At 48.8% G+C, this 60,948-nt stretch overlaps 2 protein-coding genes across 2 annotated transcripts; one reads left to right on the top strand and one right to left on the bottom strand.

Moving 5' to 3' along the window:
- Positions 1 to 15,185: 15,185 nt before the first annotated feature.
- On the top strand, positions 15,186 to 17,014 carry LOC128792643 (uncharacterized). Its single transcript, XM_053951181.1, has 3 exons — positions 15,186 to 15,321; positions 15,580 to 16,292; positions 16,496 to 17,014. The coding sequence occupies exons 1-3, from the start codon at positions 15,186 to 15,188 to the stop codon at positions 16,526 to 16,528; spliced, it is 882 nt and encodes a 293-aa protein (XP_053807156.1). The 3' UTR covers positions 16,529 to 17,014.
- An 825-nt stretch (positions 17,015 to 17,839) lies between these two features.
- FOXL2 (forkhead box L2) lies at positions 17,840 to 19,178 on the bottom strand. Its single transcript, XM_053951927.1, is given in 2 exon segments — positions 17,840 to 18,537; positions 18,540 to 19,178. Coding segments are annotated over 2 exon segments (921 nt in total). The 5' UTR covers positions 19,105 to 19,178; the 3' UTR covers positions 17,840 to 18,181.
- Positions 19,179 to 60,948: the final 41,770 nt, after the last annotated feature.

Below are 60,948 nucleotides of genomic sequence, written 5' to 3'. Positions count from 1 at the left end.
TCTCAGGGACAGGGGCATTGGGATGGGACTGGACCTCAGGAGGGGACACACCCTCCTGTACCTTGGCCTTAGAAGTGCCTGAATTGCAGTGGAAAACCCCTGGAAGCTGTGGGTTTATTTAAGGTTTTAGCTTCACCGATTAAAAAGTCTAAGGGTCCTGTGGAAAGGAGAAAAGTGGTTCAACCTCGGAACCCTGCTCACTGCAAAGGCAGCCTGGGCTGGAAACAGAGCCCTGCCAGCACAGCACAGGGGTGAGCAGGCAAAGGACACCTGAACACTGATGCTACTCTTGAAAAAGACAAAGCAGAGCCTGGGCAGGAGAAGAGAAATGAACCTAGAAAGGAAAGATAACATCCAAACAGTCAATTGAGGAGAAATAAAGGAGAGGAGGGGAAGAAAGATTTCACCTGTTTTGCCTCTGCAATTCATCTCCGCTTTTTAGGGCACAAATACTCTCCCTACACAAATCTACAAGGAAGGAGCTTCTGCACCTTTTGTAGAGGTGTCTCTTCACCTCTGGACAGAGCTCAATTTCTCTTAGGGTGAGTTAAGCATTAGGCCCATCCCCAAGATTCATCTTCCATGTCAAAATGCAGTTGAGGCTGCTGGTTCCTCACTGCTCCAGCAACGTGCCAGTGCCCTCCAGGTCTCCCAGGCAGATCCACGGTGACAGGGCAGGGCTGGGACCAGGCCACAATGTCAGTCTGTGACACAGCTGTGACCGTGGCTGAAGGCTCCAGGTGAGCAGAAAGAGGCTCCTGGGCCATGGACACAGGTGTGGCTGCAGGGCCCAGGGGAGGCTGTTTGGGCTGATTGGAGCCTGTTGGTGCCCTCACTGAGGGCACCTGTACTGTCTGAAGGCTTGAGGGGGCTCCAAGGACCTCACTGCATGGGCATGGAGGGATCTAACAGCAAACTGCTGAAAGAGCATGGGAAGAGATCGTGCTGATGTGCAGTGGCTGTCTCAGAGCCCTGCCAGGTCTCAGCAGTAAAAGCCTGGTTTCCCTAAAAATAGCCCTTCTGAAGCCACCAGCCAGAGGGACATCAGCCACAGCTGAAGAGACAAGAGGAAGGAACAAGATATTTCGGAGTAACTGCAAAAATCAAACACGCTATTTCAGTATTTTACAGTGGCGTCTGTGATCCCACAATTAAGCAGGGTTTGGAGAAGCAGCTACAAGTCTCTACAGTTTTCAGTTCCATTTCAAAACTCTGACTCCATGCATTTGCAGCCTGAAGTCTCAAGACAGCTCAAGCTTCACTATGCTGGGTTTCCTCAGCCTCAACCCCTCTGGAAAACATCTCATGTGCACATTGCATCTCTCCAGATTTTATTCTCATTCCAAATCTGTGAGTACAAATATAGTAACATTCCATTCTCCTAATGCACACTCACAAGATGTGCTGAAATGTCAGATGCTAAACGGTACAAAAGAGCACTTTAGCACGTTCCTGTTGATGTGCAATATAAGAGAGAAGGCAGAAATCGCTTTAACATCTGTTGATTTATTAGATCTGAATACTGCCCTCCTTTCATCTGGCAGCAGCAGAGCCATTAACACCGCAGCAGCTCCTTCAGAGCTTGCAGCAGAGCACAAGGGAACGGTCCCGTTTCTGTTGGGCTTTGGCCGCGGCTCGCTCTATCCCAGAGGGAGCTGCCAGAGCAGGGGGATTACAGGAAGGTGCCCCCAGCAGAGAGGGGTGGGCAGGCAGGTAATGCCCCTGCTGGGGGAGGAAGCCGGGGGGAGGCTGGAAAGCTTCCTACCGCTGTAGCTATTGTGTGCCTGCTTCCTCTGCTGACGCAGCCGGGGATGGAGCTCACACCCCGGCACTGCGGGGCTCTCCTGCCCCATCAGAGCCGGCTCCTGACGAGGAACATCGCTGAATCATTCCAGTGGGAGGGATACAGGGTCGTTCCCCGTGGCTGGTATTGTTTCTCATGCTGCTAAAAACAGACAGTTGGCAATATTCCTTCTGCACATTTTAATTTACCCAGAAAACTCAGCTCGGCCAAAAATATTGAGATAACATGATTTTTTCCTGCTTCTGAATGGGAAACTGAATATTTTGACATATTAAGAGACTTCAAACTGAAAAAAAAAAATCAAGGTTTTGTTCTGATATATTTGCATTTTCACAGGGAGCAGAGGACCAGGGAATCACTTTGTTAAAATTTCCCAGTCAGCTTGAAGAATAAGGATATGACCTTGTAGAAGTGAACTGTGACACGAACATTTTCTCATAACAGAAGACACAACGACTACTTTACTGTGGATCAAGCAGTGTGGCTGGGCTGTTGAACACTGTCCAAAGGAGAAAATGTGTGCTCAAATGGGAGCATCTTGTTCACACCCAAAGCTCCATGTGAAGCTGAGGTGAGAGCTCCATATCCTTCCCCACCTCTGGTCCTGCCCTGACCTTCCAAGAAGAGGTTAGGGACACAGCCTGCCTCCTCTTAGAGAGAATTTAGGAGAGGAATTGTTAGCACAGCTGGCTGGTGTGCCAGCTTTTGTCAAACGTCCTCCAAACTGGCCATTGCTCCCTCCCCTCCCAAGGCCATGGGCACAAACCCTCTCTGAGCATCGATCCATCAGCTACAGCAGCTGTCAAAACCCTTAGGCCAAAAAGTTGTGAGGACAAATTTGCTTGGAATCAAATTAGAACTTCACTATGGGATAAGCATCAGGTTAAACTGAGCCATCTCAGGAGCACCCTTTAAACAAGCAGTCCCCAGTTCTCCTTTTCTGCTGGCAGGAAGCCTCTTGACTTCACTGTATTGCTTTACCCAAATACGCTCATATTTTCCTAATATTGAAATTATAAAATGCCAGAGAAGCTAAATATAGGAACAAAACTAACTGCAGGAGAAATAAAAGCTTATTTTGTGTCTCTTTTGATTTTGTCAGTAATATTTCTTTCTTTTTTCTAGAGTACCTTGACTGATATGGAAAGAAAAAAATCCTAGTTGCAAATTGTATTACCTAATTGCCAAATCTGTATTTAATCTGATGTTTCTTTCTATACACTTGCTGTATATTCTTTCTTTTTTTTTTTCAGTCATGGTTCCTATGTAAATGCAAATTCTCCACAGTGTCCTAGTCAAAATATCTGCTATATTAGTGGGAACTAATCTCTTTGGTACTTCAGGAGTGAATCTCAAGGGATTTTTCTTCAGCAGAAGCTCTGTCATACCATGAGCACTAACAAATACTGCAATTTGTGCTTCACACTTGGTGTATAAAATTTAAACTTCTCACAGCTGCATTTCTGGCTGTGATCTCCATGGAGATGTCACTGACAATTTCCACCCCCTGAGGAAGGGAAAGGTGCAGCCTCAGCTGGGGCTTGCCTGGCTGCTGGGGAGCTGCAGCTGAGCAGCCTCTGCTGCTGCTCCGAGCTGCATCTCAGCAGTGCTGGAGCTGCAGAGCCTGACTGCTCAAAGCCCCACTTATCTCAGGTCAGGATCAATCCCTGCAGCTGCAGCACTGAACCCCTGGTGACCTGAAACCGGGGCACACAGCCCTGCATCGTTTGCTTCCCTCCACTTGTGTTAAGTCCAGCTAACTTTTGCCATCTTCTGGAGGAAGGGAATAAAATGAGGGTGCTCAGTTATATTTGTGCTTTATCAAAATTCAGGCATTGTAAATAATCTGGGTTTTTGCTGTTCTTACAAAGATCACTAAATTTGTAGAATTTTTAAGGAGCTTTTAACTATTTCATCCCCAGTTCTCCAATGCAGTTCTGACTCTGCCTCAGACTCTAGAGGTCTCATGATCTTCAGAAACACTCCCAAAGTACACATATATGGGGTTTTCTGACAAGTTCTTCTCAGCATTGCAGCCTGCTGAAAAGAACTGCTCAGTACCAGACCAGTGGTGCATTTCCCCTCTACTGAAACAAAAATCTCCTTCACAGGAGAGCTGTGCTTTCCCGTGGATAGTGAACTCACTTCCTTCTGTTTTTATAGCCCTATGTGAGGTTTTTCCTCTTCCATTCCCTTTTCCAAAAGCAGTAAGACAATAAGACATTGTTAAGTGTTAAACATCCATGTTTCTGTTTCTTGTCTTCATAACAGGATTATTAGAATTATGAGAAATAAAACAGGGGAATGATAAGGGAGAATGGCAAATGGCAAGTTTAGCTCGGATTTTTATACAAAACATCAGAAAAGACACGCAGAATTGGTCCAGCATTGGCCAGAGGCCTTTTTGGCTTCAGAAAAATTACAGATTAACCATGTACTGTTAATGAACCTGGATCCATGCCTGAGCTAGAACACTTTGTACCCTGGAAAAGGTGAACAATGCCAGCTGTGACAGGGCATGGGAATGAAGCACAAAGGTTACTAACAAAACTCAAATGCCGCTTCCAACAGCATCAGGAAATAAAGTATCCATCACTGAACTACAAAATCCTTGGACTTCTCAAAAAGGGCCTCAAAAAGGCCCTCCCTGGAGAGACAAGGGATAAACATAATCATGGGAGGACCTGAGGATACCTATGGAGAAGAGGAAACTCTCCAGTGTGTGGGAGAAAGCGAAAGGAGTCTGACCTTCCTCATACCTTGGAGAACATCAAATAGATTGCTTCAATATCACTCAATGACTCTTTTAACCCTAAAGAGCATCAAAAGTTATGCTATTTTATTAGCAGCTTGCATGCACGGGAGCAGACATGACAAAACCAGTGACACTAATTCAATTAATAACTAATTCAACAATGCAACATTTGATATATTTTGGATCAGTCAGTGCAAAATGACAATGTTGCCATTAGTTCCAACAGGAGGAAACAGCAATTTGGAGCTGTGCTACCTCAGTGGACAGCCCTGAAGTTAGCGGCTGCAGGACAGGGGAGCCAGAACCCCCTTTTCCAGCTCTTGGAGGGCAGGAAAGAAAGAAACAGCAAATTGAAACAGAAAGCCCTGACTCACAGCGTGGCATGGAAAAGGGCATTACTGCTGCTGGACATGTGGCAGGGTGGGAAAACTGATAGTATGGGAAACAGTGAGAGATCCCAGGAAGACTGAAATGTCTGTGTCATAGTATGTATATAATTACATAGGGACACACACACACATGTATATATAAAAATAAAAATTAAAAAAGATATGTGACCATGAAAAAGAAACAACCCCCTCCCACATACTTTCAATACATAAGTAGTAACCATTATGCTGCAGGCTTAGTTCTTCTAAAATAAAAGCTGACACATTACACAATAAAGTGTCATTATTTTTCTTGGTGCTCTCCTTCTCTTTCCTATCTCATATCCCTCTTCTTTTTTTTTTTCTTTTTGTTTAATTTCTTTTCTTTCTTCCCCCCTTCCATTCCTCACTCTCCCCCCCCCCCTCCATATTAGCATTTCATCCCTCCACTCATTCTTCCTCTTTCCTTCTGCTTCTGCTCTTCTGTCTTCTTTCCAGTCATTCATTTCTTTCATACTGAATTAATTCTACCCCTGCTCTATGAATCCTGACAATCTATCTGGTTTTAATTGTTGCATTAAACCTAGCTGGACATTTCAGAGAGCCGTGTACATTTAAACTGAGGACCTTTTCAAAGTCTTCATAATTCAAGTTGATTCCATGTATTTGATACAAGAGCCATATGTTTCTGTGGATCACGTATTGATTGGCACATGTGAACACTTATGGAGCAGACCTGGATTTGGGTATCCAGGGCTTTTGCTTTCTCAGCTGTCAAGTAATTTTGGGTTATGTAACAACATTGATACTTTGAAATATGCAGAGATTTTCTCCATGGCGCTAAAAAATGCTCTTTAAATGCAACAAATGAGAGCTCACAATGCTGACCGGGCTGTGCTTTCATGGGTGAAAAAGGAGCCTCCCATGCAGCTCCTGCTCAGGGCTAGCAGGGTGGGAGAGTTGGAGCAGCATCCAGACCACGATGCCTCTTCATCACCATGAGCCTTGTTAACAACCACTCACAGGGCTACCACTGCTTTGAAGGTTTTCTGATTCATCCCTAGAAATGATCAATTCACCTATTGCATCCTCAGAGCACACCTAGTAGCCTTTACTCAGACAAAACTCCTGTGCCTCACCCGGGTGCTAAGTCTATAGAGAAGGGGAGAGAAGAGGGGGAACATCGTAATGGATTCTGGCAAAGACATGTCAGAATTGACATTTCCTTCTCAGCACCTCACTCACTAAACTGGACATTAAATCCTACCCTAGGTGTGGGTGTCCCTGGCACATCTTTGTATCAAATGTGTGCATCTCCAGGGAAGAGTGGCCAGAGACTAGGAATGATCTAAATGGAGGGGGAAAGTTCTCACACTGATTCAATTAGAGCAGTAGATGTTGTAATATAGCTTCAAGGGATAACCGAAACTTTTGGAGAGTGCTTCCTTTTTTTTTTTTCTTTCCCTTTTTCTTTCCTTTGGCTGCTGCCACATGGAGCTCATTTCACATTTCAACTACAATGTGAATGATACCGGAAAACAGTTCTCCCATTGTGTCAAATCCACTGGTGTCAAATCCACAGGCACCCTCCTTCAAGGAGTCTGAGAGCACAGCCATGCTCAGGGGTTTGCCTTTTCCACCCTGCTCCTGCCACACCTGGGATTTTTAAGTGCATGAATTTTATTTCTGTCTGCCAGCCAGAAAATACTGAATGACCACCAGAAAACAATCCATCTCACTCAGTTCTCTGGGAAAAAGCACAAAAGTTAAATCATGACAGGTGTTCTGTGGTACAGTGATGTGAGGCACAGGACAAAGGAAAAAGTGCTTTTAAGTGACCATATCAATAGAATTCCATCCTAGCACCATGAGGGTGCACCAAGCTCATTACTGCTGTGCTGATTTGCACCAGGGCAGCATCAGCCCTGGCAAGTTCTCTGGAACAGGAGCAGGAGCAGCCCTGGAGCAGGGCGCCCTTCGGTCTGCGATAGCCAACAGTCTGCAAACATCACAGGAGTATTTTGTCTGGGGGTTCTCAGGAGCTGGGGCTGCTCCGTGTGCTGTGGTATTGCAGAAATGCCTCAATCTTGCTTGAACAGTAAACAAATATAACCATAGCTACAAAGATAAACCACAAAAAAAAAAATTCCCACTCCTGGAATTCCCAACGCAAGGTGAGCACCTTCCTCCCAGAAATAGCCAGCTCCTCATCTTCCCACTGCACTGGCTCAAGCTGTGAGTGCTCAGTGAGTCCAAAATTCACCTGTGCTCTAGTCTTTGTCAGCTCAGAAATGGAAAGATTAGAGAAAAAACAACCCTGGAAATCAAGGCAGATAGGTTTGCTCACTGAGGAGAGCTGCCCTAGCTCAGTCCTTGCCACTCAAACTCTCATGCTGCCATCAGAGCTGGCACATCGACACTGCAGCACTGAGCGGGGCTGTGGCTTCGCCATTGCGGGGACTGCTGGGCTCCTGGACGGTTTGGATGGGTGGTGGTGAAGGATCTCTGAAGCCCGGTCTTTAGAGCATATGGTTTATTGTAAAGGATGAAGGGCCCTGCTTAGAGTTGCTAGCCGCAACTCGTGGCAGGCCCAGGGAGAGTGAGAGGAGAGGCGGGGGGAGAGAGAGAGAGAGAGAGAGAGAGAGAGAGAGAGAGAGAGAGAGGGTCCCAGGTGGGCATCCCAGCAGGAAGGTCCAAGAGAGCGTCCGGTCCCTCGGCCACACCTTATCAGGGGGCTTCAAGGTGGGCTGGGAGAGGACTTGGGCCAATGGGGTTACAGATACCTGGTACTTCAGGGGAGGGTTACAGGTATGGGATGAACCACACATTGGGGGGTGATACAGAACATTCCATTTGACCTTTTAGATCATCAAAAAGGGGGATTGCTTTCAGCTTGGCCATATTATTGTTTTCGAAATGCTCAGTGATTAAGGTTTGGTATTTCAAACCTTGTTTTCATCTCAATATCTGTATTCTCTGATTCTTTTGCCAGGCCATCATATTTATAGGGCTTTGCTATTTCATCTTCCCCAACAGCCATGGCTGGGCTGGGCAGCCAAAGCAGGGGCTCATTTGCAGTCTGTATTTCTGTGCTGGCAGGGGATATCACAGCTCATCCTCCCACCGGGCTGGCTGCGGAGACACAAGAACCGGAGTCATCTCCGTGATTTTCCTCGGCCACTTCAGCCCAGGGGCTGTGGGGACTCCCTTGCAGTCCCACTGCCCCACACAATCCCCCTGCCCAGCCCCCGTGCAGAACTGAAACAGGGAAGGGCAGCTGCCAGGTCCCAGCCAGGGAGCTCACAGCAGCACGGGGAACCCAGGGCTTCCTTCTAACTGCAGCATCATTTCACTGCTCCTCACATTTCTCCAGGATCCACCACACTTGAGTTTCTTCAGCAAACCCTGCTTCTCCTAATACTTTAAAATAGTTCCTTTTCAAATAAAGGGCAACAGCTGATCATATACAGAATTTTAGGATTCACGTAGGATCTAATAAATTGTGAACACCTTAAACTCATGACATTGGGAAGTACAGAACTTTCACATTTTGCAATTACAAATGTCCCTTTGCACAAGGTCAGTAGACTACACAGTGACATTTTTGGATCTCAGTAATATAAAATGAAGGTTTACTACCAAAAAATGTCAGTAAGTGCATACACACACATTTTCTGTATTTGTGAAGTCTCAGTTGCCAAAGAAGGATTGTATCCTGCATGTATTTACAGGAAAATTTGGCTATGAAGATCGCTTGACACCTTCTAGTTTTGCTAACCAAGTGGTGCTTTCCACAACACTTTATTAAAATTTGTGCGGGGCCACACTCCAAAACACAAGAACTCAGAGCGATTTGTTACATGAAGGAAATTTTCCTTCAAGGAGAGATCAGTGGTTAAAAACATGGAACACCAGAGCAATGGTAGAAGCCTGCTGTCAGGAATGAGGGCAAGAGAGGTAACGGCGAGAGGGAGAGTCCGCGAGGGGAACGGAGCCGGCAAAAGCAGAAATGTGCAACCGCGCATTTCTAGAACAGGAATTCCCCACACTGCGAGACCGCACGGAGAACGCCCCGCGGGCTGGGAAACACCTCCCGCCCCCGGGGCTTGGCTGGGCGTGTTCCGCCGCTGCGCTGGGACGCGCGGAGCCCCGCGGGCGGCGGACACGGAGCCGCTCCCGGCGGAGCGGGGCCGGCAGAGGGCAGCGCCGGGCCGGGCTCGGCCGCAGCGCCGGGCCGGGCTCGGCCCTGCCCTGCCCCGGCCGCTGCCCCGCTCCGGCCCAACCGCAACTGCTCAGGGCGCGCTCCTGCCTCAAAGCCCGAAACGTGTCATGTGCAACATCAGGAAGGCGCACTGGTGAACTCCCCGCCTCTAATGGGAAACACTTGAGAGTTCTACCAAATCTGTCACTTTTTAAATGAAAACATGAAAAAGGGCCGAGATAAAACAAAACAACAGGGGAAAAAAAAAAAAGTTGGAATCATGCGCTTTGATTCAGATACTGAAAAATTTTCCTCAAGGAATGGAAAAACTGATGGGGGGAAAAAAAAAAAGGCAAACCAAAATCTTCTGGGTTTTGCAGCAGCCCGAGCAGACATTCTTCCCTGTAGTCCTCTCGCTCCCTTCTCGCTTCGGGAAGGGAACAAAAAAACCCAAACCCTTCTGTGATGGCTCTTAAAGATTTTGGGACATTAAGATGTTTAAACAAGTGGTTCCTATTTCTGTTCCAAAGCAACTGGTGACTGTCCCAGACACCACTGGCTGCTCTGGGCTGAACTGAAATGTGATTTATCAAAAAAAAAAAAAAAAAACCGAACCAAGAGACTTCCAAAGCCAACTCGCTGATTTTGGGGAAAGAGTAGGTTAAGAGGACTGTTCCCTGGAACTGGAAATACGGGCAGGAGGCTGCTCTACAGGAGATATCATCACTGATGTGTATTTTAAAAAGCCATACTGCTAACTTTTTAAACCTCCTGTACCTCTTTTTTTTTTTTTTTTTTTTTTTTTTTTTTTAAACGTCCCCGTATCTCGGAGGCTTCATAGGAAGCAGAAAAGCAACTTGTAAGGCCGGGAACTGAAAGGCCGCCCCTTCCATGTCCCTGCCCCTGCCCTTGCTCCTGCCCTGGCTGCGCGGCAGGGAACATCAGATGCATGGCAGGATCTAACGGGGACATGGATTGAAGTGCCTCGGGAGCCCCTCTCCCGCTGGCACTAGCGGGGTCCCGGGCCGCCGGCTGCGAGTCCCTCCTGCCCCGCTGGGGCTGCTCTGAGGGCAGAAGGGGCTGGCAGCAGCTCCGCGCAGCGCCCGGCGGCGACGGACCAAAAACCTTGGGGAGACTGCATAAGGCAGAACTCCGGCTGCCCAAGCCTCAGGTTCCTGCAACCTGCTTCCCCCCGAAACCCCTCCCGGCCTCACCCCGCGCTCGGGGGGTGTTTTGGTAGCCGGGCAGGCAGCAGCGATGATCATTTCTCGGGATTTCGTTATCTGGGCTCTGCGAGCCGTTACCAGTGCCGTTACCAGTGATTCTCCTCTGGGGCTGCCAGCAGCTCCTCGGCTTGGCTGGATGCGGGGTTGGTTGGGGGGTTGGATGGGGGGTTGGATGGGGGGTTGGACGGCAGGCTGGATGCGGGGTTGGATGCGGGGCTGGATGCGGGGTTGGATGGGGGGCTGGATGTGGGGCTGGATGAGGGGCTGGATGAGGGGCTGGATGCGGGGCTGGATGTGGGGTTGGATGGAAGGCTGGATGCGGGGCTGGATGTGGGGCTGGATGCGGGGTTGGATGGGGGGCTCGATGCGGGGCTGGATGAGGGGGGCTGGATGTGGGGCTGGATGGGGGGCTGGATGAGGGGCTGGATGAGGGGCTGGATGCGGGGTTGGATGGGGGGCTCGATGCGGGGCTGGATGGGGGGCTGGATGAGGGGCTGGATGTGGGGCTGGATGGGGGGTTGGATGCCGGGCTGGATGCGGGACAGCCTTTGTGCCGCAAGAACCACTCGTACCCGAGCGCGGGAAGCAGTCAGGAGCCACGTACCAGATGCCTCAGACGTTGTGGCTGATAAGCACCAAGCGATATCACCTCCAAAGCCAGGAGCAGAGGAAGCGCAGGTCAACATGTACCTGATAATTTTTTTTTTCTGAACGTCTTGTTAAAAGCAACACCTGAAAAAAAAAATTTAAAAAGACATCAGTAGCGAGTGACTCTTATTTGTTTTCTCCCCGTTTTGATAACTGAGAACATTACGACTCGTGTTGTGCTCAGCTGCGCCCTGTACTTTATTGATTGTTTGGGTTTTCGAGGAACATAACGATAGTAACGAAAATAATCAGTTATCGCTGGGAAAAAAAACGGGGAAATGGGCGACATATCTTAAACAACAGGTCAGTAACTCTCCTCTGCGGCGGGGCCGGCAGCGTGCCTCCAAACCCTCACCTTGGCAAGCACTACTTGCCCGAAGATGTGGAGGCTACCCCGACAGCCCGCAAATCACGAACCTCAGCCTCTCCCAGAGCCCATTTACTGAAGCCCCGCGGTTTTTATTCCCTGCCCCAGCCAAACGCCAGATGCCCATCAGTTGTCAGTGACATGTCCCTCGAGGGCCAGCCCGCGGCTCGGGGCCAATCCATCCCCGTGCTGCCTCAAGTCATCAAAAATGGTCATTGAATGGTGAATGAGAAAAGCGAAATTCCGTCCCGAACTCGTGATCGCTCCGAACTTGTTATTCATGTAGGGTGGAGGGAAAAGTTACTTTTGGAGAGAGAAAGATAATTAAACGAAAGTAGGCGAACAATTCATCTGCCAGCAAAACCGTAGAGTTTACAGGGACCAGCTGGGAAGCCAGGAGCTTCCGCCGGTGTCAGGAGCCACCTCTGTGCCCGCACCCGCATGTGCCCTCCGGGAAAACCGAGTTTGGCACCTCCGGCACGGCACGGCACGGCACGGCACGGCACGGCACGGCACGGCACGGCACGGCACGGCAGGGTGCCGCTCCTCCTGCCGTCATTTCATAACGGGAAAAGGCCTCACACAATTCGCAAACCCTCTTTCAAAGGCAGAGCAGGGAGAGCCGGTGTTTCACTTTCAAATCGCACCTGATGACATTTCTCAAGGTATTTGCTCACTGTGCAACTTGACGGAGAGCAGGGCTCTCCTTCCCTGCCCATGAGCTCCTGATCGGCGGTCCTCGCCTGCCTCTTTCCGGGACAGCGGGCACGTCCCCGCAGCGGGAGCGGGCAGGATCCCGCGGGGCGCAGCCCTGCCCGGTGCCCGGCGCCGTGTGCCTGGGGCAGGAACAAGCACGAGGTTCTGCTGAAAGCCGAATTCTTCTTCAGGAAACATGCAGCTGATTCTGAACGAATTCCCCCCAGCCCACCAAATCCTGCAGCTGCTTGTTTGGGCAATAAAACCCCGTGTGGTTTCTAAACTCACGGAAAGAAAAAGGAAAAATATGTTAATCCAAGCAAACTATAAGTGAAAACTCATTGATTACCTCCGCCTTCCTGTCTATGATTTGATTAATCATTTGCCATCATGCTTCCCGAGTCACTTCTGTGTTGGTTTCCCTCTGCCTGAATCCTGTAAGACTTTTCCAGAAGGGCGGCTATGATGTTGAGACCGACATACTGTAAACAACCACAAGAAGCAGAGCGAATGTTTTCAATACAGCTCGAGGACTAAAATAAACTCATTGGATTAGGCCAGCCCGAGCGATTGTTTTGGTGAACGCTTCCCAGGCCTGCTGCTGAGCACATCCCCGAGGGCTACCTGGGGGCGGGCGGCGGTGCCGCGGCGGCCCCGGGCGGCGGAGCGGGCGCCGAGCCGCGCCGGGAGGAGCCCCCTGCCCTCCCCCTGTCCTGTGCTGCGGGGCAGATGTTACAGTGCCCCAGAGCAGAGCCTGCCAAGGCGGCGATGCTCCGCAGAGCCAGGAATGGGCTTCTGGTGTATTTCGCATGGGTGGATGGAGAAGCCGCAAGGGAGTCGCAGAGCCGGGAGCCCCGTCTGAGTCCCCTCTCCCGGGGCCACCGCGGTGTGCCCAGAGCTGCCGGCGCCGCTCCGGGGCTCAGCACCGGGCTCTGCAGCGCTTCTTGGGGCTCTCCAGCCTGGCTATCCCGGCCCTGCCCGAGCCCGCTACAGCGTTGAGCTTTTTAACCCTCGCAATAATATTTTCGCCGTCTTGTGTTGACCAAAGCACAACGCCGGCTGCCCGTGCCCGCCTGCACGGAGTTGGTCCCCGGTGTTTGAGGCTGGCCGGCCCCTCCTGCGAGCGGACAGGAGCGGATCCCGCAGGGCGGGGGGAACGGGGGTCCCTGGTGCCCGCCCGCCCCTTCGAGCCGTCCTCCGGCCGCACAGGCCGGGCCGGGGCCGAGCCGGGGCCGCCGGAGCTCGCCGCGCTCCCGGCTGTCACACACGCAGAGCGGAGATTTTTTAAGTAACAAATGTACTTTTTTATTTTTGAAGCAAAAAATATCGTTTTCGGCTTAACAATAGCCGGATCTCGCTGAATGAAGCCTTTGCATATTTTCCTGTTTTAATTGGTTGTATAATAAACAGTCCTGACCCCGCACTCTCTTTTCAATGAGTTCAGGGTAAAACGCAGACCATGGGACTGGAAATGACTTTTTCACCACTTAAAACACTGACAAGAATACCAGGAATCAGGCGGTATTAAACAGCCGCTCCGGCCGGGGCGGGAGGGAGGGCGCAAGGTAAGAGCTGTGTGTGTGTCTCCTCACGGAGCTTGGCTCTGCCCTGCCCGCAGCCACTGCCACCGCCCCCTGCCCGGTCCCGGCACGACGAGAGAAGCCGGGACAGAGCCCACGGGGTCCCTCATTCAGCACCCCGCTGCCGGGCAGCTGTCCCCGCGCTCCCGCCGGCCCGCAGGCAGAGGGCAGCCGTGCCGTGCCGTGCCGTGCCGTGCCGTGCCGTGCCGTGCCGCCGGGGAGCGCTCCCGGCGCCCAGGGTTCTGCCACCCTCCGAGCCCGGCCAGGGCTTCAAAGGACCTTTGCGGCCTGCGCAAAGGACCGGAGAGGACGAGAAAGCTGCGGTGGCAAAACATCCCCGGGAGCTGGCACTGCCCCGGGGGGCTGGAGCAGCAGAGGGGCGCTGGGAGTCCGCTCAGCCTGGAGGACCAAACTCGGTCCTTCCTCGACAGAGGCAGGCTGCTTCCACGCCCGCTCCGAGCGGGGAGAAAAAACCCCTCGCTCTTCTGCTTTCATCTCGCGCCAGCGTTGCATAAACCCGGGGCCGCTCCGAAAGGGCAGCGGCGGCGGCTCAGCAGCCCTGAGCCCCCCTTCCCTGCTCTGGCCCCCGAGCAGCGCCGCGGCGGGCGGCGGCCCCAGGACCGGAGGAGGCTCCGCGCCAAGGTGCTGTCCCGCGGAGCGCGTCCCGCTCCGTGCGCATTCCTCCTGCCGTCATTTATATAACGGGGAAAGACCTTACACAACGCGCAAAGCCTGCGCTTGCCAAGAGTGCGGCGCTCGACCGCTTGGTTTTGTGCGGGGCTGACCGGCGGCGGCGCGACCCGGGGCAGGTGGGAGCCCCGGAGGAGGTGACGGCGCGGGCCGAGGGAACGCTGAGCCACCGCGGGCACCCCTTGGTCCTGTGGTGGCGTTCGTGCCCACGGAGCTGGCTGCAGAGCGGTCTGTACAGATCCTGCTCCCCCTCAGCCCCTGCCGAACCAAGTGCCACTGTCCGGGGTGCGGCCCGGTCCCGCGCATCACCCGGGCTGCCCAGCGGGCCCGCGGGGAGGCAGAGCTCCTACGGGGCACTCGGTCCCTGCGTGCCCGGTGCTCTGTAGCGCGCAGCGCGGTTCGTGGCGGCTCCCCAGGGGCCGTGCCCGCTGCCGAGGCAAGCACCAGCACTCGGGGAGATGATGGCCACCCCCTCCCCAGGCCGGCGGCACCGAACGGGAGGCCCGGCCGTTCCCTGCAGTGGCAGAGGCTGGGTTGCTGCCGGCAGGATCAGCCCTGCCTCGGGCTGCCGCCCCACAGCGCCCGGCGAGCGCAGCGACGCGATTTCCCTGCGAGTTTACATTCAGTGCAGTCTCTGTAAAATACACAAAACGAGCGTGAAAACATCCTACAGGCGCGACGGCCACGGCCGCCCGGGAGCGGCGCGGGGAGCCCGGGCCGAAGGAAGCAGAGCCCCGGCCGGGCACAGGGAGCCCGGCAGACGGACAGGCCCCTGGCCTGGCAGGGAGAGTGGCCGCACGGCCCTGCCGGCCCGCTTCTCTCCCAAACGCGCGGCTCCCTGCCTCTCTCTATGGGCTCAAGCAGCCGCTGGTCAAGCACAGCGGAACCCGGGTGCAGACCACTCAGGAACTGGAACAGCCCCAGGGGCCGCACGTCCCTGCCCGGTCCCGGCCTGCCGCCTCCCCCCCTGCACCTGGCACGGTCAGGTATCGCTTCACTCAAAGCTGGCGAGCCCCAGCCGTTCCCGGGAGCGTGCCAACAGTGCTTCAGCCTTTGCTTCAGGCCGAACGACGGCACAGCCCAGGAAGGAGCCCAGGAGGCGCCGCTGGGCCTGTGCGGGGGTCCAGGGAGGTGTTCCCACCCTCCCTTTGCCCCGTGCCCACCTCCGCTGGCGGGGGTTTCCCTTTTGGCCTCAACATAACCCCGGGGGAAAGTAGCGGTATTGGCAGCATGTATCTAGTAAGGAGCGGGCAGCCAAGGCCCTGAGCCCTCCGGTGCAAAGCTGCGATCCTCGGTGCGTGTGAGCGGTGCTGCCTCTCTCCTCTCCGCCGCCCGCTCTCACGCGAGGGCCCCGGGCAGGTCAGACGCGCGGAGGAGCCGCCCCTCCCGCAGAACCACCGCTGGCAATGGCGTGAGTCCTGGCCGCGTCCCGTGTGCGCTGGCATCCCCGCTTCGGCCTTCGGCCTCCCATTACATCGGTATTCGTGTGGAGGCCAGGCTCACTCCCTGCCGCCCTGTACCGAGGCAGCCGCTCGGTCCGCGGCTCCCGTGCCCAGCGCGGAGCCCGGCAGGTTCCGCAGAGCCCCTGTGCCCTGGCCGTGCCCACCGAGCGGCAGAGAGGCGGCCAGTCCCGCGTCTCGCACGGCTTTCTGTGGCCGGGCTGCAGGCTGCCGCTTCCTGCCGTGCAGGCGAGCAGGCCCGGACAGAAAGGGAGAGCGTCAGGCAGCCGGGCAAAGGCAAGTGCCAGGCCCCTGGCTGCGGAGCGGAGTGCTCATCCCCGTTACCGGGTTTCATCCCCGGCAGCGCGGCCCGGGAGGCGAACACCGCATTCCCGCTGCTGCCGCGGCACCGCAGGCCTGGCCCAGGCCGGAGTCTGAGCAGAACCCGCTGCGAGCCGGGCCCGCACCGGGCAGGGGCGGCCCTGCCTGCCCCATCCTCCGCTGACCCCCGGGCCCCGGTAAGGGCCACTGCCTGCGGGGACGGGCAGAGTGAGAAGCGAGGCCCACAGGGCGATGCCGCAGCCACGGGCCCGGCGAGGAAAGAGAGACCTGCCTGCGGCTCCCGGCTCCGTCACCGCCCGGGCCCGCATGGCGCTCAGTCCCCGTTGCAGCGTGGCCGGGCCGGGCTTGGGGCGGCACGGGACCGTGCTTTTCCTTCCAGGACCACGGCTCCGAGCACTGGAGGAAGAAATGAAAGCGAAGCCAGGGTCCAGCACAGCCCCAGGCACAGTCTCAGGCCTCTGCCGCCGGCGCTCCGGGCCGGGCACACGGGCGAGGTGCCGGCAGCTGCCCGCGGCCCGGAGCGGAGGCGCTCCCGGGCCCGCCCGGCACACCGCGGAACCAACGCAACGGTCCCCGCACCTTGTCGGCCGCCGCCGAGACAGCCCCGGGGCCTGGCGGAGATGATGGAGCGCCCAGCACGGTCCCGCAGCCGAGCCCCGTGCGCCGCAGCGGGGAGCGGGGCAGCCGCGGGCCGGGAGCGCTGCCCGCCGCCCGGAGCGGCCCCGGCACACAGTGCCCGCCCCGCTCCCCGCTGCCGCTCCCCGATCCCGAGCGCGGAGGAGCGGAGTGAAATAAAACGATATGGAAAGAAGGAAAGGCATTTTATTGGAGACTTTACAATGCTAGAAAGTACAATGAAAGTGCTAGTTCATTCTAGAAAAGTTGGTCCCAAAATGGTACTATGCCACAGCATCTATCGGTTTACACAAACATTTACAAAATCGCTATGAACTGGCCCCTGTTTTAAAATCGCTATTTTTTTTCCACATTAATCTATGTAAAATTGAAGGATCAAAACCTTTTAAGAAAAAGAGTAAGAATTCAAAAGCAGAACCTACCGGGAAATCCATTTTGGGCCAGGTATGGGGGCAAAAAAACTGAAGATAGTTTAAACTTTCATTATTAATAATAATATACACATGGAAAAATATCCCAATTTACAGGAAAGCGTCTGTTTTTTTTTTTTTTAATAACATCAAAATATTTTTTTAGACCTGTATAAAATTACTTTTAAGACCTCAGAGGACATTGTCTCCTTTAAAAAATATATTTACCGCTGCCGAAACGTTTCACGAGTGACCCTGGCGGGATTTGTTTGTTGGTTTCTATTAACCAGCAATATCACACATCTGCTGTTACAGCAGTCCCCACGTTAATTACTATTTTAACGAAAAGCCACAGCTCGGAAGAAGCGCAGTGCTTTGCAGAGCGAGGAAGAAGACAGAGGGGATGAAGAGAAGGACGAGGACAAGCACCGCGGGCACACGGTAGTGTCTAGGCCCCGCCAGCCCCGCACCGCACGCGTGAAAATACCTCCGCTATTTACAAACTCCGCTTTACTCTCCCCATGGCTGAGCCCGAAAAGATTACGGCCGAATTACAAAGGAGCAGAATTTTGAGGGCTGAACAACCAATTTTTAATTAGATGCTCCCCCCTCCCCCCCGCCCCCCCCCCAAAAAAAAGAGAAACAAAACCAAAGCAAACAAACCCAAACCGAAAAACCCCACCAAACCAAACAACTCACAAACACACACACGAGCAGAGAAACTCCCGGTGAATCCCCGCTCGCCCGGAGAGAGGCGGCCCGGCCGCCGCTGCCCGGCGCAGCCCCGCGGGGAACCCCACACTTACACTGCCTTCTTCTCATGGAGGGACGGCTCCTACACTGACACTACGCGCGGGGCAAAGCTGCTATTTCCCCACCGCGAGAGTTTGGGCACAGAGAGAGGGAAGTCCGTGGCTAGAGACGAGGAGGAGAGACACGGAGCGCAGGGGAACGCGGCGGGGTAGGAGAGGGGCAGCGGGGCCGGTGCATTTCTGTGACGGCGGCTGGCCGGAGCCTCCCTAGATGTCTATGCGGGAGTGCAGGGCGCTGTGTTTGCTGTCGTGCTCCCAGTAAGAACAGTGCATCATGGACAGCTCGGCGGGCTGGCGGGCGCAGGCAAACTGGAGGCCGGCTCCGTTTGCCGCCGGGGCCGCGGGCGGCGCGGGGCTGGCCGGGCTGAGCTGCTGGGGGTGGTGGGCGTGCGGGTGGTGGTGGTGGTGGTGGCCCATGCCGTTGTAGGAGTTCACCATGCTGGGCAGCGCCATGCTCTGCACCCGCGAGTAGGGGCTGTAGGACGCCGGGCCCGAGAGTCCTTTCACATTGACGGGGCTGACGTTCCCACCAGACATCTGGCAGGACGTGTAGGGCATGGGCGCGGGGGCTGCGCCAGCGGCCACGAGTTGTTCATGAAGGTGGACTGCAAGTACTTGGGCGGGGACAGGTAGCCGTAGCTGTCGGGGCTGAAGAGGGTCTTGCCCGGCTGGAAGTGGGTCGGAGGCGGCCGGAAAGGACGTTTCATCCTTCGTCTTCTGCGGTAGTTGCCCTTCTCGAACATGTCCTCGCAGGCCGGGTCCAGGGTCCAGTAGTTGCCCTTGCGCTCGCCACCGCCCTCCCGGGGCACCTTGATGAAGCACTCGTTGAGGCTGAGGTTGTGGCGGATGCTGTTCTGCCAGCCTTTCTTGTTCTTCTCGTAGAAAGGGAACTTGCTGATGATGTACTGGTAGATCCCGGACAGCGTAAGCCTCTTCTCTGCACTCTCCCGAATGGCCATGGCGATCAGGGCCACGTAGGAATAGGGGGGCTTCTGCGAGGGGTCCGGCTTCTCGGGGCCCTTGTCCGCGCTCAGCTCCTCCTTGCCCCGATCCGGCTCCTTGCTGCCGCCGGTGTCATGAGCCAGCAGCGCCACCGTGTCCTCCTCGCCGTCCGGGTAGTTGCTCATCATGGTGCCCCGCGCCCGCCGCCCGGGGCGCCCAGCGCAGCGCCGCGCGGTGCGGAGCGCTGCCCGCTGCACGGAGCCCGCCGCTGCCGGCCGTCCCGCTCCGCGCTTGCCGGGACGGGGCCGAAGCCGAAACCGAAGCCGAAGCCGGGACCCGGACGGAGATCGGGAGGCGCCTCTCGCGGCGCCGCTGGTCCGTGCAGCGCGGCGGCGGCGTCGTCCCTGCCCCCGCGGGCTCCGCTCCCCTCTGCTGCGGCGGCCGGGCTCTTTTCTGATTTGTATGGGCCCGGTCGAGTTCCGCTTTCGTCAGGAGCCCGCTCCCCTATCGCCGCCGAGCCGCTGGGCACGGCCGAGTTCACCCTGCAGTCACGGCGCCGCGCTCAGCCCCGCGCGCACGCGGCCCGACGTGGCCCCGCGGAGCGGCGCGGAACCGCCCCGGCTCGGCCGAGCCGCCGGGGGCGGGGGGAGGCGGGGGGCGGCGTCCGGGGGGCGCTGGGCGAGCCTCCGCCGCCCACTCCGGAGCCCGCCGGGGCCCGCGGCGCGGCGCTCCCCTCCCGCCCGGCGCGGGGTCGCGCTGGAGGCTGTGGGTGCGAAGGGGTGTGCCCGCAGCTCTCGCCCTGCCACGGCGGCTTGTCACGCTTCCAGCCGCACACGCGGTCGCGTTTATATGTCTTGGCCGCGGGCCCCGCCAACCGATCGCGCCCGGGGAGCGCAAGGAGGCTGTTGCCGCTCCCTACAAGTCGATTCTTGCAGCTCTTACTTGCAGGAGGCAGAAAGCAAAAGGTGTCGGGTCGCCCCTTCTCCCTCCCCGCAGAGTACACGCAGACCCCCAGCACGGCTGCGGGGCTGACAGGCGCCTCGAGGGCCGGGGCAGGGTGGCGAGACGGGAGATGACACACTGGGCAGCTTTCCTGCTCCTTCCCCTGGAGGGCTTCGGCTTTTTACACACAGTTCCTGGAGTAGCGTATGTGGCACCGACATTCCCCTCTCCTTCCCCTTTCCTGCCTTCAGGCAGAGCCTCCCCGAGCAGGCAGTGCCAGCTGGCTTTAACAGACCAATGTCCCGGGGCTCAGCCCCGGCTACAGCAGCGGGACACTTCATGCTGCTTTCTAACGGGCTCTCCAGTCCTGTCCCGGGAGCGGAGCAGACCGGCTCCGTTTGTTCCCCGAGCCTTTCCACAAGACAAGGCGCCCGCCGGCAGCCGCAAGAGCCGGGTCGAGCTCCGCAGGGCCGGGACCACCTGCGCTCGCCGGCCGCGGCCTCGCTCGGTCCCCGGGGCGCTGCAGCTCGCTCGCTGCTGCCGGCACGGCTCCGCAGGACCCGGCCTCACCGCCCGTGCTCAAGCGCAACTCGGGCTGCCCAAAGCGGCCCTGGGAGCAGCCGCACGCTCACCTCGGCGCCCGCAGCTCTACCCGCCGGCAGCTCATGGCCCTCAGACTCGCTCCTGCCTTTGTTGCACGTGAACCGCCTCTCACGATGTGCCCTGTCCCGATGATTTTAAGTGCGACATCAATTTTCGTAACCAAGAGTGAGCCCTGTGGGCTGGCATCTTCCGAACGTGCATGCCCGGGGCAGCCGGCCTCTCCCCTCGGGGCGCCCAGGGCTTCGCCGGCCCATGAGCAGATTTCTAGTTCCTCTGCCCGGCCACGGGTCCCTGCTCCCCTACCCGGGACAGACTAATTGCGGGTAAAGGCAGTCGAAGATGTAGAAACGTATTTTAACCGAGAAAAATAAATTAGCTCATCGAGGAACTATTTTATATATATATATATATATATATATATATATATATATATATATAATTACATATTTCTATATATCCCAGTTAGAACATGTTTCTGCATCTTCGCCTAGAGCCATATAACCAATCCCTTATCTCCCGTCGGCGTAGGAACGCGTGCCCCAAAACCCGGGCTGCATGACTTCGGTCACAAAAAGGAGGCCCATCTATTTCCGCACCCAGCCGCAGAGCAGCGCACGCCGCCCCCGGGCACCCCCGTAACGCGCACAAACGAAACGGCGAAGGGATGAGGCCCACAGGAGAGACCCTCTCCAGGGTTCCTCTCCCCGGACAGCCCCCGGCGGCTCCCCGGCGGCTCGCTTTGCTCAGGGCGACGCAGCAGCCGGAGCCAGCTGTGCCCCTCCGTCGGGGCCAGGGCTGCTGGGCTCCCCAGGGCCGGGGCGAGCTTCTTTCTGCCGGCCACCCATGCTGCTCCCGGCGCTCCCCCTCGCAGGCATTTCCGCGGCGAGGGCCGGTGCAGGTGTAGCAGCACTGCCGCGTGTGTCATCACCTCCGCCAAATGGCACATTCCTCCCTTCTCACTCCTAAGCCGGGCGCGTAGCTCCTTGGCAGGGCTCGCTCGCTCGCAAAGGACATTTGACATCCGAGGGTCTTGTTTGGGTTTTTTTGACAGCCCCACCAAGGGGGATTTCGGATGAACACCAGGGCAGAAGCTCAACCCAGCGCTGGGAGCGGCGGTCGGGCCGAGCAGCAAAGGTGAGCACTTAGCCCCGTGTGCGGCTACTTGAACGTTTGACACAAGGGCAGGCAGGGGCTGTCGGGCTCTCCTCCTCTCCCCTCTCCTAATTAAGCCCTTTTTGGGACATGAAACAACTACCTGAAAACGCAGGAACACGCCCCTGGCAGCTGTACGCTGTAGCTGCGGTTAAGCGGAGAGCTGAGGGTTTATCGGCAGCCACAGAAACGCCGCAGCGAGGGGAATGCAAGTAACGGGGACGGGCAGCGAGCAGAGGAGCGCGGAGAGTCCTTTCGGGAGAAGGACCGAGGATCCCAGCACGGCCCCGGGGAGCAGCCCGATCCGCTGGTGCCCGGCTGAGCCCGCGCCCCTCCCGCCGCCGCTCCCGCGGCCGGGCAGCGGACGGACAAACCCGGACAAGGCGGGAGCAGAAGGAGCCGGCGGAGCTCCTGGCACGGTCCTGCAGCCGCTCACCGGGGTAGGGGAAACATGAGGGGAATTAGCAATGGAGGGGGTTCACGGCGCCGTGCCCTTGCCCCGGCCTCCTGCGGCGGGGAATGGGCTCTCGCTTTCTGCACACAAGGGCAGAACAGCCCCGGCCACAGCCCGGCCCCGCTGCAGGGAAGCCGGGAGGGAAGCGGGCAGAGGGGGACTTGATCCCGGCCGCGCAACCCCGCTGAGAGAGGCGACCCGAGAGACGCTGCAAACTGGGGCTTCGCCGCTACCGAGCCGGCTCGGGTTCCCCTTCCCGAACAGAGCACGGGAGCCCCCGCCGCGGCCCCGGTGCGATATTCCCGCTGCGCTGAGCCCGTTCGCGGTGGGAGCGCCGAGCGGAGCGGGGCACGGCGAGCGGCGGAGTCTCTGCCGCGGGGACAGGGGGCACGGTGCCACCCCCACGCCTGTCCCCGACAATCCGGACGAGAATTCCCACGAAAGCCGTGCCTTCAGCTGAGGAGCTGATAAGACTCGAGTAGCCCGAGTGGTTTGGGTTTTCTTTTCTACTCACCCTCTGCAGGCACCAGAGCCTGGAAGGTGTGGGGCTGGTTTGTTTAAAAATTCTGCAGGCTTCCTCTACTAAAGGTTGTTGTTTTTTGTTTTTGGGTTTTTTTTTTTCCCCTTTTTTTTTTCTTGGCGAGAAAACGTTTCTCCGGCGGGGAGCGCCGGTCCGCCCCTGGCTCGGAGAGCCCCGCTCCCGTTCGGCCAGCGCAGCCCGCCTGCAGGCACCGGGGCAGGGCTCTCGCCTCCCGCACCGAGACCGGACGGGGACAGGCGACACAGCCCCGTTGTCGCTCCTGCGGCTCTTAGTCCGTTCTGCTTCCCCGCCGCGCCCCGGCTCCCCGGGACGGACACGCAGCTGGTGCCTCGCAGGACGCACCTTTCGGGTCTCCCGAGCCCGCAGCACTCTGGGGCCGTACCGACATTATCCGCACTCATTATGTTCACGTAGCAGCGACACGGACACGGATGTTAAAAGCGGCTCCAGGCGCGCCTTGTTCCGAGTCCCGTTTCCCCGAGAAACGGGATCCGCGGCGGCGCGGGGCTCCGGGAGCCGGGGAGGGCCGGGCGCCCTCGGTCCCCGCTCCGTCCCCCCCGCAGTTCTCCTTCCCTCGGCACACTCAGCAAAGCGGCCGAGACAAGGCAGTCTCCATGCTGCTGTTTCAAGTATTCCTAGTTTATTCCTTTTTCTTCTTCTTCTTCTTTTTTTTTTTTTTTTTTTTTTTAAATTTAAAATATTATTTTTCCAGATACTACTGGTCTTTAAGATCGTGGAGTATTTTTCCACATAACAAACCCAGAAAAAGTAGGGTCGGTGTTAAACGCGGCGTGCGCGGGTCTGTCTCGCACTACGGCGCTCATGAGAGTTAACGAAATGTACTGCGGGAAATAAAATATTCTGGCCTCAGTGAAAATTCAGCCGATTTAATCTATTAAAAGGCTGGGACGGGGGCGTTTTCCTGCGGTACCGACGCGCGGGAGCTCCATGTCCCCTCGGGCGGAGGGAGCGGAGGTGCCACTGCTCCAGTGCCCGCAGGCAGCTGGGGCCGGGCCGGGCCGTGGCCGCAGCCGCCCCGCTTCCTTTCCAGAGCCCGTTTCGCTCCCTTTCTAAATGACACCTAGAGGCAGGGCTCGAACCTAGAGGTGCTTTTTGTCGGCACAGCACCGACTACTAGGAATAAAACCTTTGCAACCTCAACACAACCATTATGTGAGACGAAACTGCGTGCGTGTCACTGCCTTTAGACCCTAAACTCTGTCTTGGAAAAGCTTGCATTTTCAAAACCTCACCTCTCACTTGGCCTGCAAATCACCTCGCTCATCTAGGGACACCACAAACATACACAATCCCACTTTCCCCTTTCAGGGGAAATCCACTTTCAGGATTCCCAGCAGCACAGTCCCGAACATTTCATAAACACTCTTTAATTACATTAGTCAGCGTGTGACGCCAGAAGAAGGAAATATTCACCTGGAAAGTGTCTTCTTCTGCATGAATGAGTCTCATTGTCAAAACCTTGAGCCTGTATGTTTTGCAGTGGAGAATTTAGTTTCTCATTTATACTGTACAGCTAAAAATTTTGGTAGCTTCAGGCTTGTTTTTACAAGCTCCCATATGTACAAGGATTTCTGTTTTTAAAGGAAAAGCGAAGTAATTCGTAGACCATGATGGCTGTACATCCATAATGTGAGGTTCATGAGGAACAGAGTAACTTTATTATGATCGGGACTGAAACCACATTGAATAAAAGTCCATCTAACAGAGCCCGAGGGGAAGAGTCACGAATGGGCTCAATTCTCTACCAAATCCAATGGGACTGAAAGGTTTTAGGATCCGGAGGGTAGATTTCCCCCTTCAGCTGATACTCTGAAGATATTTTCATGATCCCATTTAATTTTGAGCCTGTTCCTGTTGCTTTGATATCAAAGACATCTATCTCACGAGAAAAGACAGCCCCAGCCCTTTCCCCTTATCTATTCCTGCTTCCCATCTCTCCTCAGCTTTTCTTCTTTAGCCTGAGCCCGAGTCTTCACTACAGTATATTTGTTTATGCTTAGAGAACAGGCCAAGAGGAAAATAAACACTGTATTTCACCCCAGCATTTGGTAGTTCCTTTCTTTCATCTGAAAACACAGCCTGATCCAGGGAAGGTTCTTGAATTCACACAACCGGTTACATGATGAAATGCAAACAGTTTCTTGTGGTATTAAATGGCAGCCCGCAGCAGAGTTCAGGTTGGCTGTTATGGATTCACCAGTTAGGGCTCTGCAGGATAATCCTGTGTTGCTGCCATCCTGCAGTTCGTGGCCTACAGCAACGCTGCCGAATGCTGCAAATAAAAACAAACAAGGCAGCCTCTGCTTTTTAGACAGAGTAGAAATTATGTCTTTTTAGGAAGCTCGAAGCAAAGATTGTTTGTATCAGTCTGACAGCCTCAAAAGCAAGCTGCTCTTTCTAGCACTTCAAAATTGATGCTTATTTTTCTACAAAGCATGAGGAGGGGGAAATAAAAAGAGGAATAAAATACCCAAACCATTCTAGTCCATTCATGTCCAGATCACCCCGAAGCTCCAAATTAATAGCTTTGTACAACAAAATTAGAGCCAAAGCAGGCATCTCCCGTTGTTACTGCAGAGATACATGGCTTAACAGATAATTTTTAGGTAATAAAAACTTCAGGGTGCTTGTTTAGACCATTTGAAAATTGCTTAGTTAAATATTGAAGCAAGGAAAATTATACAAATTTTAGGTTTTTTGAAAAAAAAGAGACTTCAAGAAAAAGTCTTCCAACCAACCTACAGACAGCAATGAGAATTTGTTTTCTCTTACTTGTCAGAGAAAGTGGTCCCAAACTGTAGCCATAGTGAATTTACATAATCTCTCTGAATTTATATAATCACCCAAGTCTGTTTTCATAAAGGGTCGGTTACTGCATTGAAGCAACAATGTTTGAAAAGCTCATTCAGGGTAGAGGCTGAAATGCCTAAGTTTAGGAGACAAAGATGCACCAACACAATATAACAATGTAACTGGATTGTTAGTGATGGGGAGAAGGGCGATTCCTCACCTTGCTGACGAAGGCCCTTTTACAGACAGTGGTGCTGGCAAAGCTGTTCCAGTCTGGAGAGCCTGCACCTCAGGCTTGGGGCTGAAGTCAGCCCTGGCATTGAGCTGTTGCTGTGTCAGTACTGGGAGCACTTTGCTGTGGGAGTCTTTGGGATGCTCCTGCTCAGTCTCGTGTCGGAGGCTCCCAGTCCCACAGCAGAGCTGGCCAGTTGGGGACATGCTGGCACATGCCTGCAGCTCTGCAGATTTCAGTTTGAGTGAGCAGCTCCTGCTGACTCACTCCAACCACTGAACTTGGGCAGCACGTCTGTGGACTGAGAATTCAAGTTTTGTCTTTAGCAGCTCCTTAAGAATTAGTGCGAGGCATGGTCAGGGCTTTCTGTCCACTCTCTGCAGGCTCCTGCAGAGGAGGTGCTGCCCTGGGAGAAAGCCAGCCAGACGCAGCCATGTGCTGTAAAATCCACGTGTGTACTCAGACTTTGCCATCTACATTATGACCACGTAAGTCGCGCTCCTCTTCCATTTCTGATCAATGCCGAAGCAGCTGAACTTGGTTAAAGCTAAGTAGTCATGTCCCACGGTCTTCCAGAACTTGCAGAAGGGGCTGTATCAGCCAGGAACAGGGTGCTTTTGTTTTAAATAGTGTGTCCACATCTGGAATGTGTGTATATATTACCTACTTAAACAATTTGTGAATAACTCTCTGTACACACAAGCTTCTCCCCATCTGCTTGCTGAACAGAAACCCTGGCTGCAGCACCCAGGGAATGCCCTGCCACATCCAGAGGGCAGAGTTATGTGAGGGAGGGCTGCCACGCCCTGCAAAGAGCACCTTCCTCCTCTTGAAAACCTGAAGGGTTCAGCAGGAGCATGTGGCATGGGCTGCATCTGTAAAGCTGTTCTTTTTGCCAAGCTCCCCAGTCAGAGTGGTGCACTCAACAAACTATTCCCTCCTAACTCTAGCTGTGCCTCTCCAAAACCATGCTGCACTTTAAAACAATTAGAAGTTAATTTCCTTTTAAATGTAACTACTGTATTTCTACAAAGATTATAAGACTGCAAGATAAATAACTAGGTTTGATCTGACAACAAATCTGTTTTGTTGGATCAAACCACATGCCATCTCTAGAGAATCAGGTTAAAAGTGATGTGATGGAAGAAATTCTCTTCTTTCTGGAGGAAAAGACCTAAGCCAGCCAAAGTCAACTTCAGATCACATACAGTCTCCCCCCAAAACTTGAATGTATAACTGAAAGCACACACTCAGTTAGTGTTAGGAGGTAGCAGTGCCAGTGGAGGGTGGATCTGATCCCCAGACGCCTCTCAGGTCCCTGCATTGTCCCACTCAACCAGTGGGCTTGGAAGCACAATGCGATCCCAAAAGACTGAATTTCCCTTCATGGCAAGAACAGAAATTTTGAAGAAACTGAATATTTCAGTTTAAGCTTGGCTAGCTAAATTCTAGTTGATTTTTGTCCGTACAATCACCTCGAGGTCTTTTAGCTTATCTCCATCTTGTTCTGACCTTCTGAGTATGCAAACCTGAACTGGGAATGTACCAGATATGGAATTTGTATGACATTTCCAGCTTGTCCTGCTTTTGACCTGGCCAGAAACAGCAGATCAGAATTGCTCACAGTTTTCCAGCATTTCTCCTCTTGGTCACAATTGAGAGCAAGGAAATGCAGAGCAGACCAAACAAAAAAAAATAATTAAACGAACTTTCTTAGACTCTCAGAAGGAACTTGGTTCAAATCCAGTTGAAATGTAGATGAAAGTTCAGCCTGCTCATTTTATTACGGTTTGTTTACTTACATATAATTTAATTTCAATTTGTTTTCCTTTTTTCATCCAATTTGTAGCTATCCCTTGCAACAAATAAAAGAGAGACCCATTATGAGAATAACTGTCAGGAGAAGTTAAGTGCTGTATCGGTCTTCATCTGCCTGGTGCCATAGGTGTTTCATACAAAGTATGAAAGAACATTATTTCCACAGAAAAACATGTGCTACATGGCTGAATATTGTACTGAGACAGTTCTGTTTGATGGCTTCTTGTGGGGGCTGAACTCTGGCACTGCCCACTGAATGTGGAAGCAGGTATTGCACTGAATGCATGTTAAAGTCTCCAGCAGGTATTTGGAATAACAGTTCAAAAAGTTAAAATTGATTAGTCTCCCGTGGTTCATTTTTAATGGCAGGGCGCAACAATTGGATGTTTTAAAACTCTGATTTTAGCTGACTTAAATCAATGGCAGAGGAAATGAAGGGGTTTGGCTTTTTCATTTTCAGAAGGCTTTTGTCTGGAGTGATGTGTCAGCTTTTAGTGCTTTGTGTGTCCCTGCATCCTTCCAGAGAGAGCTCTGAGGATGTGCAGTGTGTACCAGGGGTCAAATGCGTGGCTTACACTCCAGTGGGGAGAGCTGGGCTCAGCCTCACCTGATAAGTTAATTAACCAACAGTTATAACTCTTCTTATAGTCGACGCTAGGACTGGAGTATTATACAGTGTTTAAGCAGCATGTCACACCTTTTGGGCAATTCAAGTGGTTTACAAACAGCATCATTGCTGGAAGGCATAAAACAAAGCTTTACTTGCTATTGGATCCTCCATCAGCCGTTTCATGTCACATTTTTATACAAGTGGTTTCTCAGAATTAGGTAATACACAGGATCTTTAAACGCAGCTGGGAACTCCTGTTCTAAATCCTGACAGTGATTGCTGATGTAAGACACATCACTTTGAGAATGTGATGGGCCTTGACAATATGAAGCATTAAAAACAATGAATGAAGGGCACTTCAGCAGAGATTTTCAAGTGAGACATTGAAACAAACAAACAAAACAAACAAACAAACAAACAAAAACCTCTAACAAGAAAGAAAGAGGCAGCAGTCATTTAATGCTACAAGCCCTGGAGAAATGTTCCCGAGCACCACCCCAGGAGCAGGCCCTGTAACCCCGAGACAAGGCTGTAAAGAGCCGTATCGCTTCTCCTGATCGTGGGATGACTGCAAAGGGATAGAAATGCTAGGGCTTTTAAACAGGCTTGCAGAATAATGCACAGCTACAGTTTGGTTCTTTTGAAGCTGAAAAGGAATTTCCCTCCTGATCTCGAGGGGAGCAGGATTTCCCCTACTGTTTAAAACCCTTCATAATGAAAAGGTACTTTTCTGTTTCAGTTCTTGCTGTTGGTGAGGTGTTAATCCAGCACTGTCATGGCCTTGCAGCTATTTTGCACATTTGCTGGGAATGAAGAAAAGGAGAAACTACAGTTTATGACCTATTTAAAGTCTTGTTTTTCTAGTAAAACATACATTTACAAACCAAGATTTTACAGCCACTTCTGAGATAGAAAATGGAAAAAAAAAAGCTATCTCTCCTTTTTTGTTCAAGTGTCTATGCATAGAGTTTTGCCTGCCTCAGAGACTTCTTACCTTAAAAATACCTATATAGATGGACTAATGTGGGAGATAACCCCATAACTTATTGATTCATTAAGCTCATGTAAGCTCCTAACAAAACGATTTGTTAGGAGGCTCCCCCCTTTTCAGAGAGACTGTTAGATTTTCCTGAAACCAGAAAATAACTTTTTTTTAAAAGAAAGTAAAAAAGTGTGGTTTTATAAACGATTATTTTCTGATGAATAATGTATCAAAAATCCCAGCCTGGCTTCAGTTTTTCATTAGAAATACTGTCAATTTTTGGCAAAAATCAAAACTGTCTAACTATTCCTTTGGGCACAGGTCAGTTTCTTGTTTAAAATGGTTTTGATAAAAGATTTCTGATTAGTACTGCACTGAGTCTCTGAAATGTCCAGCTGAAATGTACCTGGGCCAGGAGCTGGGGCTGGGAGCTGGGTTTGAGAGAGGCAGAGGCAGAGGCAGAGGCAGAGGCAGAGGCAGAGGCAGAGGCAGAGGAGGTTTGCTTGTCCCACACCACAAGGGAACACCTCTCCTGCTTCACATCCCTGCCAGAAACCAACCTCCACTGAAAATGTTTCAGGGAAGCTTTCAATCAGCAGCAAGTTTTGCTGCTATCAAACTGAGTGTCTTTTCAGAGGTTGGTTTAATGTTTTAAAAGTGGTGCTGTTGTTCAGCAGCTCCTGCTGTGGTACCTACAATTATTTGCTGGAGGGGTGGAGGCTGCTCCTGCCTTACAGAATTTGGAACTGTAAATGATCGGGTGCTCACGGTGCAGGTTATTCAGCTACACTGCTTCCTCTCAGTCTCAGTGTCTCTGAAAAGTGGCACAAAAGCCCTTTATCAGGACCATATGCCCACCACGATGGCCACCACATCACCACAACCCTGATCAGGTAAAAAAGAAAGGAAAAATGGAGCTGATGTAGTTTTTTTTTCTAAATGGTGATAACTATAGTCCGTGGATAGAACTGCTGTTTGTATGACTGAAATCAGCTTCCTTTGTGCATCTCTTCCATAAAACAATTATAATAAAAGATTCTTAAGGGCAGGGTGGCTTCTTCCCTTTTACCTCCTCGAATCAATAATGAGCCACCAGGTTCTTCCACCCTCCTTCCCCTTTCATATCTGATTCCTCAAGCCCCATTCTGCCCAGGCTGCAAGGCCTGTTTCAGTTCTTGAGTGGCTGTGTTAGTCAAACACACAGCAGATGTCAGTGCATTACAAAACTTGGTCTGAGAATAAAAAAAGAGGTTACAAATGAGAAAGTTAAATGGGAAAGCAAAAATGCAGGGAACTGCAAAGCTCTGAAGCTGTGGAGGAGGTCACCCCAGCGTGTTTGACACATCTCAATAACCACTAACACTGGCAGCATTATTGCAATTTTCCAGCCTCTCCTGTCCAAACCGTCTAAAGCTCTTAAATCTCTCACCCACCCAGGTTTCCGAGGAACCACAGCACAGGCTTCCAGCTGCTTTGAGAAAGTGATGCCCGGGTATTCTTTCCCCTTTTGCACAACTCAGCCCGTGGAAGTGCAGCAGAGAGTAGAACAAACTGAAAGCACCTCTGCTGCTCGCTGCTCCTGTAACCAGAGATTCTCTCCCTGCTTTAGGAAAGTCATCCCCAAGCAAAATATTTCGCTGGTCGGGGTGTCACGGCTGAACCAGAGGTGGGTCATTGAGAGTCAAGCCACGCATACCCTAAAGCAGACCTCGGTCCTCCCAGCTCCGCTGGAGTCGCAGCAATCCAGGAACAAAAGAGAGATCCAATTAAAGGCCTCCCTTGTTTCCCCCAGAAAGGAGAGCGCTCTGGAAAAATAAACAGCAGCTTCCCTGGCCCGCAGAGAGAGCTGCGGGAGTGTGGAGGGACCCTTGGGCCACAAGGACATTCTCAGGAAACCCAGCACACACCTCAGCCAGGGCTTCCTCACTTTGTGCAGACAGCTGGACACGGAGCGCTGTGTGCCGCGGAGAGCTGCGGCTCCGGCAGGGACAGAGCTCCGGCAGGGACAGAGCTCCGGAAAGGACAGAGCTCCGGCAGGGACAGAGCTTGGGCAGGGACAGAGCTCCGGCAGGGACAGAGCTCCGGCAGGGACAGAGATCGGGCAGGGACAGAGCTCCGGCAGGGACAGAGCTCGGGCAGAGACAGAGCTCGGGCAGGGACAGAGCTCCGGAAAGGACAGAGCTCCGGCAGGGACAGAGATCGGGCAGGGACAGAGCTCGGGCAGGGACAGAGCTCCGGCAGGGACAGAGCTCCGGAAAGGACAGAGCTCGGGCAGGGACAGAGCTCCGGCAGGGACAGAGCTCGGGCAGAGACAGAGCTCGGGCAGGGACAGAGCTCCGGAAAGGACAGAGCTCCGGCAGGGACAGAGCTCCGGCAGGGACAGAGCTCCGGAAAGGACAGAGCTCCGGCAGGGACAGAGATCGGGCAGGGACAGAGCTCGGGCAGGGACAGAGCTCCGGCAGGGACAGAGCTCCGGAAAGGACAGAGATCGGGCAGGGACAGAGCTCCGGCAGGGACAGAGCTCCGGAAAGGACAGAGCTCCGGCAGGGACAGAGATCGGGCAGACACAGACACACAGCTCCTGCAGGCACACAGCTCCTACAGGCACACAGGCACACAGCTCCTGCAGGCACACAGCTCCTGCAGCTCCCATCCAGGAAACTGCCCAGGGCTGGCTTTGTTCCTGGAGAAGTAAGGCAGAGTGTTTATCTTTCTTATCTCAGATAGGAAACCTATGGGAAATGCTATGCCATATTCTCCACTGTTCTGCTGTCATGTAATTATAATGCATTGCATAAAGCAAAATCTTTTGGAAAATCGGCGGGGCTAATGAGAAGACAATCCCCTACAAGAAGGCACTTTTCAGTTTCTACAGGGCTGACATGAGTAGAGATTGATACAAAAACAAAAGATGAGCTAAATGTTTATGTCAGGAAAACACAACGCACCCCGAGTGTCTCATGGCATTAGGAGAGTAATTGTTACACAAGACAAATCTCTTTTCCCCAAATAACGAACCTAGGCCAGATTTTTTTCAGACTTCAAAGAAAGAACACAGTAGGGCCTTTACACTGCCAAATGGCTAAGTGGAATAAAAAATTGTGATTTTGCCATTAAATACTTGATATCAATTCAACAGGATTTTTTTTTAAACAGTGATGCTATTACATTCTATACAGGAAAAGGATAAATTAGAATTTCAAAGGCTGTGAGTGGTCACTGGACAAGGAACTGTGCACACAAGGCTGCTGCACCACAGTGCACAGTTTGCAGCATTTCCAATCCCAAACCCTGCTAGGATATATTTTATGTGTTAGTAAGGTCAGCATAGATTATACTGAACCAGCATCTAATGCCTTCCATTCTGCCAGCAGTATTTTCCCTTGAAGATTTACTCCAAAGCTTACAGTATTCCTCTAAATTCCACTGCTTTAGATTAAAAAAAGGCTCTGAACTAGTTGGGAAGGCTGACACAAACAACATGGCTAAGGAACTTTCATTTTCTTAGGGAAACGGGTAATGAAAATTTGATAAAGAGGACACTGAGACTATGCAAGAGGTTGGTAACAAGCCCAGGGCTCCAACAACACAGTCACTGCAAAAATTTTAGATTTTGAGGAATAGTTACCAGACCTAGATAGGAAGCAAAGTCCTTTGGAGGAGAGTAAAATCCTCACTGGTTTCCATTTCTGCAGCACGTATTCCTCAGAACTGCCTACAGACACACACTCAGGAAATTATACTGAATTAGTGTTTAAAGTGGATTAATTAATTGGCCTCAGCCTCCAACTTATTCACAAACAAAAGCTTTTGGGTTAACTAAGTTAAAAGCTGTTTAGAGTACTAAAATTCTGAAAGGAATTTCTACACAGGATTTTAGTCCTGCTAAAGTAATTTGCTTTAAATTCACATCTTCACTTAATTTGTTGAGGTTTTTTTTAAGCCTTCCTATGTAAATGGGTGCTACAGCAACACAAAAAAAAGGGAATTTGGATAAGTAAATTTGTCATTTCAAAAGTAAACAAAGAAAATGCTTAATCTCAGCAAGTGTTCTAGGATCATTTCATGAGGGTTCTATGAGCAATCTCTGAGAATGTGCTGGTTTGAAGCAAAAGTCAGTACAGCAGCAGTAAACTTCTGACATCAATGTTCTCTGCAGCTATTTGGCCCCCAGTTTAACACTTGAAACTGTTTGCAATTATTCCAGGCTTTCCAGTGGTTTAAGTTAAACTGAATTACGTCACTCAAAGAATAAAAGTAATAATAAAATAATAAAAGATAAAAATAATGAGGATAAAGTAAGGTGAGCCCTGGCCAGGCAGCCCATGGGGGCAAGGGGAGCAGGGCAGGTCAGCCCTGGTGCTCTCTCCACAGGGGCCATGACATGGACATTTTCCTCCTGGCTGTCTGCAGCCGGTTTCACAGGAAAACAGGCTTGGTATGGATCCTTCAGCAGCTACCAAAGTGTGCTAAATTCACTGTTATCAGCCAGTTTTGTTGTGGTTGAAATTCTTATTTTCTAGAAAAATACATCTCTCGTGGCTTCTTCTTTCAGTTGCTTCAAAGGAAATGATTGGTGTTGATTTGTGTTCACTGCTTGTCAGCTGGCTTCAAGTTTAGGTGGTTTGTAACACCTCACCCTAACAGGAGCACCCTCAAGGTGTGGTTTTAACTTTATATTCCTTTTTGTGGAGCTGCTATCTGTGTCTAGAGAAAACCACCTAGAGAAAACAAGAGTGCAGGTGTTGCTCCCTAACTGAGCTCATTTCCCACTTTCCCCTACAGTGTGAAGATGCAGTGCCCTTCATTTGCTGTCCCTGCTGGCCTTGGTGCTGTGGAACATCCTTCCTCTGGCACCCCGGGCCACAAGTTGATGAAAAATAGGGTTTAGCACCCTACTCGGACTGGGAAAAAGCCTCCTCAAAAAGATGCACAATTTTCCCGTGAGTTTCTAACTTCATTGTTTTTTACTTTTCAAGGCTTAAAAGAGGAGGTAATCTAGATTTACATTCTCTGGGAACAGACACAGAAAAAGGCAGCCAGCCCATGAGTGATACCCTGCTGCCACTGCATTCCCCTGCATTTACAGCTCAATTCAGGAAGCTGAAAAAGAAGAACCTCCATGCTGTTATTAGATTTCATCCACATAATAGGTTTCCTCTGCCTATTCCTCATTTGAGGACAGAGCTACACACAGACACCCCAGCCCTGGAATAAATAATGACAATAGAAAAGGTTTGTCCTGGAGCCTGCACCTATCAGTTAGAGGAGCTGTAGTTACTACACAGTTTAATATGTGAATGAAGAACTTGACACACAGAAAGTCATTTTCCAGCTGGAGAAGCATTTTAAAAAAGAACATAAGTAGAACTAGAAGTCAGAAGAAAAGGTGTGCCACATTTCCTGAATATTCAGTATTCTATAGAAAGATTTCACCGGAGTCTTTAAAGCAGTATTAGGACAATTGAAAAGAAAACAAGAGTTTCTGTGGGTTAAACATCAATATAACACTTCTTTTATCTCAAATAAATTTAAACTGGTCAAAATGCTCTTTAAAACACAATGGAAATTGTTATGGAAATGTTATTTGTTGCTTATTGTTGCTTATAACAAAAATAGCATTTGTTGCCTGTCACTGCTATGTATACAACCTGGGATGAGGAATATGGAAAACAGAAGCACTGGATTTCTTTGCTGCCAGCTGAATTCCTACTCAAACAAGGGATTCATTACAAAGCTGTGTTCAGTGGGCGTTAAACGCGTGAGTGGAAGCAAACAAATATTGCAATTTGTGTGACACTGACAGGGCAGCACAGAACAGCACACGGGGGAAAAGGCTGGAGACCCTCTAACCCCAAACCCCCAGAGCAGGCTGAGTTCTGTGTGCTCCCTGTGAGGAGGCTTCGGGCTTCTGTGAGGCACTCAGATCTCTGTGAGCTGGGTTTGGAGCTTTGTCAGGCACACAGATCTCCCTGAGCTGGATTTGGAGCTTTGTGAAGCACTCAGATCTCCCTGAGCTGGGTTTGGAGCTTTGTGAAGCACTCAGATCTCCCTGAGCTGGGTTTGGAGCTTTGTGAAGCACTCAGATCTCCCTGAGCTGGGTTTGGAGCTTTGTGAAGCACTCAGATCTCCCTGAGCTGGGTTTGGAGCTTTGTGAAGCACTCAGATCTCTGTGAGCTGGGTTTGGAGCTTTGTGAAGCACTCAGATCTCTGTGAGCTGGGTTTGGAGCTTTGTGAAGCACTCAGATCTCTGTGAGCTGGGTTTGGAGCTTTGTGAGGCACTCAGATCTCCCTGAGCTGGGTTTGGAGCTTTGTGAAGCACTCAGATCTCCCTGAGCTGGGTTTGGAGCTTTGTGAGGCACTCAGATCTCCCTGAGCTGGGTTTGGAGCTTTGTGAGGCACTCAGATCTCCCTGAGCTGGGTTTGGAGCTTTGTGAAGCACTCAGATCTCCCTGAGCTGGGTTTGGAGCTTTGTCAGGCACACAGATCTCCCTGAGCTGGGTTTGGAGCTTTGTCAGGCACACAGATCTCCCTGAGCTGGGTTTGGAGCTTTGTGAAGCACTCAGATCTCCCTGAGCTGGGTTTGGAGCTTTGTGAAGCACTCAGATCTCCCTGAGCTGGGTTTGGAGCTTTGTGAAGCACTCAGATCTCCCTGAGCTGGGTTTGGAGCTTTGTCAGGCACACAGATCTCCCTGAGCTGGGTTTGGAGCTTTGTGAAGCACTCAGATCTCCCTGAGCTGGGTTTGGAGCTTTGTGAAGCACTCAGATCTCCCTGAGCTGGGTTTGGAGCTTTGTCAGGCACACAGCTCTTGCCCAGGCATCCCAGGAGCAGGGCTGGCAGCACTGAAATGTCACTCACACTCACTGTGGCACAGAAATTGCTTTGTAACGATTGACACAGCTCCTGCTGACAGGGTTTCAGGTAAGGACAGAAGTTAAGAATGAGCTTCTCTGCAGCACACACAGCTCCTGCAGCCCCTCACACCAGCCAGCAAGGTGGGAGCACAGCTCACCTGCACTGGCATTAAACCCTGGCACATCACTTGGCTCCCCTGGCTCTTTACAAGGCTGAAGAACAAGTTTCCACCAAGAGCAACTTCAGCTTCACAAAAGCAAGTAGAAATTTGCTGCTGGCTTCGCAAGGTCTGGGTTTACACAGGTATTTGCAGCAACCAATATTAAATATTAAATATTAATATTAAATATTTAGTATTAAAAGGAATTACTCTATCTACAAAAATCACAGCTCAGAATAATGTTCTGAGGTGCAGGAGTTCCATGCATGCAATAGCCCAATTAAATACTTACAAGGATGTATGACAGCTGCTGTGAAAATGCAGGATTTTTAGTTTTTGTTTTGTTTTGATAAATATCAATGCCACAAAACTGTTTCCTTCTGAAGAGGTATTTAAAAAAAAAAGCTAAGTAAAATTGGAACAAAATACTATTTGGAGTAATTAAATTTATGCATAGTATATCAGTAAGACATTTAAAAGCCAAAATTATCAGATATTTCCTATTGAGAAATAGAATATATAACACTAAATTAAGATATATCTGACATTCACATGCATATAACAGAGATATTCAGCATCAGTTTTTCTTGATTCCATTATTGCCGGAGGGAGAAACAAATCACTTCATTCTCCACTTTTCAAGTGAAAAATGTACCTTCTTAGAGGTTTTAGAAAGCCACACAGAAGGGGCTGTCTGAGCAAACAGGGAGGAACTGCCTGTGGGTAATACAGTTCCACTGAAGTGAGACAGAGAATTGCTGCAGCTTCATAAAATCTTAATTCTCTGCATGGTTTTGGGTTTGTCTCCAGCTGCCTTCTCCTGCTCTAGTGTTTCCACAAACGACCCAATCATCATCACCCAATTAGTGCTGGAGGGGAAAAAAGGGGCTTCTGTCACACAGAGCTCCTTAAACAAATTAGCACAGGTTTTGAACTGGGCTTTACAACCTATTGCAAACATTCATGCATCAAATACATTCGAATTTGTGAGTCAACAGGAGTGGAAAATGAATTAAGTTTATTTACCCCTGAATACAGTGAGGTTTGTGAAAATATTGGCAGGAGAAGTGTATAGTAGAGATCCTTATCACAGCAGTTCAATCACAGGTGTTTCCCCATATTACTAGATTATCCTTATCCAGAATAAATATTTAATGTTAGTATTAACAAAGAAAAGCTGTAGCTCCAACAACAAGCTCTGTGTATTTAAAGCTCAGCGATGATTATCCACTTTAAAATCAATTGAATGGTGAGTATTAAACAATTTTACACAACACGGGTTTTCAAACTGCACAGAGAAAGCTTCCAGTCCCCAGAGGCTGCAGGAGCCAAGGCTGCAGCCAGTTCTGCCTGCTGGATCCAGAGCTTCCAGAGCAATGCTCCTGGCTGGTTTTCCTTCCCCTCACATGTCTCCCCACACAAGGGATGTGCTCCTGTGACAATCCATCCTCTGCAGGAGAGGGCAGGGCTCTGGCAGCAGCGCTCTGCCGGTGCCTCTCAGGGGGCTGCACTGCCCCTCTGAGCCTTGTGTGCCCTGCAGGAGCTCCGTGCTGAGCCCAGGGCAGCCCTGGCTGCGGGGTGAACCCCAGGGCTGAACACGCGGGGGGCACTCACAGGGACCCTCTGGCTGTTCTGACAGCGATCACTGCCTGAGGAGCTGGGAGCTCAGGTTTGGTCTTGGCAGAGCAGGGGCTGGGAAGGCTCAGGAGACCCCAGCCCAACACCCCCAGAGCCTGGGGCACCCCTGCTGCCACTGACAATTCCAGGTTTTTCAAGGGGTTGTCCAAGAATCCTTCTCATTATGTTATAAAATCCCCAAAGTCCACCTAAACACAAATTCAGCTCCCATACAAAGTTCCACATTTTTTCCTCATTCTCTGGAGAAAAGTAGCAAAAAACATAGGCTAGCAGACACACAGGCTTTTCCTGCAAAATTTTTGTGAAATTCTAACTTTCAAAGCTCTTAATAGCCTTCTCATTTTCCTAACTTTGGCATCTTTCTCATGAGTTTCTCCTGACAAGTCTTTTATCACCACTCTATTCAGACTTGCTCTTCCACCTGTGCTTGGCCCCTTGGGAAGTTCTGCTGACCTGCACCCTTTCATTCACTCTTCTTTTTGCATCATTCTTGTTCAGAATTTTGTGAGTGGTTTGGACAGGATGAAAATTATCCCTCCCACTGGGACAACTTTGTTAGGGAACTTGGGGCAGTAGAAGACAACAGAACTCAACTCATGAGCCACATAAAGTACCCTTGGGTCTCCCAGAGTGCCTTTGTCCCACCCTTGCCATGCCTCTCACACTCTTCCAAAGTCCCTTTCCCTGCTTATTCTCTCACTGTTTCTTCTCTCCTAATAATTCCTTTTTTTAAAAATTTTCCTCCTAACCAAGAAGCTATCCTCCCTCCAAATTGTCCACTTCTGGAAAAACCTATCACAAATTGCCTTTCCTTGTTCAAAGCTAAAGTGCATCTGCCTGGATTTGGTTATTTCTTAGGGTGTTTTAGTCTCGTATTTTTTCTTTTTCCTCATTTGAGGGTAAAAAAATGAAAATTTCTTGTGTCTCTCATACTATTTTGGCAAAAAGAAAATCCCAAAAATCTAGTCAAAAGTTAAAGACTCTGAAGAAAATGAAGTATGTTCAACAGAACACCATTCTGGACCTGAACAAAACTTTTTCAACAATTTATTTTAAGCGGCCTGAGTTCATCTGCTGGGGGAGAAAAGAGGGGCCAAGAGTCTGATGAGGTGGTGCGGGAAGGATGTTGGGGATGGAGGTGGAGGCACCCTTGTGAGCAAAGCCAGCAGCTTTCTGCCCTCCCTCTGAGTGCAGCTCGAGGAACAGGGCCATTCTGGATGGGTAAAGCAGCAGCACAGGACGAGAAACCAGAGCAGAATTCAGCACCAATCCTCCTTCTGAGGGCTCCTGCAGTAGCAAGGGTTTCTTGTGAATGTAATCACTTTATCTTGTGGTTGTAAATACAGGCCTGCCTCCAAGCAGCAGAAATCTTTATCAGAGAGAGCTCCTTGTGGCTGGAAGCAGTTGGTAAAGGTGACTGATAATGCCTTCGCAATTACCATTGAAATGATAATTTCTACACAACACACACACTCACCAGTATACAACCTGCACCACTCCCTACCTGCATGTTTGCTCAGTTTCGAGGCATCACTTTTCCCAGTGCTCCCTTGGGGTGCAGAGGGTGTGCAGCTCAGCCATGGTGTGACCACAGCAGAGGCCCAGCCTGGGGCTGGGTGCCCGGCTCAGCCCCAGCTGCCTCCAGCTGTTGCCCCGGCCTTTCCTTGCCATATCTGTGTTCCTCACAGCGCACCACCGTGGGACATGGGCACATCACCATGATGATGCCTTAGGATTTTACCTTTTCTATTTTTCAGATCCTGTGCTGCATTAGGGCATAACTCCAAACTCCATACAGTGTTCGTTACTGTCTTCGCACTTTGGTCAGACAAAACAATCCCTCTGGGCCTGAGATCCAAGGTCACCCCACAGCCTCAAAAAGGCCCCAAAAAGTACAAACAAAAGTGAATTGGGAGGAGCAAACTGAGGGTAAATTACTTCATTACCTGAAGCTGAAATTGGAGAGTTGACCCCTGATATGTAAATGGACAAACTCATAATTGTCTGAAAAACTCATGACCATCATCCAGGTTGGGTGTAGCCCCTTGGGGAGGCTTTGTTTGCCCTTAATGTACCTGAAGGCCCTACATTAAATATATCTGCTTTTATCTTTTTAGCTTTGTCTGGAATCTGTTTCTAGGTAAGCCCAAAATAGGCATCAGCGAGGCTGCCCTGCTGTCCCAGAGCAAACAGGGCTGGAGCCCCTCTGTGCACGTCTCTGTGCTCTGGAGGGGCTCCCAAGGCAGGAGAAGCAGCTATCCGTGCTCCCCTCGAGGGGACAGCAGCACTGTCCCCAGCAGAGTGTCCCCAGCAGAGTGTCCCCAGCAGAGTGACCCCAGCAGAGTGACTCCAGCAGGGTGTCCCCAGCAGAGTGACCCCAGCAGAGTGACCCCAGCAGAGTGACCCCAGCAGAGTGTCCCCAGCAGAGTGTCCCCAGCAGAGTGACCCCAGCAGAGTGTCCCCAGCAGGGCTGTCCCCAGCAGAGTGACCCCAGCAGAGTGTCCCCAGCAGAGTGACCCCAGCAGAGTGTCCCCAGCAGAGTGACCCCAGCAGAGTGACCCCAGCAGAGTGTCCCCAGCAGAGTGTCCCCAGCAGAGTGACCCCAGCAGAGTGACCCCAGCAGGGCTGTCCCCAGCAGAGTGACCCCAGCAGAGTGACCCCAGCAGAGTGACCCCAGCAGAGTGACCCCAGCAGAGTGTCCCCAGCAGGGCTGTCCCCAGCAGAGTGACCCCAGCAGAGTGACCCCAGCAGGGTGACTCCAGCAGGACTGTCCCCAGCAGAGTGACCCCAGCAGGGCTGTCCCCAGCAGAGTGTCCCCAGCAGAGTGACCCCAGCAGGGCTGTCCCCAGCAGAGTGTCCCCAGCAGGGTGACTCCAGCAGAGTGACCCCAGCAGAGTGACCCCAGCAGAGTGACCCCAGCAGGGCTGTCCCCAGCAGAGTGACCCCAGCAGGGCTGTCCCCAGCAGAGTGACCCCAGCAGGGCTGTCCCCAGCAGAGTGTCCCCAGCAGAGTGACCCCAGCAGAGTGTCCCCAGCAGAGTGTCCCCAGCAGAGTGTCCCCAGCAGAGTGACCCCAGCAGGGCTGTCCCCAGCAGAGCCCGTCTCTCCTCCCTGTCTGCCCTGCAGGGAGGGTGGGACCGGCCGTGCTGGGCTGGGTCACACTGCAATGGCCCGAGCCAGGCCGATTGCCTCCATACTCAGCCCGGCCAAAGCTGCTATTCTGAATTGGGATTATTTACAAATGCATTGGATTTCTTGTGCTCTTGTTTTAGTTAGTTCCAGGAGCTATGGACTAGGTTCAAAAAAAAAAGAAAAGGCTGCAGGATTTTAGATTGGTTGGATCTCTTTTTTGAGTAAGACAAACGGGGATATTAAAAGCATCTCCAAGCTTTCTATATGCTCCTGGGAAGGATAATATCCATTAACACAATCAGGAAAATTGCCTGATGGAATCAGAACTGTTTATACGAGGCACAGTTAGAGGATGGATATAGGTGGGAATAAATGGTGCTAAATTCAGCCTTCTTTAGAGGATGCACAGCACTATATATTTTTCTGATGTTACTTAAGATCCAAAATCTACTTTGTCTTCATGTACGGCATAACCCTGTTGTATTAAAAAAAAAAAAAAGTGCAAGGGAAATGGTACTTTTCCCTATTGCCTCAGTATACCTATGCTGGGGGGTTCCCTAAGAGTCTCCTTTCGAGCCTTGCACAAGTAAGGCTGCAAAGCTGTGCTTTATTTGTGCTGAGGAATGCAGCATTAAAACCAGGCTTCTCTGTGGGACATCTCTGGGGCACCCAGAGGAAGCCCTGTGCAAAGTGCTTCCTGCATTGGGCTGCTCCTCCTGGGAGGGGATTAAGATTAGGGCCTTAATTCCAGTGAACATCCTGGGGTTTTTGGCTGTCCACAGAACTGGCTTCCTGCAAAGAGCCTCATCCAATTACCTTCCCCTCCTGAGCACGCTGTGTTATGAAATATCGATATGCTGCCTGTTTTCCTTCTGCATAGCTGAGCTGGCTCTCCCCACCGTGCCATCAGGGTGGCACTGGGAGCAATGTGTTTAATCCAGGCACGTTGCCAGCAAATATAGATGTTTCCTGTCCTTTCAGGGGTCCCTCACACTGTCTTCTCCAAAAGGCTGAACGTATTCCGCAGCTCTAATAACAAACATTGTAACCTTGCAAATAGCGACGCTTGGAGTTTTCTTTAATATTTATATTTTTTGACCCCAAAAGGGGAAAGAATTTACCATACTTAGGCTGGAAAAACAGCGTGCTAATTTTTCTTATCAAAGGCGTTCAGACCAAAGAGCCTGCCACTAATAACACCGTGGTAAAAAAATATTCTGGAGCACATCATATGTTACTGGATTTTAGCACATGCTGGTACCTAGCTCTAAATGTCAGTATTTTCACAGTGTAATTCATGTCAGCTCCCAGCTCTTATGACATCAGAAGATGAGTTCAAAGGGACATAGTTTTCTGCTTTATAAAAACAGTTTAAAGATAAAAGCCAGTTTCAACCAAAAAAAAAAAAAAAAAAAAAAAAAAAGAAAAAAGGAAAAGAGAAAATGAAAGTATTAAGCAGTGCATTAGCCAAACAATTCTCTGAGAGGCAAATGCCAATCAGAAGAAGATGACAATATCCTATAGTGAAACCATATTAGCAGAAGTGATCAACTGCTGTTTAATGCCTTGCACAACACTCAGAGTCTTCTAAACCATACAGCTGAGGAACGGGTAAAAATCATATCAGCTATTGAGCAGAGAAGATGAAAACAGAATATTCTCCCTTACATCACTGGCAGTTTTTATTACATGTAATGTATCTACTATCCATAAATCAGCTTCTCTGTCAGTGTGAACGGGCAGAGAAGAGAAAGTGACAGTATTATTTTCTATATTCATCATTAAAATAAATAAATATCAATCACATGGCTTTAAGCATTTAGTTTTCTGCAGACCTTTCAAAACTTTTTTGACCCAGCACTCGGTGCTCTGGAGCTTATCAATGACACCAGGGGTCAAAAGTGTTAGTGCGACTAAAATTACTTGGACAAAGGCAGGACCAGGTCAGCTCGCCATGGGATAGTCCCACAAGGCCTCCTGGAGGCTGCTGCCACCAAGGAGTTCTAAGGAAAAGAAAGGAAAGACCATGAATCAAACATCCCGGAAAATTCACAAGCAAATGTGTTATTAATCAAGGAAAATAAAAACAAAGTTTATTAAAATGCCTTGTAATAGTACATTTCAAAACAACACAAAGACATCTTATGTGATGACCATTTTATCACTGGGGCTCATTCCAATTGAGTTACATTCTTCAAACCCAAAGAGCCACAAGTGTGCCAGAAAAGAAAATAAACACTGGAGCGATGTGTGCAGTCACACATCTAATTTGACGATTGATCTCACAATTCAAATAGACACTTTCCACCCCAAATAAATGCAGGAGTCTGTATCAATGGCACTTCTGCAAACTGAAACTAATGGTAGGACTGGTACAATTTACACATTTCTTTCCATATTTAGCTGAGAAGTTCAGACTAGGGCCTGAATGAAGCCAGAAGATAAGAAAACAAAGCAGAAGTGGTCTACTATGTCCTGCATGATTTGGAACACCACATTAAAATATTTTTAAATTGCTATAATTCTCTCATTTTTTGCATAAATATTTATGGAGGGGATGAATCCTCATATGGTGCAAACAGCCCCAAATTCATTGGTTTCAGTGATACCAATACAGCCAAGGAAGTTACAACAATTTACATCAACCATGAATTTGCCCCAGCGTGTTTACACAGGAATTTCAAATCGAATTCTGTGTTGCTCCGGCTCCGGGGAATTGATGGAACTGTTACAGCACAAGATTCAGTCTTTTACGCTCTAAACCAGCATCAAAAGCTGGATCCTGTTTCTCCCCTCCCACAAGCTCTTGTTTACCCGAGTATTGTCTGTGAAGTGGCTCCTGGGAGCAGGGGTTGAACTGCTGGGCCTGCCTTTGTGCTAACAAGCCTAACACACAGGGATATTTGAACTGGATTGAGTTTTGGAGCTGAAGATGGAGGTCAAAGCTGCAATTTTATCAGTTACATTTTGGAGCCCTTCACTTGATCAGGACAATGCCATGTTCATAATACAATTATTGTAATCATATTTCCAGTGGTGCTTGCCTTCAGTGGAAACAGATTGTGTTAGACTCCGCCTGAAGTGGAATGCACATTTCAAAGTCACACAGAGGTTATGGAACAGGACCTCTCAATTCATCTGCAGACTATAATCAGGGCTTGATCACTGCAGATAGTTTAGAGGCTTTTGTGAACTTAGTGACTCATGCAAAAAAAATAGGCATTATGTCAGGAGAGGCAGAACAGTTAGCAGGTAATGACCAGCCCAGTGACTGCAGAGATCTCAGCAAGGCTGTGGGCAGAGCTGAGGCTCTACATGATGCTGGTCCTGTTATGATTTATTCATGCACACAGTTTATTTGCTTGACATTTGTACTGGGCAGCAGCTCATGTCCCTGCTGCTGCAGCAGAGAGCTCCCAAAATCTCCCTGGCTGGCCAGGCGGTGTAAGTCAGTGGACAGTGCCCACTCCTGCCAAGACAGAGCTCACATCCTACAGTTCCTGTCTGAATCTCTATTTTAGTAAAATTTATTAGTGAAAGCATTTGAAAAAAATAATCTGCTTTGTGCACTCCTTTTATCCTTGCTTTCTGAAGAACTTTCCTTTTTAGTCTGTGCTATTGTTCATAATCTCCAGTTGGTAACAAATAATTATATTAGAATTAATTACCTCCAGTCTTATAAATCCTGAAAGAGCATTATGTAAAAGTGGAGCTATTGTATTACCAGGAAATCTAATATACAGAAAATATGTCTTACTTATTTGAACAGAAGCTGGACAAAGATTTGTCACCTCACTAGCTCCAAAGATCAATGTCTAGAACAAAATAAATTTTGTTCACTGAGTAAACCAGAAATTTAAGAATAGATTTTTCACTTTTTTTTCAGCTCTTAGAAATTAATTTCTATTTCTAGAAGTCTTTAAAAAAAAAATCCTGACCTAAATAAATCCTTTTGGCTGACCCAAAATGAAATCTTGATTAAATCTTGTTGGTTTTCCCAGTCTATAGAATTATCTAAAGTAACAGTTTGGATTTCTAAATAATAACGTCATTTGAAATAAGAAATGTAAGCTTTATTTAAATACTGCAATAGTTGTTTTTGTGTTTGCCTTTTTTTAAAAAAATAGATTCACTTATTCCTTAGAAGCTTTGAATTTAGCAAAGGATTTTAGAACTTGCATTTCTGATGAGTAATAACAGAGAGCTGCAAAGCATCACCCAGCTCTAGTTATAGCACTGCCCATGAACAGGGAAGAAATCCCAGACATCTCTAAAAGTGCCTAAAAAAACCACTGGAGATGAACGAGACCAAATACTGAGTTTGAATGAGGGATAATTTGCTATGGTAGAAGGTTGGGGTTTGGTTTTTCCCCTGTTATTTTAATGTATTGGGTTTTGTTCTTCTGAATGAAAAATTGCCCAGCTGCAGGGACGGCTCAGAAAGCAAAGGTTTGGGAACGAAAGCAAAGGTTTGGGAATGAAAGCAAAGGTTTGGGAACGAAAGCCAAGGTTGGGAACGAAAGCAAAGTCCTCGTGTCCTGGCTGCGAGGAGCTTCCCCGAGGTTGTCCCCGCACTGTCCCCGTGTCCCCTGACACCAGCTCTGAATTTGGCCCTCGCAGCAGTCCCAGGGAGGGTCCCTTCCTGTTAAGGTGCCGTTGACAGGAATTTTGCCGAGCCCTGAGCCTGCCAGGGGCACAGCAGAGGGGACACTCGGGTGCCAGGGAGGGGACAGCTCTCCACAAGGGCTGTGCACACTTCTACAGCCCCCAGAGATGTGGGACCACAGTAGCCCCAGCACTTGGTTTTTATCGGTTGTAAGGTGATCGTGTAACACGCAGTCTGACTTCCTAAATAACACGGGCCAAAATAACCCCAGCCGCTCTTTTCCCTCTCCACTAGCACAGGCTGTCTTCACCTTGGAGAAGATCAGGAGCGTGAGCAGGCAGGAGAAGGAGCAGAATGCTGGTCCCAGCACGGGGCCATGCCAGAGCTGGCTCCTGGGGCGTGCAGGGGGCAGATCCCAGCTCTGCTGCTGCACAGCAGCGTGCTGCTCTGGAATCGAGGCCTTGGGTGTGGTTTTCAGACACTCATAGCTCGGGTCTAGGGCCACCGAGTGTCCCCATCCCCTGGCAGGCCAGCCCCATGTCCCTTTAGAAGGCTGGCTGCAGCATCCTGCGGTCCCAGAAATGAGAAATGCTCCCAGGGCAGGAGGAGCAGAGCCCTGGAGGGCTCCTGGCCATTCCAACAGCCCAGTCACAGCACTGGAATCTTGGATTGCAGCTGCTCCAGGGCAGTAATCACGGTTTTGTCATCTGCTTGTGAGGTACACAGCCCCACAGCTCTCGGTTCTGGCAGGGTGAGAACACCAGCAAGGTATCTGGATTGGGTCTAGCCACTTGAAAAGGGTTTCAGACCTCCTTCCATGTGGCTGCCTTTGCAGGTTCACACCACCAAATCTTACTTCAGCAGGTAGAGCTGATCTGAAAATAAAATGCTGGGGAATGAAACCACAATATGCACCTTTCCAAAATGCTGGGCAGCCTGGTCAGAGCCTTCATGCCAGGAAAGCCCTGTGAGGGAGGCACTGGGAACAGCTGCACCTCAGGTTCCCCTGTAAGGGAATGCCATGAGCTGTGTGTCACCCAGCTCTGGATGGGTTTGCAGGTAGCTGCTGCCTGTGCCAGCCATGCCTGGGACCCAGGAGCACACTGCCCACAGTAGCCAAGCTAACAAAACAGAAATTCGAAGATATTTGAATTCAGAAATTCCTCGATATTCAGAAAAGCAAATATCAACACAGATTTAGTTTATATCAGATGTAAGTAGGACTTTTCAAAAGTTTTTTTGCTTTGTTGCCAGTTTTAATTCAAGAGGCTGGAAAGAGAGTAAACAGTGCCTAAACGTGGCAAATATTTCCTCTAAGTGCAAAGATTAAAGCAGAAATGAGCGGTGGTCTGTACTGCAACCTGAACCCCACTTAATGAACCAAAATATTCACTTACTTGAACATTTAATGAAGGTTAAATATAGCTGTTAAAGCATGAAAACAATTTCAAAAGTTTCCAAGAGCCTCTCAGCTGCACCCCCAACCCCACTCTCCTTAGATTTTGGAGCAGTGATGAGTGATATTTCTTAGCTGCTTCAGCTATTCCTCAATCTCTTACTAGAGATGCAGAAGGGAATTTTTCTGCAGCTCTCCTGCTTCATTAATGACTCTCAAGCTGGGGTTTTTCTAGCGTGAACTGAGATGACCATTCTCCCTGGAGCTTATACAGGTGTCATTTGTATGAGCCTTCAGTGGTTTTACACAAATGATTGCCCCAGGATTTTTAACAAAACCAGCCAAATGGCCTCCTTCCTTTAATATATTATTTAAGCAATAACCTCACTCTAGCCTCAGGCTTCCAATGCAATAATTGGAACCAAATTAGCATTTATCCACAGAGAAGCAAGTGCTGTATTTAAATACAACAGCAGTGTGTGAGTAATTCTAATTCAGAGAAGAAGTAACTGAAGTGGCTGAAGAAAGCATTAAGGAGATGTTAAGGACTTTTATCCCCATTAACGTTAGTCAGAAAGGTAGACTGGCTTATATTAGTGTTAATTACATAAACAGTATAATGGTGTGGGAACAACTGTTCACATCAGCAGCTGCAATGCTCACAGTACTGAAAGAGAAAAGGAAGAGAACCAAACTTGGAATGACACTTACTGAAATAGAATCTGGACAAAGCTGCCCAGCTCGGGACAGAAAAAACTTTATAACATAATTTTATCACTCAGATTGACAGTGACTGTCTTCTCTCTCCTCACAGTGGACAATTTTTCCTCTTCATGTAAAATTTTAGTACAACACAGTTTCCAGGGCCTAAGGGGAAAGCTGGAGCTGTATCAACCCTCAGGAAGGAATTTCCTACCCATTGTGCACTCACACAGGGTAAAGAGCAACAAAATGTTAGATGTCAAGAAATAGGGAACCTGCTCAAAGGTACAAGTCCTATTTCACCATTTTGTTGTGTTTTATATAACAAGGTACCCTGCCAGGTGAGGCAGGCACCCCTGGGTGCTCACACAAAGCACTTGTCCATGCATGGAAAAGAAATCCTGACTGACTTCAGCAGCAGAAACAAGAGCTCACCTGGCTTGTCTGGCAGTTTCTGGCTGAGCCACACCATGGGTATTTCCTGATTTTAGCCATTGCTACAGCCTTACCAAAGACAGCAGCTGTTTTAATCTACTTTAGCTATTCAAATTAACAACCCCCTTTTAAAAACAGCAACTGATTTGTATTAAGCTCAAGTCTTTTGAATCCCTTTAGCGAGACATCTAAACCACCTTTTTCCTAATGAAGACAAGATCTGTGTATCTGGTTCCAAGCACAGCAATCTCTTGAGCTTGATTAGGGACAGTAGGCAGCAAACACAAATAGCAGAACACCAGAGGTGTTTCTCGTTAGGAAGAGGCTCCTGCAGCCAACTTCCTTGCCTTGCTAATTGGAAGCAGGGTGCTGCCTTCCCCAGGCACAAGGAAGAAGGTGCTCCAGGCTGGCTGGGATGAGGATTCACAAGCAAAGCCACAAGCAGCAGTGAGAAAAATATATGAAGTTAGAGGGAAAATGGGCACTGAAGAACTTTAGAACTTTAGAAAGAGAACAAACCAGCAGCCAGTAAAAATAATGCTGGAAGCAAACACTGGGGATGACTTTGTGATCTCCCTCCCCGCTCTGCTCCTTGGAGCATTAGCAAGGACTTTGGTAGAAAGTGGTTCCCAAATGCTTTTTGCCTGCCATGTTAATTTTAATCAAACTTCCTTTTACTCTACTGAAGCCTGGAAACCTGTCTGGTGCTGCCTTGTCCCTGGCCTTCTACAGAGAGCACTGGATAGAAAATACCTCCTGTAAGAGCTGAAGTGCTTCCATCACCGTGGGGGTGTACTGGAGAGGGTTTCACCAGCACGGAGCAGAGGCTTTAAAGCAGGGACAGCCTCAGCAGCACAGAATTGGGAACTTGCTTTAAGTGAGTTCTTCCAATCATCCTGTTCCTGATGGGTATTTAATCTTACTTCTACTTGAACAGTACACTCTGTCCTTACTACTGCTTAACACACACCTTAACACACACCTGTTCTGAAATGATTCTTAAGAACCAGGAGTTGATGGGAATATTACAGAAAAACACACACACACACACAAAAAAAAAAAAAAAAACAAACAAACAAAAAAAAAACCAAACAAAAAAAACCATGGATATATATTTTTTTATTTTGTATTTTCCAGGCAGCAGAGGTAATTGTCAAGATTTTATTTTATTTTTTCATTTCATTTTATTTCATTTTATTTCTCTTATCTCTTTGATAAAAAGCCAGCCAATATGGATAATGTGTGTGGGGTCTTCCTCCTATTTGTTTTTGGTGGCCAACCTTTTTACTTTAGGAGGGTTAGAGAAATAATTATTGAACCCTCTTTGGGTAACAGCCAGAGGTTGTTTTCCTTAAGCTGCTGCAGATTGTTCCAAGGCAAGGCTGAAGCTCTAGGCTTTCACGTGGCATTTGGAATGCAGGTGGTGAGTCAGAGAGGCAGCCAGGCACAGGGGCTGCTCCCGGCGGCACAAGCAGCAGGGTCAGAGGGAAGAAGGCCACTTGTGGCTGAGCAGGGGAGAGCAAAGAGGGGACGTGGTTTAGCAAGGCTGCAGCTCTCCACGAAATCCCGGGGAGAGGCCTGAAAGCAGGCAGGAGAGTTTGGGATTCAGGGGATAACGGAGCTGTTTGAAGCTGCGGGCTCTAATGCAGTGCTTTTTATCCAGGGGGGAAATCCTGCGTGCTGGGACTGCAGAGGGAGCAGCAGCAGCACAGAAATGGGAGGTGACAGCCACCAGAAAAGTGCAGGTCTGGGCTGGGAGGGAGCAGCAGCTGATGCTCAGTGCCTTGGCTTTCAGCACACACAGCAAAAAAACCCAGGAACCCAAGGAAAAACAGCACAGCTTTGGATGGAGGGTCAAAACCTGCGCTGACATCAAGGAGAGTGACAAGGAGGGGAACCATGGAGAAGGGAAAATGGGAGGAAGATCCCACCCCTACCCAAGGGAAGGCAGCCCTGCTGTGGCCAGACCAAAGCCCAGCTGCATGGCAATGTATTTATCTTCCACATGCTTAGGTTTCTGAATGGCCACACCTGCAAACATTGCTGTAAATGATGCATTTTACACGTTGAGGTACTTGTGTGACCCCCAAAGATCTGACACACGTTCAATAAAAACAATGAGAAGACACCTAATGGATTTGGGATTTTTTTTAAACACATGACATTAAAAGCCATGAAATAATATCAAGCAACTCAAATGTTTACAACTATGGGAAAACCAAAAGCGTTTTTCAGCTTGAAGGAACATTCGGAGAGTATTTTATTGGACATCATCAGAAATATCATATGAAACAGAAGCAGATACCCCAGGAATTTCAGACATTCCACTAGACTGCATAACCAACACTAGTGGAATTAATTTATGTTTTAGAGATACATAAAAAAATTTTCAATTTTCTAATTTTATTCCCTTAAGTGACATTCAAGGTGCACTTTACTCATGGGCATCTGCCTGAATCTACAACCAGGGAGGGAAATTCAATGTTTTTGTTATTCAACAGGATTAGCAGCCTAGATTCAGGTTAAAGTGATACAGAAGGGCCTTAACTAGTTCTAAATGACTTAATTCCCTGAAAACAGTATTTTTTAATGTGCTGCTAATTAAAATATTTAAGAGCTCACTGTAACAACATTTTGAAAACAAACCAGAAGAACCAATGTAAACAAAATATCATTTTACAAACCGAATGGAATCACTTAAAATCCAATGTAATTCTATGTTCCAATAAAAATAAATATATATATACAGGTGTCAAGTTAAGATTGTCAAGCACACTCCCAAGATACCATCTAAGAATGAACTGAGAAGTCAAAATTAACCCCTCCTGTACTTGTTCTTGCTTTTTGGGAGAGGCAATAGAATTTCCTGTGTAGCACCCACCTGTGAAGTTCCTGGCAGTGCCCAAAACATTCCAAATGGAGGAAAAGGAGTCTCCAAGGAATTTTCTGGTGTAAGTTCACCACAAGCATCTCTGCAGGACTGCAGTGCACTGTTACCACATCCTGTGTTTTCAGGCTTTTACTCAACATTCGTAAAAGCTGGAGATGTTCTTCATAGTATTTGTCTCATATTTTGATAGAAATCTGAGTATGGCAAATACAGATTTAGGGAATATGAGACATGACAGTTCTCAGCAGCTTGGTTCTCTTAAAAATTAGCTTTTTTTTGGCAAAAGATTATTCTTGCTCTTCCCCACTACGTTGTACTGACACAAAATTACATGAAGATGAAATGCTTTATTGGTTACACATTTTTGTTTCATAAATTCAAATTTATTTTTCCACATTCATTAGTTTCCTTGTCCTGAGAATGTTTTAGGTGCTGCTTAACTGTGGTGTGGGCAGCATGACAGCAAAACATTGAGAAATAATCATTCAAGGCCAGCTGCAAGAAACAAACCTTGTGCCTCTGAACAGGCTGATCCCTCCACCTGGAAACTGTTTGTCTACAGAACCTGGGATTTTAGACCTGTGTCTCTTCTTGAATTCAGCTCCTTCAACAGAGCTAACTGACTAACTTCAGGAGAAAGGGAGGTGATAACAACTTTTTTCCTTTTAATTTACTGGAATTTCCATGTAATTTCTGGATCTTCAGTTTCTGGATTAGAAGACATCGGGAGTCCTTGGCCATGATTTGATGGAGCACAGCTCCACGCATCCATTCCAGTGTCACTCCTTGTGCCCATTTCAGATTAACCTTTCCCTGGTATTCTCTGTGCTGGATGTGCTGTTGTTCTGGAAGTACTTTCATACATAAAAAAGTGATTATTAGCCTGCACAGTATTATCTCCTAGAATAACATCTTGCACTTATCCAGTGCAAAAAAAAATGCTCCACATCCAGATGACAGACAAGTGGGAACATCAGATTGTAGCTGTAATGCTTCACTTTAGCCACTCTGTGCACAAGCCAGCACCAGGCTACTCACATTATAGCTAAGCAGGGATTTATTTTGGTTCCAAATTTTAAAAATCTACATGGGATAGGTGTCGTTTCACAGCTGAAAAGATAATATTACATCAGAAGTCTATTTTGGCCATTAATAGAAGACAGCTGGTAACTTCAGGACAGGAAAAAAAAAGTTGTCTTTTCCAAATAATCAGGTCAGCAGGTTCCCCACCCTTCAGGATGTTGGCAGGGACCAGTGCTAGTACAGAAGACAGGAATATTTCATAGGTGATCTAATAAAACCAGAAAAACCTCATATCAGTAAGCCAAATGGGGATATTGCTGATAAGCTGTTGCCATAACCTGTGGACTCTCTCAAATGTCTCATCTTCCAGAGGCGAGGTTCTCATCTGTCAGTTCTCAAAAGCCAAAATACCTTGGCCATGTAGTCCTTAATATGGTTAAATTCAGCACTGTATTATGAAGTTCATTAAATGTGAGAAATTTAAGGTGAAAAAGGAGAAGATTCTGCAGTTCCAGTGACTTGCCTCTTCTCCAGTTTGTAGCTGTTATCTCTGTAGATGGAAGGGCACAGACAGGCACTCCCCCTTCTCCTGAAGGCTGAAGGAATCATCTCCCAGGGCACTGGAGAGGAGGACTCACCATGAACCTCTCCTTCTCTGGGCTTCCAGAGAGACACTGGGGCGAAGGAACAAGAGAGAAGGCACAGCCTGAATTCTTCCTTGCATTTTTCTCCCCTCTACTGAGAAGTGTCTGCAGAAAGCAGAGACATCAGGGATGCTGCCAGGGCAAGGCTGTGCAGTCACCTTCCCCTTCCCCACCCAAAGCAGCTCCTCAAGGCTTTTGCAGCAGGAAATTGGCCCCAAGCTTCCCTGCAGACCTTGCAGGCACTGGCAATTCTCACATGGGTACAAGATCCTCCACGGATCAAAGGGTCAGCATGAAAACATAATAGATTACCTTCATGAAAAGGTCTTGAAGAGCTGCTCAAAAGAAAATGAAACCCAAATATTATTTCATGTTCCTACTGCAGAAATAAGCGCTGCAGTCAACTGGATGCCAGCTCTTAACCAGCTGGGCAGAAAGCCAGAGGGCCAAGAGGGTGTTAGATTTAGGAATTCAGGCCAGGCAGGCAGGAAGCACCAAGAGGAAACACCAGCAGCAGCTGTAGAAGCAAAGAAATGGGCAGAGGCTCTAAGACAAATAATAACAGGCAGAGCAGCAGCAGTAGCAGATGTCAGACTGTGGCTTTCTGGAGGGGGATGGGATGGCACTTGTGAAGGAAAAGGATTGTTTTGTTTTTTTTTTTTTTTTTAATTGCTTTCTATTAATTATCTGAAAAGGGATTCTTCCCCAGAATCTTTTGAAACTTTGTTATTTTGGATTAGCTTGTGAGGAAAGACTCAGCTGAGCATCCCCTCAAGTTGTGCAGTGCCCAGGACAGGCATTGCTGCTGATCATGGTTCCATGCATGGGTTGGAATTCTCCCAATCTCCTGTGTTTAAAAATACTTCTGGAAATCATTTTGATAAAGGAAGCCCTTATTTCTAGAGGTTTCTGTAAGGTTTTCTGGACTTTATCAGGGAGGAGGAGGAATTTCTGCTCTTTCAGAGGATGCTACAACGTTGCTTTTGTCAGGACTGTGATTTGTAGGCAAGCTGATCCATTTAAAACCCTTTGACCACATCCATCACTTGACTGACTGGCTAGGAAGGGAGAAGCAGCTCTTGCACCATGACAGACTCTGTGTGTGTGTCATGGTGATGTCTGTCACAGTGTTCTGCCACTCCTGAGGAATGTGTGTCCTTCCACACAATGTGAGGCACTTTGCAGAGAGGATTTTACACTGACTCAACCATTTCTTTCAGGCTACATTCAAAAGGTTGTAGATGAGAGAAGAACTAATCAACCTTTCTCCTCCAACACAATCAAAAGGAGAGGAGCCACCTGCCCAGCTTCAAACCAGCAGAGCACCAGTTCAGCCAGGAGCTGGGGAATGTGACTTAGGAAATAAATATGAAGAGAAAAATCTAAAGCCCAGTGAGGTACATTAATTGTATTATCTCTGTTTCACTCAGGAGAAGTGTCTCTGTACAAACAAAGGTCACAGCTCAAACAGAGCAATGAATTTAACAATTTATCAAAGGGGAACAGGCTTTGGGGAGCAAATCACCCCAAATGGGATGAACCCAAGGCTGAACCACATCAACCCAGGGGCTGCTCAGTGACACTGCTGGGACACAGTCAGACACAGCCACCAGCCTGCACATGGGGTGGCTCAGCTGATCCTCTCTCAAGCAAAGAGGAGACAAAATATTATATCTCACAAATGTTTAATAAAAGTTTTGTGTTCAAATTGCCTGTTCATACCAAGATCACCTTCAATTTTATCTTCAAGAAGCAACTTCTTGACATGAAAGTTAATAATTTTGTTTCACGTAAGATCATTGTGTTGGGCTTTTGAGAAATCCATTTCAAGATTTTATTTTCCCAAATAAAAATCAAATTTAAAAAAAATCAAGGTCTAACCAAGATGATTTTCTCACCTAGTTTTTCAGGACCCATGTTGAACATAATTATAAAAGTCTAGTTACATTTCCAAGTTTTCCTGTAAATAATATTGTAATAAAAACCACAAACATCTCTTCCCGAAAAAAAATTCACAAAGCAGTTGGTCAGAATATACACGAGAGCAGAAACAATTCTTTAGTTGTTCCTGAGTTGTTCCTGGATCAAAATGTTCCTAACAGGATCAGCAGCACCCATACCATGTTGCTGCTTGTAGGAGAACATCCATCACAGCAGTGCTTTAGCTACAGAGTTAATTCTTGTCAAAAGAAAATTAAAATCAAAAGGCAAACCAGAAAATCTTGTACGTGAAGACTACAGGAATGCTTAAATACATCATATCAAGGGGACAAAAAATGCACATTTATCAAAATAACCTCGAGTAAGACCAAGGAGATTGGAATGGCTAAAGGGCTGCCAGAATGCTAGAAATACTGATTTTCTCTGAAAAGACAAACAAACACAGATATAGGCACCTTACTCATATACCTTACTTCTATTCCCAGAGAGTTCATGATAAATTTTTCTCTCTCTGAGCTTTAAGTTCAAATGGGATAAAAAAGTGTTCCCACTCATAAATACCTTCCTGATAAATGGGGTAGGAGTGCTTTGCCACAGGAAAACGTGGAGTTCCACAAGAATCTGCACTGGAGCTTGGGGTGTCCATGTGTTCATGAGTGTCTTAGAGAAGTGGAGAGTGAGATGAGGTTTCCTCATGACGTGCATTTTAAGTGCAGTGAAAACTAAAGTCAGCCATGTAGAATTACATGACAATATTAACATCTGTCATAAAATGGCATATGAAACTCAAGTATTTAAAGGTGTGAAGCGATCTGCAAAGTAAAAAAGAGTCCTGATTTTCTCCCTGCAGTGAGGGACTCTGGCTATTACTGAGCAATAGCAATACTTTGAAATGATGGGTTCCATAAAAGCTAACAGCTCAGCGAGCAGCAGCTGACACAGTAGCAGGTGGAATTTGATGAAGAGTAAGAAATTTACCTGAAAACCTTCCCATGTCTCTGTGTACACCCATGGTTCTTTCATGTCCTGAATATAATGTGTCGCTTGGGCACATCTCAGACAGGACAGCCTGGAGCAGGCAGAGTCAGAGCAGAGAGAACAATCCAAAGCACGGAGCACCTTTCACTAACAAAACCACAAAATAGACCCAGACTTTAAGCAGAACAAAAGACTTCATTGAGCAGAACACAGCATGGAGCAAATAGAACCGAGCAGCACAGAGATGATGAAAAAGGTGTGGAGCAAGATCCTTGTGCCAATGCCTGTCTTCCTCAAGCCCCTGTCAGTCTCTTTGTCCAGCTACTCCTGGTTTTGGAGTAGGATGGCTAAGAATTCTAAATTCAGTTTTCTCCTTCCTTATTCTGCTTGATCTTAACATCTCTGCACAGATCACTGGCTGCAGCACACCTTGCCTTGTACACCCAGCCTAAGCTGCCACCTCATTATCATTTCTGATCTCCTTGTCCATCCAAACGTTTGCCCCTCCTCAGAAACTGCACTAATCTCTGTCTTGTCCTCCAGCACAGCTCACAGCATTTCTGAATTCAGCACTAGTTACCTTCTCTGTGCTGCCTGGGTGTGGGACAGTCCCTCTCTGCTCCTAAAGCTCTCATGATGGACAGGATGTGTCTGAGGGTGAAATGAGCCAGAGCTGGGTATAACCCTGCACCCACACCTGCAGTCAGTCTGTGCAGGGTGACCAGCCTTCCCCCAGGAACACAGGGAAACTCTGAGAGCTGAGGACACTCTGGCAGCTGCTGACATCCACTATGCCTGGCAGATAGCACCACAGCCACGTGCAGTGACAGCTCTGTGTGCCTGTCCCTCCTGCGCAGTGCTGAGCTCTTCCCAGCTGGCAGAGAGCTCCATCACTGCTCTCCCTGCCTGCACCCCCTGTCCTGTAAATCCTCAGTCAGCAGGAGCATCCTGCACGGGGAGGGGCAGGGGGAGCCGAGGGCCATGGTCTCAGGGTCATGGTCTACACGGGCTGTGATCTTCCGCTGGCTCCGGAGGGAGAGAAGGACAACTGCTCCTCACACAGCTTGGGCCCATTCCAGATCCGCTCTCAGGACAAACCTGCAGCTCCCACCAGCTCTTCTGAAAGGATGAGCAGCCTCAGATGGGAAAGATAGTGAGCAGCCCGCTACAGGCAAGGTTTTCACTGATGTCAACCATTTCCTCTCCTCCACACACGCCGGGCTGATGCATTCAGCTGAGACAGACAGGGCCAGCAAACATCTGGCTGACACGAGAATCAGCAGGTCCCAGCCCACAGCTTTGTGTTTTTGCTTTTGTTATGTGATTTTAAATACGTGAAACATATCAGTGCAACAGATGATTTTGATGTGTTCAGCCCATTTCTCTCCATCAGATGTGACTCATTGTATGGAGACAGGATTTGTCAGATATGTGACAGTGGCCTGTCCTTGTAGCATTCTGTGAGTTCTTTTCAACTTAATGTGCTCTTAGCCTTTTGTAGCACTCCAAGAGGACACGAGAGCCAGAGAATTTGGTTGCTGGCTGCATGTCAAAGAAGCATAAAAACTCCAAGTTCTTAAATGAGTCAGTTGATACTTACTGACAGAAAGCCTTCACTGAAGCAGTGATATAAATTTAATGCCCTTTTATTGTTTGTTGAATATTTACAACTGAAATAGTGGCAAGAAAAGAATAAGTTCTGAGAAACTATTTAAAACCACAGGCTACATTTTGGTATCTAAAAATTACCTATAATTTAAAATTAAATTTATTAAAAGTAAAGATGGAAGTACAGTGCACACTGTAGGATTTTTATTTCTTATGCATCTTGCTTCAAATGTGACAATAGAAGTGCCTCAGTTATTTTCTTGAAGCATAAAATTACAAATCTGAGCATTTGTTAAATCACCTTTTTATACAACTTGATCTCTTAGATCCCATGATGTAAACCAAGTGAATCTGGTGCCTTTCAAACACCTTCTTTTTCACTTTTAGTCTGCATAGATTTGCATTTATTAGCACAGAGCCACTTTATTTCTGTCTTGCCCATTTATCTAGCTTGGATAGCCATGTGTGTTAGAGGTTGTATTTCCTGATTTGCCACGTTCTATCATACAGCCAAGCTCCAAATGTGATCTTTTATTAAAACTTAATGAATGCAATTTTGCTGAGTACTTGTGTTACCTCATGCACAGAATCAAATTCCTCTCTAGATTAAGTAAATGACACTGCTGTTAATTGTACAGACATTTTCAAAAAGGAAAAAGTCAAATAAGTGTTGATAATTACTCTCATAATTATAGAAGCATATCAATATTCCTGACAGAGTGCTAAGTTGGAGGTTCACATCAATTGAAGGACATTTGTGGAAGTTAATTTGAAATTCACCTAATTCTTTTATAAATTAAGTTTTCCTGGACATTCAACTTGTCTCCAATCTTGCAAGAGCTAATATATCTGTACTTTTTATAACAATATAATCCCACCAGTACTCTAAATTGCCCAATTGATGTGTTATGCATTGTTCAGTCTTCCCAAGAGCCTCTATCTTGCACCAGTTTTGGCTGGTACGTAACAAAGACAGAACTAAACCAAATATTTTGTGTAGCTTGGTGTTTTCAGTGTTACTAATTTACTAATTTACTATTCTGATGGAGTTTCAAAGAAAGTACAATGAGGTTCATGTCTTAGAGCTTTTTTTCCCCCTCTCCCACAGGATTTTTGCACTTGCAATGGTTTAAATTCAAATATGAGCATTTTGATGGAACACATTCAACCTTGTGTTTATTCTGGAAAATAGAGCAAATGAAATGCACAAAAATCCACCACCCCCTTTTTCACTGACTGTGAAGTCCCTGACACACATAAAGAAATCCAGGTAACTCTGCTGAATGAGGAGGGCAATTTCCTTCAGAATCATGAAGCAGTTCCAGCACAATCCATCAGGTACACCCCATATATCAGACCTCAAAGAGCCTCAGCTTTCTGAATTTGGACAGGCTAAGTCAAATCCATATTTAAAGCATCTTATCTATAAATTGCAAGCAAATATTTCCTTCCCTTTGAGGGGCACACAATGCCTCTTTTAAGGTACATGAAGCTAATGGCCAATTTGGAGGAGATGATAGCAGTTAAAAGAAACAAGAACATGGTACAGAACCTTCTGGTCCTCAACCATACACCTGTTAATGACTCAGTCACTGAAGAAAACAAAAAATTAAGTGTTCTGTTTCCCAGATAATCCTCTCTCTCTCCACTCGAGAGAGGAAACTGATCATTCTGGCACTGCTGTGGATGAAACACTCCCAGTACTCCACGTTTTTTAGAGAATTACCTCACAAAGCATAATCTGAGTATAAAGCTTCCCTTTTATAGTGACTGTCATGACTTGCAACTGCCAAAACAACCTTATTCTCAAGAGCTAACAGCACAGACTTGGATTTTTTTTTTTTAATAGTATTCATTAGGAAAGGAGAGGAAGGAGGAGGAAAGGCATTGCTCTCCCTTTAAGATGCAGTTTGAGCCCAGGTGGCTGGAGGGAAGCTTGGAGCACAGCTGTGCTCCCAGGGAGAGGGGTGGGCTGTGGGCAAGAGCAGCCTGGAGCTCCCATGCAGGCCAGTGCTGAGTTTTTATCTCGCATCACCTTGGTGAGATGAAAGCTGCAGGCTGATAATGCTCCTGTCTGCCTGCCTGTGGGATTAACAACATGAAATACTTTCAGTTGTGCTTTGCAGGAGTAGCAAATCACCTTTTTTTGGAGGTGGTGCCTACAGGGGAAAGCAGTGGTGATAAGAGCAGAAGGCAGCACCTCCGTGCAGGTACCCTGGGGAGCTCAGTGTGAAATGCAGATGTCAGTGCAGAGTCTGCACAGGGCTGGGTGCCTGCACTGCAGCTCAGGAGCCTTTTCTCTGACAAATGCCAGGAACTACCAAAAGGCTTTCCTGATTCTTTCTTCCAGAGGATTTCTGAGATGAGAACTTGTTTCAAGGCATTGATGCTATTAGAGATACCCTGAGTGACTTTTGTAATTTTTTTTAACCTCCATTTCCTGTACAGTATGCAATTACTAGGAGGGTGGAAACTCCTGAACTCCCTGGGAGAGTTTGCTATGTCTCTCATTTCAGCTTAATAAAATATAATCTGCATTGCAGCATCTGCAATTCAGAGTTGTTCCTTATCCAGCTGTTCTAACTCAGGTTATTCACAGGATGATGAAGAAAAAAAAATTTGCTTTAGGGATGCTGGATTTATTTGATATGAATAGCACAGCTAAGTCTTTTATTTTAGTATTTTAGAAAATTTCCCCCTGTCAAAGTAGCTCAATAAGAAGGATTTGCCACTATTGTGCTGATCCAGTTATTCTTTTTTAGACTGTCTGCATTTTTACATGAATTATGACTTTTCATTGACACAGTCTGTGTGTTCATTATCTTTCCAGGCTATCTCAGGACTTTCATGTTCCTGGAAAGAAGGTGTCTTCTGGAGCAGCACAGCCACCAGGCAGGGCACTCATTAGGAGAGTTTACTACCAGGAAGCAAAGAGGGACAATGTGCTCTTCCTCTTGCCTGTGCTGAACCCATTTACCTCCTAAAAAGAGAGAAGCTTTATATAGACTGAGCAGCAAAATCATGAGAGCTGTCTAGGTAATTAACAGGTTCACTCAATTAGATCCTTTAACGTGAGACAAAGGGCAAAACCAAGGACACAAAAGTAGGCAAATCAGAGAAAGTTTGAACAGAGTGCTTGCTCATCTCAGGGGTTTTTCTTTTGCCAGTTAACTCCCCCAAATTATTTGCTCTTGATTACTGACACGAAGGAAGCTGATCTGGCCCTGCACAGAGGCAGTCCAAGATTAGTCCATTGTGAAGAGCTGAAGTTCAGCTACAAGGCTTTTTTTAAATGATAAATTCCAGCTCCCTATCAGATAGCTCAAACCAGGGCTGAACAGACACTTCATTTTTTTTTTCTTGTAGTGAAACACTAGAGAAATCTTTCTTTTTGGCTAATAGCCCCACCAAAGGGAAGTAAAACCTTATTGATTCCCTCTGAATTTATACAGCAAAATTCTCTTAATTCTCATATTTAAAAGAAAAATCCACTTAAGATCCTAAAAAATATGAAAAAAAAAAAAAAAAGAGAAAAAGAACTAGATATAAAGCACTAAATACAACATAGCAGATTTCCACAAGGATATATTTGACCAAGGAGACTTCCCTGGGAGTTATTCTTATTAGTGCAGAACCAGACTCTGGAACTCTGAATAATCAGAGTGCAATAATTAGAGTAATCAAACCTTGCCTCTGTTCAACATTTGCTTTTTTAAAGTGCTTTGGTAAGCTGCATATATTTACTTTGCCTACAATAAAGAGAAATACATTAATTAATATTCATCCGGCGCACAATGTATTTTCAGGACAAAATACATGATTGGATAGGAGATAGTGATGTATTTGCATGTCTGAAATGAGGTGAAAATCAGCTCCTAG

Source organism: Vidua chalybeata, chromosome 10 (assembly GCF_026979565.1).
Source record: "Vidua chalybeata isolate OUT-0048 chromosome 10, bVidCha1 merged haplotype, whole genome shotgun sequence".
Classification (NCBI taxonomy): domain Eukaryota; kingdom Metazoa; phylum Chordata; class Aves; order Passeriformes; family Viduidae; genus Vidua; species Vidua chalybeata.
Note: the sequence above shows the minus strand (reverse complement) of the source record. Positions and strands in the feature narration are given on the sequence as shown.

Bases quoted from the DNA above. Each gene is read 5' to 3' on its own strand.
- LOC128792643 (XM_053951181.1), top strand. From the start codon at position 15,186: ATGGGCTCAAGCAGCCGCTGGTCAAGCACAGCGGAACCCGGGTGCAGA. The intron at 15,322-15,579 runs GTATCGCTTCAC...GTATCTAGTAAG, and splicing joins CCTGCACCTGGCACGGTCAG to GAGCGGGCAGCCAAGGCCCT. The intron at 16,293-16,495 runs GTAAGGGCCACT...TTTTCCTTCCAG, and splicing joins CCGCTGACCCCCGGGCCCCG to GACCACGGCTCCGAGCACTG.